Source organism: Saccostrea cucullata, unplaced genomic scaffold (assembly GCF_032062105.1).
Source record: "Saccostrea cucullata isolate Sc308-1 unplaced genomic scaffold, CSIRO_AGI_Scuc_v1 ctg3625, whole genome shotgun sequence".
NCBI classification, from domain to species: domain Eukaryota; kingdom Metazoa; phylum Mollusca; class Bivalvia; order Ostreida; family Ostreidae; genus Saccostrea; species Saccostrea cuccullata.
In genome coordinates, this window is record NW_026934359.1 from 1 (window position 1) to 59599 (window position 59599).

The 59599-nt window shown below is 34.3% G+C and overlaps 2 protein-coding genes and 1 pseudogene across 2 annotated transcripts; 1 reads left to right on the forward strand and 2 right to left on the reverse strand.

Annotated features, from left to right (window-relative positions):
* Positions 1 to 2187: 2187 nt before the first annotated feature.
* LOC134240576 (signal recognition particle receptor subunit beta-like) lies at positions 2188 to 13263 on the reverse strand. The gene is made up of 7 exons (XM_062722662.1): positions 13108 to 13263; positions 11285 to 11376; positions 10990 to 11070; positions 9171 to 9253; positions 4772 to 4831; positions 3014 to 3145; positions 2188 to 2682 (listed from the first exon to the last, which is right to left on the reverse strand). Exons 1-7 carry the CDS (start codon positions 13211 to 13213, stop codon positions 2466 to 2468), a joined length of 771 nt encoding a protein of 256 aa, XP_062578646.1. The 5' UTR covers positions 13214 to 13263; the 3' UTR covers positions 2188 to 2465.
* Positions 13264 to 26461: 13198 nt separating this feature from the next.
* On the reverse strand, positions 26462 to 29990 carry LOC134240574 (uncharacterized; annotated as a pseudogene).
* Positions 29991 to 48118: 18128 nt separating this feature from the next.
* On the forward strand, positions 48119 to 50253 carry LOC134240575 (U1 small nuclear ribonucleoprotein 70 kDa-like). The gene is made up of 5 exons (XM_062722661.1): positions 48119 to 48129; positions 48215 to 48306; positions 48552 to 48731; positions 48824 to 49195; positions 50078 to 50253. The coding sequence occupies exons 1-5, from the start codon at positions 48119 to 48121 to the stop codon at positions 50251 to 50253; spliced, it is 831 nt and encodes a 276-aa protein (XP_062578645.1).
* Positions 50254 to 59599: the final 9346 nt, after the last annotated feature.

Genomic DNA, 59599 nt, shown 5'->3' on the forward strand with positions numbered 1-59599 from the left:
TTATAACTCCCTTGTTTTTCTACCAAACAGGATGGGATTTAGAACATCGATAAATAAAAGGGACTCCTACAAGAAGATGTAGTCATTATGTACGTGCTTGCACGTTAAATGAGTAAAATTAAAAATACACTCGAATGAGTGAATTTTTTAATACTTTTGGATTAAATGCTTTGATATTAAGTATATCAAAATTTGAGATAGTGTAGACAAGATAATATGGTTGTTATGCACATGAACACGCGTGCAATGCCTATTTTTAAATATATTTTGTATTTTTCTGGGAAGACCTTGATTAAGTCTAACTTCCATAAAGTATTTCTTATCTAATAGAGATTACAGGGAATATGGCACCAAAAGGGAGTTGGGGAGCGTTTGGGGAACATCTGTAACGGTCCCCGTTACAATTAGCACTAGTTAATCTTTAAATGGATGCTTGTCTACTCATTGCTACCAAGAGATGAATGGGTCTGCACTATCTACCATAATTTTTTTTTTAAACATATAAAATATTCAAAGATTTTTTTGAGTTGAGATTTAATGTCCGACAGGTTTTAATATTTAATTCATATGGACATGCTGATTCCACCCCACCCTATATTTAAAAATTAGTTTTTAAATTAATAATATTATATAATATCAGACAAGTCTATTATGCAATATCAAATTAGTTTTAATTACTTTTCATCAAATTCATTTTAAAACTTAGGCTAGCCAACGAGAGCTATTTTTAATCCAACAGGCTTACCCATCTGCCCAATACCCAAGGGATATAGATAACACCAATGCTCTATCAGTTAGATCCTCACACTCAAAACTCATTAATTTCCCTCTAATTTGACATGCAAATTTCTTTTATCAAAATTCTTCTTGGCCAGTGCTTGATAATTACACTCAAGGGAGAGGTAGGATTTCTCTAACATACATTATATTTGTTATAGATTGCTGTCAAGTATATGCTTAAAAAAGTAAGTATTTTCTTGATTTAACACTTTTTTAATAAGGACAGTGCAATACTCTTACATTATTTGGGATGCTTAAATGAATAGTAAAAAGACACATTTTTTTTTTAAATTTCACTTAAATTAAAGGTCACAGTGACCTTGAAATAGGTCGCGACACACCTTCTACCTAAGATGCATAAACTGGCCAAGTTTGATGATTGTAAGTCTTATAGTTTTCTAGTTATGGGCCGGAAAGGATTTTTCCATATTTGGCTATAACTTTTTAATAAAAGGTCAGAGCGACCTACTTTTTGTGCGCGACACACCTTCTACCCAAGATGCATCAGATGACAAAGTTTGATAATCCTAGTCCTAATAGTGTTAAAGTTATGAGCCGGAAACGAAAAAGCTAACAGACAGATGGACAGACGGATGGACACAAAGCCTATAACATAATACGTCCCGTCTTAAGACGGGCGTATAAAAATCAAGATGAGTTTGTGAAACACTGCCTTTGTTAAAAGCTTATGGAAAATATTGAAGTTTCTCAAATGCAAGTCGAACTCCAAGGTCAAGGCCAGAAAGCCTAGCGCAATGTCTATTCACAAGGAATACAACTGTTAAATATGAAAACCCTAGTACTAACTGTTCAAGGTATTGCCAAGGTTAAAGTTTGTTATAAAGTGGATCAAATTCAAAGGTAAAAAATATTTGTACCAATTGAAAGGTCTTGTCATAATGAATATACATGAAGGATGAGAGCCACAGAACCAACTGTTCAAAAGTTATGGCTAAGATTAAAGTTTGGTATTTTTTGTAAAAGTGGGTCAAACTCCAAAGTCAAGAAATCAAATCTGGCAGTACCCCAAAAAGGTCTTGTTATGAGGAATACACCTGTGAAATACAAAAGCCATAGACCAACCCACTCAATAGTTACGGGCAAGGTTTAAGTTTTTGCAGACAAACAAATACTCAGTAGACAGATGGACAGGTGGGGGAAAACCATATACCCCTGAATCTTCAATTACAGGGGCATAAAAGATTAGGGGACATTAAATCTCATAGTATACTTCATATGCATTTTCCTTTCATAACCTTTTTTCTTCCTATAGTATTCAAAGACTCATTCTATTGGCTCTTTATATACACAATACATGTACAAATGAATTACTTTTAGTTGACATCTCTATCTCTAGGTGTGGTTTTTAATAAATATAACAAATAGTATTAACTAAAAAAACAAGCAGAACATTCATCCATATTTATTTAAAATCTTACAAAATAATGGCAGGATAAGAAAATGAAATTGAAAATATCCCCCACCTCCCCACAAAAATGATGATACTGGTGATGAACTTGATAAATGAAGACTGTCTGTCACCTTTGTAGTCAACTGTTCTTACTCAAAAACATCAAAAAACATTTATACAAAGTACATCCAATCAATTTTCCTTACACAATCTACAAGTCTGTTATATCTTGATGCAACCCATAATATCAAATCAACTTTTTCTGACTCCAGACTTATACTAATGCTGAGAGCCATTTCTCCACTTCCATGAGCCCAGATTGGTCCTTATCAGAAGTGTCTACTGCACTACATTCTACAAACTGAACTTTCATTGGTTTCAGATCTGAGAATTCAAAGTCCTTGTTGCGCCTGCCGAGGTAAGTATTGTTGTTTCCTGTGGTGCCCTCTAGTTGCTGGAGAGCAGCTGAGCGTGTCACTCTCAGAGTGTTCCTGCAATACAGTAAAACTTATCTAAGCTAGATGTTGTGTATTCTGAAATTCTCTTTATTAAGCTGTGAACTTAAAGTCTTTTTCAGTAATTTCAATTGTTTAAAATGTTAAATATTGCAGAATGTTGTCTAGTCCAGCCAATTTCTTTGGAACCAGTCAACCATTGGAGTTAATTATACTGAAATTCACATTTCAACCCCCCTTTCCTGTTTGGAAGGAGTAGGGAGTAATAATGATGATTAATGATTATAATAAAAGCAAATAATACATTAAGTCACAAACTTAAAGCAAACAATAATGATTCTGACAATGTGTTAAATGAAGGGCTTACATTTCTTTTTGCAGCTGTTTCTCTATAAAGCCAGCTCCTTTGACTAGATGTTGATCCTGCTTGTTACACGCAATCAGAACGGGAGGGGCATGATCCAGAATCACAGGGTCACTCAGCACTGTGTACAGGAATCTGCAACAAGAACTTATGCTCAGTAATTTGAATATAAAATAATATCTTCTTGTGCAGTATGCACTTGTAATTAGTAATTTTTTTTCACAAAACATGAAATACATGTATAAATGTACATGATGCAGAAGAATACATGTAATATTGTGTAAGTTGAATTTTCAGCAAGTCACAAATTTAGCAATTTGTCCTTAAAAAATAGTACATAATTTTAGGTGGCAGTAATTTTAGTGATATTGTAATACATGTACCAAACTTAGAAATCTAATGCTTATCTACAGTAATAATGGAGGGAACAAGAGGCCCAGGGGCCACATCACTCACTTGAATACTGTTGCCAGGAAAAAAGCAAAAACCAGTTTAGTATTCAAAAGCTTCAATTCATAAGTGGTCCTAATCTACCCCTAAAAGGCAGATGGGGTAAGGGAGAGAGGATAAGATTAAAACAAACTTGAATCTACACTATCTGAGGATGCTTCCATATAAATATGACAAAACATGGCTTTCTTGTTCTTGAGAAAAAGATTTTTAAAGATTTTACCTATATTTTCCTATGATAAACTTTGATCATCCATTGTGGTCCCATCCTACCCCTGGGGGTCATGATTTGAACAAATTTGAATCTACACCTACTGAGGACATGACCAATCATGGCTTTGCTGTTCTTGAGAAGATTTTTAAAGATTTTTCCTATATATTTTTATGTAAACATTTGATAGTCCATTTCGGCCCCACCCTAACCCCAGGGTTCATGATTTGAACAAACTTGAATCTACAGTACCTGAGGATGATTCCACATGAGTTTCATCTTTCCTGGCTAATGGTTCTTGAGAAAGAAGATTTTGAAAAGATGCCATGAATTTTTCATTTATTCATAATTATCTCCCCTTGGAAGAGGGTGTGGCCCTTCATTTGAACAAACTTGAATCCCCTTTACCCAAGGATACTTTGTGGCAAGTTTGGTTGATATTAGCCTAGTGGTTCTTGAGGAGAAGATGAAAATGTGAAAAAACACCAACAACAATGACAGACAATGGACAAATTTCGATCAAAAAGCTCACTTGAGCCTTTTGCTCAGGTGAGCTTATAATTAGCAATATTCGTTTTTAACAATGCTAAAATATTGCTAAAACTTCAACTTATACAGTATAATCCAAAATTCATTTCCATCTATGGCAAGAAATCCATGTACTGTACATATTCCTATAAGATATTCATCAATGGGACATTTACCTTATATTAAAATGAATAATTTTGTAAATGTTATCAAGTCAAGATTACATTGTTCTTAAGGCCAGAAAAGATTACTTGAGCTAATTTGATCTTTCAGTTCAAGTGAACTAGGAAAAGAATTTTAAAATGAAAATAAATTCACACAATTTTTACTTATGTATGTATTTATTTTTTGCTTCAGGAAAATTAATGATGAAAAACATTAATTCTAACACTCTGTCAAATGTAAAGTCTTTAAGTTCAGTCACTGTGGTACAAAATTTATCAGGAAGGTGGAGATTTTTGACATAGGCACAGATTGATTAGATGATTGGATGGGATAAAAATAATATGCCCCCCCAACAATCTTTCATCTTGAAATTCATGAAAAAAAAGAGTGCTTGTACATGTACTTACTCTGCCACTTCTTTGATATCTTTCTGTAGAGAAGTACTGTCAATCACATACACAATACCCCTGAAAAAAAAGTCAAAAGTTTGAAAGTGCCTTCTGTAGAAAATATTTATAAAGTGTTAATATCCCTTTAGATATACCGGTAAGATATTCCACAAACATATTGTTCACATATAGCATAGACAAGTGGGCAGAAAAGACTTCTACACTTACATTTTTATCATATGCGAAAAGTGCATGAAATATGTAAACGTGGACTTGTAGAGAAAAACATTTTTTGTGTAAAATATACATGTAGTCATGTACATGTAAGTCATCGAGCATACGTATACATTATGTATATTCATGTCTTCCAAAAGTCCAAATTTCTGAAAGGACTTTCGAGCATGAAAAAAATCACATCCATATTCAAAGTCAATTTACACACACATAATCAATATAAGGAAATACATGAAACTATATTTTTAATTTCCAAGGTTTCAGGGCAATTAAGGCTCTAAAATTTGCAACATGATGGAGAGATCTCATCACTGACAAAGAAAAGGCCTCAAGGAATTTTAAATAAACATGCTGTTTCTCAATTCTCTTGTTTCTCAAGTTGCACAAACTTTTGTCGTGGGCAAACAAATTTGCATGACTGTAACGATGCCTTGCTAGATGTGTAAAGATTTTTCAAAAAATTAAAATTTAGATACAACTGTATTTGATAAATCTCTTTCAAAACTACTTATAAAGTATTTACAGCAAAGTGAAACAACCAAACGTGTAAAATTTTTCAGCCCACAAAATGAATTTTTAAAGATAAATAGTTTCTCGGGTCATTTTTTCCGGGGTTAACAACTTTAATTCGCAGTCAGCCCTCCATGTCTAGCTTACTTTACGGTGAGTTTCAAACACATAAAGCTGAATAATGGCTGGGAGATTTTGAAACATAAATATGTTAAGGCTAAGGCACACTCTGGGATGTTGACAAAATGTCAATAACCACAAAAGTTAGGATCATTATAAAGAAACCAGAAGTCTCTGTCGAGACTGAAGCTCTACTGGTTTGTACTTATAGCAAAGGAAAAGAAAGGTTCTTAAGCAGTTGGGAACTGAAACTTTACCACAGCAATAAAAAGAATAATGATCCTTGATTAAGTCTCTTTATGTTCTTAGTGTAGTCTACTTGCATGCCACATTATATTATAATCAGATTTAAACTGTATTTCGAGTAGCATTTTGAGAGTTTTTAACAGAAATTTCTATTTTTAGCAACAATGGCAACACCGTTCATCGAAATCAAAAACCGATAAATAGAATTATGTATCTTAGTGTAGTGTACTTGTGTGCCAAGTTATATTGAAATCAGACCAAAACTGTAAGCGGAGTAGCATTTTGAAAGAATTTCACAAATTTCTATTTTTAGTAACAACAGCAACACTGTTCATTGAAATCAAAAACAAATATACAGAATTATGTATCTTAGTGTAGTCTACTTGTGTGCCAAGTTATATTGAAATCAGACCAAAACTGTAGGAGGAGTAGCATTTTGAAAGAATTTCACAGAAATTTCTATTTTTAGTAACAACGGCAACACCGTTCATCGAAATCAAAAACAGATACACAGAAATATGTATCTTAGTGTAGTGTACTTGTGTACCAAGTTATATTGAAATCAGACCAAAACTGTAGGAGGAGTAGCATTTTGAAAGAATTTCACAGAAATTTCTATTTTTAGTAACAACGGCAACACCGTTCATCGAAATCAAAAACAGATACACAGAAATATGTATCTTAGTGTAGTGTACTTGTGTACCAAGTTATATTGAAATCAGACCAAAACTGTAGGAGGAGTAGCATTTTGAAAGAATTTCACAGAAATTTCTATTTTTAGTAACAACGGCAACACCGTTCATCGAAATCAAAAACCGATACACAGAAATATGTACCTTAGTGTAGTCTACTTGTGTGCCAAGTTATATTGAAATCAGACCAAAACTGTAAGAGAAGTAGCATTTTGAAAGAATTTCACAGAATTTTCTATTTTTAGTTACAACGGCAACACCGTTCATCGAAATCAAAAACCGATACAACGAATTATGTATCTTAGTGTAGTCTACATGTGTGCCAAGTTATATTGAAATCAGACTTAAACTGTAGGAGGAGTAGCATTTTGAAAGAATTTCACAGAAATTTCTATTTTTAGTAACAACGGCAACACCGTTCATCGAAATCAAAAACAGATATACAGAAATATGTATCTTAGTGTAGTGTACTTGTGTACCAAGTTATATTGAAATCAGACCAAAACTGTAGGAGGAGTAGCATTTTGAAAGAATTTCACAGAAATTTCTATTTTTAGTAACAACGGCAACACCGTTCATCAAAATCAAAAACCGATACACAGAAATATGTATCTTAGTGTAGTCTACTTGTGTGCCAAGTTATATTGAAATCAGACCAAAACTGTAGGAGGAGTAGCATTTTGAAAAATTGTTTACAGACAGACAGACAGACAGACGGACGGACGACGGACGCATTACTATCGCATAAGCTCTTCTGGTCTCTGACCAGTAGAGCTAAAAATGTGGATAATTATTTAAAACAAGAGGCCCATGGGCCACATTGCTTACCTGAGCACTGTGGCTGGGGAAAAAATAGAAATTGGTTTATTATTGAATAGTTTATAACCAAAAGTAGTCTAATGACCAATCATGGCTTTGCTATTCTTGATAAGATGATTTTTAAAGAATTTTCTTATATATGTCTACGTAAAACTTTGATTGGCCATTGTGGCCCTGCCCTACCCCCTGGGGTCATGATTTGAACAAACATGAATCTACACTGCCTGAGGATGCTTCCATTTAAGTATGATCAATTATTTCTTTGTTATTCTTGAGAAGAAGATTTTTAAAGAATTTTCTAATATATTTCTATGTAAAAATTTGGACGGCCATTGTGGCCCCGCCCTAACCCCGGGGGTCATGATTTGAACAAACTTGAATCTACACTACCTGAGGATGCTTCCACTTAAGTATGATCAATTATTTCTTTGTTATTCTTGAAAAGAAGATTTTTAAAGAATTTTCCTATATATTTCTATGTAAAACTTTGGTCGGTCATTGTGGCCCCGCCCTACCCCTGGGGGGTCATGATTTGAACAAACATGAATCTACACTACCTGAGCATGCTTCCATATAAATATGATGAATTATGGCTTTGTCATTCTTGAGAAAAAGATTTTTAAAGAATTTTCCTATACATTTCTATGTAAAACTTTGGTCGGCCATTGTGGCCCCGCCCTACCCCCGGGGGTCATGATTTGAACAAACATGAATCTACACTACCTGAGGATGCTTCCATATAAATATGATCAATTATGGCTTTGTTATTCTTGAAAAGAAGATTTTTAAAGAATTTTCCTATATATTTCTATGTAAAACTTTGGTTGGCCATTTTGGCCCCGCCCTACCCCTGGGGGTCATGATCTGAACAAACTTGAATCTTCTCTACCTGAGAATGTTTCCCCATAAGTTCGATCTTTCCTGGCAGAGGGGTTCTTGAGAATAAGATTTTTAAAAGATACCACCAAATTTTCATTAATTCCCAATTATCTCCCCTTGAATGAGGGCGTGACCCTTCATTTGAACAAACTTGAATCCCCTTCACCCAAGGATGCTTTGTGGCAAGTTTGGTTGAAATTGGCCCAGCGGTTCTTGAGAAGAAGTCGAAAATGTGAAAAGTTTACAACGACGACAATGACGACAACAACGACGACGACAGACAAATTGTGATCAGAAAAGCTCACTTGAGCCTTTGGCTCAGGTGAGCTAAAAAACAGTATCAATATATAAAAACATATTATAAAATCTAATCATTCAGTCTGCTGAATTTGGTAGGGACAGAAACTTCTCTAATCATAAAAATTCTTTCTGTTTTCCTAAATGGCTACTGTAGATGTACTTTTTTCCATGGGTTCATAATTCCGCAGATTCTCAATTTTTTTTAATCCGCAGGTAGAAAATTACGCGGATTCTTTAGATTGTCACTATATGCCTTACATTTATATTATATACGCTTGGACAAATTTCCGCGGAAAATTTGTAACCGCGAACATAGCGTAAATTAATACCACACGGAAAAATGTACTTCTACAGTATATGTTCCATAGAAAAGGAAAAGCTGGGTTCAAACATGTATGTATATATAACCTGGATCAATATTCGAGTATTTCATAAGCATTTTGTCTCAATAGATTCCCTACAGAAAAAAAAAACAAATCAAAGCTAATCATTTAGCAAATTCATCTCCTGAGCCCATAATTGACAGCTTTAACTCTTAGACGCATCACAACATGTACATTATTGTACCTGCCAATTAATGGCAAATAAAATCCCCCTCATTAACTGAGATCTCTTACCTGGCCAGTCCTTTGAACTGATCCAACACCTGAAGTCTCAGTCTCTCATGGCCTGGCAGATCATAGATCTTAAGAGACTTGTTCTGTAAAGAAAGGAATCAATGTTAAAAAATATGTATATAGTATACGGTTTATCTAGGTTTAACCATTTTCCAGCACTGCAGTGTTATCATTTTTTTTGTTCAGCACCAAGTTTAAATGAAATTAGGTAATTAAAGAAGCCTGGGAAAAATACATTAGTTTACAATTATTATGATTGCAGAGTTCTAGAAAAAAAAATGCTCAATATATAAAATCTTCTTCTTCGATTTTTCTTCGTACATAAAGGTTTTACTTTGAAAATGTCAGGCATAAAGAGACAGGTCAAACACTCAATCGCATCATCTTGGGTCTTTCTGTCCGAGGTCGGAAAAACAACCTCGAATGTATCAAAATCACTGGATGTTAAAAATTTATACATCTTCCTGTTTATATAATTTTAGGATAGAAGGATTTTAGTTATTTCTGTGGTGTATAATAGGTAATATCTTTACATCAAATAAAGTTAAACCCCCATACTCCACAGATTAGATCTTGATGTTTTCTAACATTTATTTCAAAGTTTGTGAAAAGAGGGGTTGTCATGGCGTTCTACGTAACACATTCAAGATTGTTTTTCTGCTAGTCAGAAAGGCCCAAGAAGTTGTGATTAGTCAAACATTGTTTCGTCGATCAATTTTATTGACATATTGAAAAGGGAAATAACTCATTTATCTTTTAATATATTCTGTACAATATATGAAAGTTGATACATGCCCCATTTGCTATAGATGCTTCAGTTGTAGATTTTATCATAGGAAGTACGGTATCCCTCCCCCATTCTTTAACTTTATTATTTTTATACATTTCCATTTTGTTTTGTTTCCTCTGTGGTAATCTTTCAAAGTTTGTTATGTTGATTTTTTTATCATGTAAATGTGAAAATGTAAATGTAATGTGAATGTAAATTTCTGCAACAAAAAGGTCAGGGGCTTAGGAGGTCTATTATGCATGTCAATCTTTTGCATCTGTCTCTGATGCTAAGGAGGCCTAACATGCATGAAAATCTCCTGTTATTGTCCTTGTGTTTTTGTGAGTGGGCAGGGACTAATGAAATTGACATGGAAGGCCTCATATAATTTAAATCTATAAGTCTCGATCTTAAAAATCTAAATTTACAATTTTATTTCACAATGAAATGGAAATATAAGGAATCAGTGTCCAGTTTAGTAGAGTATGCCAGGGACATCAACGAAACATGGGTTTCGAAGCCCATTCTGCATAAATTATCCCATGTTTCCAACTATCGTTGATGACATACTCTACTATGTTGATAGTGATTCCTTAAATAAATGAATTCCATTTCCTAACATATACCATTTTAGCAAGGGGTAGGGTTATCTACAGGAGTATTTTTAAGGGGGTTCTAAGATCATCTTTATCTTATTTACCTGGATACTCTTTGAAAAAATCTAAAATCCAGGAAATATTATCAATATATCTTTGTGGGGTAGTAAAACTTTAAAATTCTGGGGCAGTTGGGGACTATGGTTTAACCATGATCTTTGCAATCATCAGCAAACATAAATTTGACAGTAACAAAATTTGATGATTCTGTCAAACAGTATGACACATTTACTTTTTTCTTTAAAAAAATTTCCAAGACATTTCATATGATATCTGTAAATATTCCATGTGATAATTGATAATTGATCAAACACATAATGATATAGTTCAAGTTGTACATGTAATATAAATTGTACTTGAACATTAATTAATGAATTCAATAAAGCAGAGTTACCTTTCCTGGCACAGAATAATCTCCACTGTTGGGGGATATTGATGTTACAGTATGTATTGGTTTTTCACTTCTGTGAACGAGCTACAAAAGAAAATAATTACCGGTATATACTAAATAATAATCAAGAATTTACGAAAGGAATTCAATTTTCACTATTCACAATTTACGATGTGATTGATCACAGTTAATTAAAATTGGAAAAAGGATTGATAGTAGAACTGTATTCTTTTAATAGCCTAGGTAAAAAAATTATTTCAACTCTATTCTGCACTAATACATTCCCAAAATCTATTACCCTATGAAATATGAGGGTTTTTCCTGTGTCACACATTCCCAGTAGTAGTACACCCTGGCGTTTGTTGCTTTTGCCACCCAGAAGAAATATCACTGAAAGTATGCAAAATAAGTTCAATCTAGATAAAAACACAAGTATGTACAGTAAAACATTCATATAGTGATTAGTGAACAAGCTTATAATGAATTACGTTTGTAACAAAGTCACTTAGTGACTTTCATTCCCTGTGACTTTAAAATATATTGTAAACTTAACTGATACATAACAAATTTCACTTATAACAAAGCCCATCCCTGGACTTCTTTATAAGTGTAATTACTAATACAGTAAATCTATAATAATTTTATCTAAAACTATAAATTTGAACACTTGTTGAAAAATTATCATAAAATGATAAACAGATATATTAGATCATTGGTAGCAGTATTTAACATTATATGAAACTTTTAAATTATTACATACTGTACTCCGTTATTACTGATTAATTTGTGGAGTGTCCAGTAAAACGCTGGTTTCCAAATAATTTTTATGCTTAGGTGATTTTTCAAACGTGTATTTATAGTCAAACCCGTACATGATGACTCCAATTTGGATAATTCACCTTTCACAGATTTCAACTAAGTTCTTTAAAAATACCTCCAAGTGTCACATGTCTGTGGCGGCATCTCATAGAAATCATTAAAAAGAGGTCATTATAACTCAGTTTTTCAAACTGTATACCCCCCCCCCCCAGCAACCATTTCTTTGATTTGTGTTACCCAAATTATATAAACAATGAAAACTAATAAAAAAAAATTCAATCCTATTTTGTGAAGAACTACTAACAAGATCGAGTCTAACGGTACATAAAAATTAAGGAAATTTGTTAGTCTATACATTTCTAAACAGTATAACATTAATATTTAACGTATTTATTACGTAAAATATGGTTTATCCTAGGGGTGGGACGATATACCGATACGTACCGATATTTTCCTCTAAGATACGGTTTACGATACAAGCATCCAAATATCGGTACGAAATGATACACGAACGACCTATCCAAAAATTGAAAATGAAAGTACTGTCCTTGGAAAATGGCGGCTTGTACGAAGCGAGAAGATGTTGATATTTAAAACACACTGTAGAACTAATAAGTCGTTGATTAGGGGTAAAACGTTTTTACTTTTAAGCAGCCTTGGATGTAAAGCGCGCTAAACGCAGAAAGAATCGTTTCCAGAGTATTTGATGCAATTAAATATCAAGATACGTATCGTATCGTGCTAATATATCGAGATACGTATCGTATCGCAAGATCTGTGTATCGTCCCACCCCTCGTTTATCCGAGTATCAGCATAGCTGTGTTTTACTATCTAATACATGCACTTGCATTCTTTGATGGTTAACTTGGTACTCTTATACAACACTACAATATTGCAATATTATTTAATAAAAATAATTAATCTAATTATATCGGATTATCCTCCTCTCCTTCGGAGCGAGTGTACTTAAGTGTACTCTGTTTATTAGATCGCTAATTTTCCTGAATTCAAATTAAAATGAAATAAATTTGTAAGGTTGAGTAGATCAGAGACGATTTTTCAACAGCTGAGGTCAGATGTGCACATGTAGTCTTTCCTATATTGTAAATATATTCTGGTTTCTTTATCAGGCTAGCCAATTTCCAAGAACTTTGGATAAAAGATGTTTTAAATGGTAAGGTAAAGAAATACTTCCTTGACCAAACATTTTAATTTCATCTGTCCATATGTTCATTGTGGATCTCCGTCTAGTAGATATATAGTGAAAAAACAAGAAGAACTGTTATTTACAATAGACTTACGTATAGTTAAGACTACTACAGATACAGCAACTAAGATTCCCATCGCTGAAGGATCCCCATTTTTTATTCCTTCAACGGTATTGCTGAAAATACTTGACAGGTCCATCGTGTGAAGACAACGTGCGTTGCGTCAGAGTGGATCGTCGACAACATTGAGACTTCCGGTTTCTATTAAAAGGATTCCTAGCCCGATATTTTTCAGAACGGAAGGATCAAGTTCTCTTTAATATTTGTAATTTATAAATCAGGGTCAACATTTCGTGTTTTGTGTCTGGTTTTGAGTGAAACTACGTAAAATAATTATTTTAATATGAAATTTATTTGTAACCTAAACGCATTCATCGTAATCATAGTAAATTAAATGTTTTGAAGGAAAAAAAAATAAGATACATGTATATCGTTTTAAAAAATGTTTTCCTTACATAAAAGAAAAAATCACGGGTAAAAACTACAAATCAATAATAATATTTATCTTAAGTTTTTTAATCTTCAATCAAAGAAATCACTTGATTAAAAAAGTCTAAATATTGAAATAAAAAAAATTATTAATCCACCTTTCCGTCGTGCATGTATCAAAGTTTACATGGGTTATCAAATCCAATAATTCTGTTCATTTTAAAACATGCTTTTCTAGCCTTTTCAATAAGCACAGCTGTTGCTAAATTAAACTTCCTATTACATTTCATCATAATACTTAAATAACAGTACATGTATCTTGGTACAATTTGAATTGCATTATATGGAATGCCATATACGACAGCCAACTGCTTACTGCCAACTGTCAGCAGCTTACTGCTAACTGCAACACATATTTGAATAATTTTTATTTTTATATTGATATTTATGTAAATTTAAAAAAAAAAAGGCGTTATGGAATGCCATATACGACAGCCAACTGCTGACTGCTTACTGCCAACTGTCAGCTGCTTACTGCCAACTGCCACACATATTTGAATAAATTTTATTTTCATATTGATATTTATGTAAATTTAAAAAAAAAAAGGCGCGGATCTATAGGACATTTTTTCCAAGGGGGTTATAAAAAAAAAAAAAATCCAACCCAAAATTTTCTTGACAAGAAAAAAATACGTAAATACCTTTCCTAAATGTGAAAATTTATTTCGGCCGGGGAGAGGGGGTTCTTATGCGTCATACCTTCATGGGTATGACATTTTTCATACCAACTTAACACGAATCCACATTTTCGGTTGGGGAGGGGGGGGGGGTCTAAGGTCCCTTTTAGTTGATTTATTTTATACTAGGGATGTCAAAATATTAATTTTCCTTAGTCGAACATTCGATTGCATTATTCGAACGATAGTCGACTATTCGGAGCATTGATTTTTTGTTAGAGCACAGTGTTTTTGAAAGCTTATTTACTGAAATAAATTGAAAATCGGGAATTGTAAACACACACTATCCACATCTCCGATGAAAATGTTAAATACTGTTTGTTTAATTAATGATTGCCCAAGCTATATATCAAAATGTTTTTCAGGTAAGGTTATTGTTTTAATAATTATCGGACTTTATAACTTCACGGCTATGCAAATATTTGTGTGTTCCTAAGCATTTGTTATTGCTAGAGTTTATAAATATAATTCGTACATATCAATTAAATAATTTTCATAGTCAAGTATAGCGTTGCATAATTTACTACGTACACTAACTAAAAAAGTCACTGATTGAGAAATAATTATTGCGGTATGTAATTACTGTATTTTCGACATGTACTATGTAGAAAATTATTTATATACTATGAATGTGTTTGAGCACTTAATTATGTGTTTATTCATGTTCCCATTTCGCCTTAATTTACCTGAGAGCTTACTAAAGCGAAATGGGAATGCTAAATTTTACAGTTAAGGCGAAATGGGAACAAATATCTGAGAACGAACAATATACAGATGTATAGTTTGAGGATGGACCCTTTTAAGTTTTTCAATTTTGAGATGAAAATTTCATTATCCCCCCCCTTTTCTTGCATTTATTTAATATTCGAATGTTGTTTCATTATTCGATCGTCGGTCCGTTGACTGACAGTCGAATAGTCGACTATTCGTTGACATCCCTATTTTATACATTAAATAACTTTTAGTTGGTTTAGTTTGTGCATTAAATAACTTTACAAATTTCAGAGGGGTGTTCCGGACCCCTCTCTCTAGATCTATGCATGTAAATCATATTTTATTTGTACAAACAAAGAGATATAATTGTTTGATCGGCGTTTTCTACGTGGAGGGTCCAAGGTCAGTTATACCGATAGTTCGTTTAGTTTATTTAACGAATTACTGAACAATTTTTAAATGCCCCCCCCCCCGATCTATGCATGTGAAACATTACAGGGACGTAGCAACAAGGGGGGGGGGGGGGGCTTCTTACCATAGTATAATGATATGAATGATATGTAGTATTGTGTGGAAAAAAATGTAAGTGAAAGGTAGTTGGACTTAAAATAAAGTTAGCCACCTACACCCCCCCCCCCCCCCCCGAAGAAATAGGATTTTCGAGTTTGGGTTATTTCCTTTTCTTTTTTTTTTTTTGCTTGTCAACTTTTTCAGGTAAGTAAAAAGAGTTTTCCCTGGTTGCCCCCCCCCCACTTTCAATAACGATGCTACGTGCCTGCATTATAACACACAGAGATATACATCTTTAATTTGAGGAAATTTTTAACTATAGAATATAATGGAAAACGGAAATTTATTTTCAAAACATCTTTCTCTGCGAAACGACAAATCTTTTTTATTATTATTCTCTCTTCAACGGTTTTGTTGTCTCCGGGGGAAGGGGGGGGCTTCTTTAAAGATTAAAAGCAGAAAATAGTCATTTTTATTACCTATTTCAAATGGGAAAACAAATAAAAAAAAAATTAACAATGTACTTTATCAACCGCATATTTTGAATATACATGTACATAAGATAAAACATATTGGTCATTTCATTCAATTCAATTTTACCAGGGTGACCCCCTTGGAAAAAATGTCCCGGACCCGTGCCCTTTTTTCCCCTTTTTGTGAAAATTCATGTAAATATCAATACAAATATAAAATTTATTCAAATATGTGTGGCAGTTGGCAGTAAGCAGCTGACAGTTGGCAGTAAGCAGTCAGCAGTTGGCAGTAAGCAGTTGGCTGTCGTATATGGCATTCCATAAGGCGCGGGTCCAGGACATTTTTTCCAAGAGGGTCATCCTGGTAAAATTAAATTGATTAAATGACCAATATGTTATTCTATTTAATATTTATTCAATATATGCGATTGATAAAGTACATTTTTTATTTGTTTTCTTATTTGAAATAGGTAATAAAATGACTATTTTCTGCTTTTAATCTTTAAAGAAGTACACCCTCCCCCAACCCCCGGAGACAACAAAACCTTTGAAGAGGGAAAAATGAAAAAAAAAAATGTTGCTTTGCAGGGAAAGATGTTTTAAAAATAAGTTTACATTTTCCATTATATTCTACAGCTAAAACTTTCCTCAAATTAAAGATGCATATCTCTGTGTGTTACAATGTTTCACATGCACATATCTTGGGGGTGGGGTGGGAGGGGGGGGCATTTAAAATTTGTACAGTCATGGGTTAATGTATAAACTAAACGAACTAAAACTAAAGAACCTCCACGTAGAAAAATCAAACATTTATATCTCTTTGTTTTTACAAATAAGATATGTTTTCCATGCATAAAGAGAGAACCACCCCTCTGAAATTTGTAAAGTTATTTAATGCACAAACTAAACCAACTAAGAGTTGTTCAATGTATAAAATAAATCAACTTAAAGGGACCTTAGAACTTCCCCCCTCCCTCCCTCCCCCCGAAAACGCGGTTTCGTGTTAAGTTGGTATAAAAATGTCATAGACATGAAGGTATGACGCATGAGAACCCCCTCTCCCCGGCCGAAATAAATTTTCAAATTAAGGAAAGGACTTAAGTTTACGTTTTTTTTTCTTGTCAAGAAATATCTGAAGTTGGATATTTTTTTAACATCAGTGACCCTCTTGGAAAAAATTTTCTAGATCCGCGCCTGTTTTTTTTTTTCTTTCTTTTTTTTTTTTGAAAATTCACATAAATATCAATATAAAAATAAAATTTATTCAAATATGTGTGGCAGTTAGCAGTAAGCTGCTGACAGTTGGCAGTAAGCAGTCAGCAGTTGGCATTAAGCAGTTGGCTGTCGTATATGGCATTCCATAACATTACCATTAAAACTAAATTCATTTCCTTGAGGCTTGCCAATTGAGTTAAATATCATAACTTTAGTTGAATTAAATATACTAAAGTACACTGATCGAAGTTAATAGAAGAAACTAAAAGTACCTTGTACATGTTTTATATATAAGAAGTGTGTATTTTTTTTCAAAAAGCCTGGGTACCAAATGATTCTAATGTCTAAATTAATATGTCTGTTTATTAAATGTATATTGTATGTGTTTTTATTTGCATTTCCTGACAAAAACAGATTTACTACTTTCCCAATACAATTTGATTAACTTAAAATTAATTTTGAAGAATAATCGTGGATAAAAACACATGATTGAGAATTCGGAGAGATTATTGAGAGCATTTTCAATTAGTAAATGTACGATTTTCTGAACTTGAGTACCTTAAATCATTATTTATTTTATTTCATTATTTATTTATTTATTACTTTTTTTTTTTTTTTTTTTACAAAATCCAGACGTAAAAAATGCATACACACCATCAACTGCAAAAAAAATATTTCAATTCAAAATTAAGTGCGTAAAGCAAAGTCCCATTTTACACTGATAATCTAGTATGTACATGTATATCCCAAGACGCAACACTAAGCAATTATGATAGTCTATTCACTCATCAAGAAAAAAAATCAAGTGGTATGCATCCCGAGAAGTAGTACCCATGCCGCAAATTTGGTCAACATACGGCAAATATTTACCTTTGAATGAACCTACTCCAGAAAATATTTAACTTGGTCCCTCATTCAGAAATAAAGGTGAGATCCAGCATCCAAAGCAAGTCAGGTAATCATTGTGCATCCTTAGATCGATGTATCATCCATGCAAGTTTGGTCATCAAAGGGCTTATTGTTACTTTAGAATGAACTTGCTCTAAAACCAAATCTGGTCTCTCATCCGGAAAATATAAGTCAGGTCCAGCAACCGAAACAAGTCAGGTGAAGTATCATCTAATACAGATTTGATCAACATAGGGTTTTTAGGTACTTGGAAATAGGACCTGCTCAAAAACCTTAACCTGCTCTAACCCGGTCATTCCTTAATTGACTGAAATTGAAGCAACTGAAACTTTGTTGATAAAATAAATTATGTCAGAAAGGACAATAAGCTCCCGCCAACTTCGTCGAAATTATCAAATGTTAGTTATTTCTGTCTTTCTACAATATATCTACCAGAAATTACCGTACAAGTATTTGCTATATAACTGTAAGCTGAATATGCATGAAACCCTTTACATTTAAGAAGCTTCTTCTTTTTCAGGATTCTGATACATTAAAAATGCGAACATTTCAAGTGAAATGTATATCAATGAAATTTTCAAGTGCGCCGATTCCTGCCGAATGGCATGCAATCAAAATAAAAATTTCAAGTGACAAGTCAATGAAATTTTCAAGTGCGCCAATTCCTGCCGAATGACAATCAAAATCAAAATTTCAAGTGACATGTCAATGAAATTTTCAAGTGCGCCGATTCCTGCCGAATGGCAATCAAAAGCGCCCTCGTTCTTTTTAAGAATGTTTTGTGATACACTTAAATAAAGGAATTCTTTTGATCATCATTTTTCGTACTATTTTGAAATTTTAAAAAGAAAAAAAAAATACAACAGGAAATTAAATATTCATTCAACAAAAAATATATTGGTATTTGTTTAGTATACAAAGATTATACAAGGAAATGTTGAAAAGTTACTAACTTCACGTATACTCTGGTAAAGTTTGTGCTTCACTGAACCACAAATGAAGATGTGATCGGAATGTTTTGACCAACTGGTCGTAGTATTGTAAAGTAATGGGTATATAGACTTGATTCAAACTTTTCTTAAGGACATTTGTTATCTGTTAAACAGTGGCGCTCATCAGTAAACAATGTGTTCCAATTCGTTTAATCTTTCAAGATATTTGATATTTGTTAAATATAAAATTTTATAATTTCAAGAGAGAACTTCAATTCAATTCATTTGCAAGGGTAAGTATAAGTACATTAATAGTAATTTTTCTTTTACCAGCTGCAGTTATTCTACATGTGATATAGGTACATGTACTAATCAAAGAAAGTAAATTGCCATTGAAGTACAAATGATAACGAAATTTCAACGTTTTCATAATAAATCAAAGTACTAAAAGTACTGGAAAGCGCTAAGCATATTGATTTGAAATTCATCAGAATTATTTTGAATTTGAATTTCCTTTGTATTGAATTTTAAGCAATATGTTGACAGTGCGACAGCGCTAGGGCGAGCACAGTTGTTTGGTACATAATCAAATATGTGAGTCCTGAAAACTTCCCGTTTGATTATGAAATTCAACATTGTCTAATGCCTTTTTATTTTAAGCATTTTACTTTTTTGTCCCCCGCTTTCGCAAAAGCGAGGGGACATTAAATCTCATTCGTCTGTCCGTCTGTCCGTCTGTCCGTCAGTCTGTCAGTCTGTCCGTCTGTCAGTCTGTCAGTCTGTCCGTCATAAAAACTTTAACCTTGCCCATAACTTTTGATTTAGTTGAGCTATGACTTTCATATTTCACACGTGTATTCCTTGTGACAAGACCTTTCTTTGGGTACCACCAAATTTGACCTTTTGACCTTGACCTTGGAGTTTGACCCACTTATACACAGAAATTTCAAAATTTTACTTTGGCCATAACTTTTGAATGGAAGGTACTAGGACTTTCATATTTCATAAATATATTGTTTGTGGCAGGATCTTTCACTGGATACCAACAACCTTGACCTTTTGACCTTGACCTTGGAGATTTACTTACTTATGAAAAAACGTTAACCTTGACCATCAGTTTTGAACGGTGAGGACTAAGGCTTTCGTACTTCACATATGTAATCCTTGTGAGAAGACCTTTTATTGGATACCAAGAACTTATACCCTTTGACCTTGACCTTGGAGTTTTAACTACTTTTTAAAAACTTTAACCTTGGTCACAACTTTTAAACAGTAGATACTAGGACTTTCATATTTCACATATGTATTCCTTGTTGCAAGACATTTCATTGGATACCAACAACCTTGACCTTTTGACCTTGACCTTGGAGATTTACATACTTATGAAAAAACTTTAACCTTGACCATAACTTTTGAACGGTGAGGGCTAGGGCTTTCGTACTCCACATATGTAATCTTTTTGAGAAGACCTTTCATTTGATACCAACAACTTTTACCCTTTGACCTTGACATTGGAGTTTTAACTACTTTTAAAAAAAACTTATACTTTGGTCACAACATTTGAACGGTAGACACTAGGACTTTTATATTTCACATATGTATTCTTTGTGGCAAGACCTTTCATTGGATACCAACAACCTTGACCTTTTGACCTTGACCTTGGAGATTTACGTACTTATAAAAAAAAAGTTAACATTGACAATAAGTTTTGAACGGTGAGGACTAAGGCTTTCGTACTTCATATATGTAATTCTTGTAAGAAGACCTTTTATTGGATACCAAGAACTTATACCCTTTGACCTTGACCTTGGAGTTTTAACTACTTTTTAAAAACTTTAACCTTGGTCACAACTTTTAAACAGTAGATACTAGGACTTTCATATTTCACATATGTATTCCTTGTTGCAAGACATTTCATTGGATACCAACAACCTTGACCTTTTGACCTTGACCTTGGAGATTTACATACTTATGAAAAAACTTTAACCTTGACCATAACTTTTGAACGGTGAGGGCTAGGGCTTTCGTACTTCACATATGTAATCTTTTTGAGAAGACCTTTCATTGGATACCAACAACTTTTACCCTTTGACCATGACCTTGGAGTTTTAACTACTTTTAAAAAAAACTTATACTTTGGTCACAACATTTGAACGGTAGACACTAGGACTTTTATATTTCACATATGTATTCTTTGTGGCAAGTCCTTTCATTGGATATCAACAACTTTGACCTTTTGACCTTGACCTTAAAGGTTTACGTACTTATGTAAAAACTTTAACCTTGACCACAACTTTTGAACAGTAAGGGCTAGGGCTTTCATACTTCACATATGTACTCTTGTAAGAAAACCTTTCATCAACAACTTTGACCCTTTGATCTTGACCTTGGAGTTGACCTACTTTTAAAAAACGTTAACTTTGGCCATATCTTTTTAACGGTCAGGATAAGGGTTTTCATCATTCAAAAAAATCAACTTCAATGATAATTTCTATGAAATGACATATGATAGGATGTTCATATTAGACACAATATGTCATAAAAAATAACATCTCACCAACAAAGACACCGAAAGCGGGGGACCACAATTCTTTGAATTTGCTCGTTCTTCTTCTGTCAAAATATCAATCAATATCACATACATGAAATTGCAGGAAAATATTTCGTGTAAAAATATTTTCTTTCCCCATCGCCTTGTAGGAATCTATTAGAGGTAATATTTGCCTATAAATTTCTATTTATTGGAAGGGAGATGGTAATTGAGTTTTCAGATGAAACTTAGAGTTTAAATGTAGCGGTACAATTGCTGGAAAATGTATATTTCGAGATAAGTTTGAACACTTGAAAATGTCGCTAAAATTCCTTTCATTTGTGTGCAACACTTAAAGCTAAAATCTTTTAATGATCATTTTTAATAAAAATTCATCCCTCGTTTACGAGTGTTTCAAATTGACGATTGGCATCATGTTTGTTACATTGTCATGTGACAAAACTCTATATAGATGAAATGAACTTCCGTAGAATTAACACCCTTCTTGTCAGATACATTTAATAGGTAAATAAACATTTGAGTATAAAAATATTATATTTATCTTTCGATGCTATCCTTTAATCTCTGATTTTCAAAAACACGATTTATGGCATATTTGCAGTAACATTTATGTTGATATCACAATATGTTTTACTCATTTGTAAATACTACTTTTTTTACAATGAAGTTTTTTTTTTTTACACTTTTCTTCTTTGGAATAAAAAAAAATCATTAAACCCCCAAAAGCATTTTTTGACTATTGTTAAAATAATTTAAAATGCTTCAATATTTTTTACGGACGCTTGATGTTACTGGGTATACCATTCTTTACTTGTGTATGTATGATCTTCACTACCATGTTAGCAAAACATGCTGAGAGGAAAACATCTCTACGGCATTGTTGTGCTAGTAGAAAAGGAATGCTGAAAATGATTGCTCATAATTTTTCTGTTATTTCATTGATAACTAATTCAAGAGACCAAGAAAGAAAATATATGCAAGTATTAATCTCAAGTATTAAAAAATCTTCATGAAGATATACAACATTATTTTATTCTGTTTTTATGTAGTCTTCATTAAGAATCGACAACACAGCTGAGGCACATTTTTACATAAACTATTTCTTCCTTTTAGTTTCCTACTTCATGTATTAAACTGTTTGCTTAACATTACACTAGCCCTATTCCTGTCCATTGCTAAGAACGTAAATTAAGGTTTTAGCATTTTTTGCCATAGCCTGCACATACAATTTTAAAGCACAATATTCTGAAAAATAAGTTTTACCATTTGAATGGATTCGTTGAAAACACAACCACCACATGCCATACATGTCTCTACAGCCACAGAAACTGCCTTTCCTTTCGAATTATTTACATAATGTTTTACCCATATGATACAATTATAGAGTACAAGACAAGTAAAGACATTAAAAAGACAGTCCATTAATGCATTGCAGTCCGTTACTAATTGATACTTAGATGCGAAAATCAACTTCACTGATGGCTCTCAGCATGGTGTAAGGTGTTAAAAGGAAGGCTTGTTTTAGTTACATTGCCTGAAGTAAGGGTGTAGAAGAAAAAAATAATAGTTAATATTGATATAAGTTATAAAGAACACACCATAATATGTAAATAGTACATTGTTAATCAATTTTATTATTTTTATACTGAATACTAGTAACTCATTTCCGGTTTGAGATTTATAAAACTTAATTATTAAAATCTCATCTGATTTTTAAATTATGAACTTATTCAACATGTTCAATCACTATATCACATGTACATGGTAATTAATATACTGCTTTTAATTAAGTATTTGCGCAATAAATGCAGCAATTATTAGCTACATGATACAAAAGTAATGTGTGCCGACATGATTTAAATGAACTACAATGTATACAGAAGAGCATGATAAGAAATGCTTTTATCTACTAACTGTGGAATATTTCTTTACCTCACTAATTGCTTCCTATAATTAGAAATGCACGTAACGCAGCAGTACACTAAAATAACAGGAAGAGAGTCAGGGATTTCCAGTTGCATATTTTTAGAATAACAAGAGGAGTTATCGAACTTGCTTACAGTGGCGCTGGATCGCGAACGGAAGTAGATTTACGCTGACAGAAAGCGCTTTGCGCTGCGCTTAGCGCTTAAAAAAGGGAAAAAACATATTAATAAATGTATTTACAATATTTGTTCAAATTGTATTCTGTAGATGTTTCATGCAAAGGAATACATAATTAATACTTTTTTCCGCTTTAGATTGCAGGTAGACATTTGGAAAAAGAATACATCCACACAAACCAAATTTTCTGGGTGTTTTGGACAACAGAGAGCCATGAAGTCTAATTTAACTGAAAATATAACGGGTTTAGTGACAGAGGCACGCAAATCCTCGTTAAGAAGACCCATAAGACTCGCAGACCACGGAGCTTATGAAATAGAGAGGATATTTCGTGGCTACATCAGCGTTATTATCACGGCTATAACCGTTCCTGTAAATATTCTACTGATCTTCCTTATCGTGAGAGGTAAATTTCACTCTACAGCACACAAAATATTGGTGGCAATGGCTGTACTACAATGCCTGGGAGCCATGAGCAGGTTTGTGCCATCCATCTACTTTTACACCTTAGGGCAAGCGGAGGAATACATACCATACGACTGGTGCGTCCCTTATACTACCTTTGCACTACAGATCCCAGGGTTGTTTTCTGCATGGTATATGTATTTACTTGCTCTTCTGGGAATTCAAAGATGTATCATTGTGTCACTTCCATACCGAGCAAGCAGGATTTTTACCACGAAGAAGACTCTTACTGCTATTTTCACTCTTGGTGCTATATCAGTCTCCATATTCGTACCTAATTTCTTTAATACAAGATATAAGAAAGTTGTTGTAGATTCCTACATTAAGTCCAATGCAACCGTTCTTAGTTGCAGCCCTCAAAAACCAGTCGTTGGCATCAAAATTGTCAGCATGCTCATAACAGTGTTTGCAAAGCTTGTACCGTTTGTCATTTTAGTGATAGTTAACTCCTGTTTGGTTTATAAGTTGAGAAAAATCAGCCATTGGAGGAAAAAGCATGGCGGTGGAAGAAAGGAACAAGTTAAGAAGACAAACGCATCAACCGACAAGATGTCTTTGATTACGTCATGCATTATATTTGTGGCAATTATAGCTGATCTTCCAGCGATGACGGCCCATTTATACTTCTCATATGCAGAAAATCTGTCTTGTAGGAGATGTTCTCTGAATACGTTGTTGGCGATCATTTCTTCAGTCGATACAATTGTATATTTCTCCAGTCTAATGATTTACTGTTGCATGAGTAAAAAATTTCGACGATATTTGCTCTCTGTGTTTCATTTGAAAAAGAAAAATTGTGCAAAGGACGGGAAATACTTAGACAGTACGAAAATGACACCAAGAAGTACCACTGCGACTGATGTCAAGGAATAATTTTCAGAAAAAAGATATTTCAGCTTATTACATCTACATATATTATATATTTACATGTACAATTATAGTACCATATTGCATGAAAATTGCAATTATACGAGCATATATATATATATATATATACTCGTATATATCGTAGCATTCATTCCCAATCCCTATTGCACGATGTTCTATATGTTTAAAAGTAAAAAGAAATGATTTTTAAAATACTTTAATTTATTAACTTTTACATACTAGCTATTTTTAGTAGCAAATTGAATGTTAATAACTTCTTGTTTATATATACATGTACATAATTGTGTAATTTTTTAAAATATTTATCATTTATGGAATCGTTAGTCTATAGAATTTATTTCTTCGGGATGCTTTTAAATAATATGTTATTCCTTTTGGTAAATGGCGAATCAAACAAATAAACTGATATTAAGAGCGGGTTTTGGTATATTATATTACACGAAGGTATTCAATAATGCCGAGGGACACTAGCTTTTGAGACGGGGTCTAATAGTTTTGTCACATTTCTATTGGTATTCACTCCATTACTTTTATACAAACATAAAACAACAACATTCTATGCATGACAGCCAGCCGTGCGTGCGCTGGACGCCGTATTTTATTGACAGTATCCACTAAACAGTACATCAATATACATATATATATAACACAGAACATTGTGTATGAGAAATAAAAACATCAAAATTCCCCAAAACTGCTGCATCTATTATGATATTCTATACTATATTTTTGTGAAAAACATGAAAAAGCATCAGGGCCGGCCAGGAAAAACTACGTAGAGATAAAAATAATTTTTAAAAAACTCTAGAAACCTGTGTCCGTTGCCAAGTGCCGCTGGATGCAAAAAATTGTTGCGACGGACCTCACAACCTACCTATCAACCCTAAGAAAAAAATTAAAAAATATATTCATTTATTCCCTTATCTATAAAATAAGAAAATTAAGCTGTTGCACGCTTAAGTCGGCGGCTAGAAGTGACCAACCTTTAAAAACCAGTTCTCTACTACACCTCAAAATCAATTTCTATTGGTCACTCTCTGACCAATCCACAAAACATGCGTATAAACATCTTGTCATTAATACAACATTTTCCCGCTATACTAGCGAAACGCGGGAAAATATCAGTATTCACTCCATTACTTTTATACAAACATAAAACAACAACATTCTATGCATGACAGCCAGCCGTGCGTGCGCTAGAAATCACAAAGTATGGGCAAAAAGAGAAACGACTGTGATTACAAACCCAGAGATTTTGAAACTATCAAACGCTTCTCAACTGAGTCAACAATATATCTGTCTGTTGAACTATCTGTTTTCCATCTACCATGTCTTTTAAGACATCTATCATCAACATCAGAATTTGCAGCCACAGTCGCTCCCCCCGACCTTAAAGAATGAAGCTCTATATCTACTTCCCCAACAACAGACTTAATAAGTGGTATTACTGAGTATGTTATTTCTTGCAGCAGAATAACTTATCTTTTTATTTTTATAAATCAGTTTACAATTGTCTTTCGACCTAAAAATAGGTCTGAATACAAAAAATTGTTTATCACCCACATCTCCAACAAGTTCCAAATAGCGCTGGTACATGCTCACCGGACAGGCAGGCGTATCCCCTTTGGAAATAAGTACTTCGTTCCCTTGCCGATATTGATCCGTCTTGCTTTTTCTGATGCATATCACTAAATAATCATCATGAATCAGTACATCGTTGAAACAGAGAGAGCTTAACTCATTAAATCGCAAAAAACCAGCAAAACTAAACAAAATCATTGTGAGGTTTCTAACAATTAACAAATCAGTTGAATCCTGGAACTTAACACACAACTCTATTAAAACTTCTTTGGTAATCGGGTCCTTTTTGTTTTCAGATTTAGACACTTTTCTCCTCGCTGCTTCCTGTATTGATAGAACAAATGAATTTTTTGTAGGATCTGTAAATCCAAAACAGTCATGCGCCCACTTGATCCCGTACACAGCCGAATTAATTGGATGTTGCGTTGCGCCATTATCTAAAAGGTGTGTCAAATACAATGCCACGTGAATGGGGTTTGCCGGAAGTGCACTATGTCCATGTGATTTGATGAAGGTCTCCCATCTTTTGAAAGCGTTGAAATAGTTTTTGTCCGTGTTGTCACTTTTACTTGATAATATCAAAACACTCATGTGGGGACAAAGATCGTCCAAATAACTGCCAGGTTTCATTCCACTGTCCAGCGCTACCTTCCGAACTCTATCCTGCAAACCTATTCCTGAAAAATCAAAATTCAGTTCTTAAGAACATCATATTAAACACTAGTCCTTCTTTACCAAATATACCATTCTTTCCCCTACCTCTACACACAACATCAACATTTTTAAGTTTGGCTATATTTCTTACATACCAAATGAAATTGCCATCCTTACAGACCAACATTGGCCAGAAGGGTGCAGATTTCCACTCTGGTATCACCAGAGTACACTTACACTTCTCAAACTCAATTTTTCTTACACATCTTTGTATCAAACAAGGTGGTGGTACAACCCAGTTAACACAATCTGACCATACCTGTTCAAAAGCATCGACTCCGCTTGATTCAGCGCGCCGATATTTGGAATTGAATACTTCACACTTACTGTTATATTTAGAAGCAAATCTGTCACATGTATGCTTACCCCATGCTTCATCAAAATATTCAAACACTCCCTGTTTAATTGCCCAATCATCACAATCATTCATTCTGCTTAATGTGTCTGCTCTCTTATTAGCAGTTCTAGGCAACCATTTGCAATTCAACTGAATATTCTCCTTCTTACACAGCCCATGCACAGACATAGCAATGTCCTGTAAACCCTTATTTCTACTTCCTACCTTAAGTATGTGTGGCACATTCTTGTTATCTGAATTTACTTCAACTAAATTGCTCTTGACCAAATCCACAGAATTATCTAAAATTCTCTTCACAGTTTCAAGTTCCCTCCAAGTGGAACTCTGTCTACTTTCACACTCATTCCAAATACCATACCATTCGTATTCCTTCTGTTCATCCTTTGAACTTAGAGTCAAATGACCTCCATATCCAGAATCTGAAGCATCACAAAATACTTCAATTTGTCAGACATCTTTGTCCCTTACCTTACTCAACGGAGCACCCTTTTCATTCATGCTTTCCAAATTTTTAAGCCAAAACTGAAATTCCTCTACAGCTTCCTTACTCAACATAATATAAGAATTCCAACTGGATCTTATTAAAATGCAATAATACATATACCTGGTTCTTAGCCTAACTGCATTCCCAAACACAGTTTGTGTTGAAATGATCTGACCAACTACTGATGCAATGAATCTCACTTCAAACCATTCGTATCCGGCTTTGACGCCTTCCAAAATATTTTGAACATTTCCTTTAAGTTTGTTTATCCTAGAATTTGATGCTGATATTCTATCTCGTTTTGTGTCCCAAACAAAACCTAGCCAAATTATTTCTTGAACTGGTTCCCACTGACACTTCTCATCAGCCACTAAAAAACCTAATGCATTTAAATCAGCTTGAATTTTTTCACTAATAATTCTAGCGTGATCTAAAGTTTTAGCGCCACCTATGCCGTCATCTAAATACATAACGATTTTATAACCCTTCGATCTCCAAAATTTAACTACTTCTCGCAAAACCTTTGTGAAAATATATCCAGCAGTGCTAATGCCAAATGGCAGAACGTTAAACACATAGAATTTGTTTTCCCATTTAAAACCCAAATACTCTCTGTCTAACTCATTTATCATAATATGATGATAAGCGCTTTTCAAATAAAATGAAAAAATGTAATCACCCTCTTGAAAAAGTTCACGTGATGTACTTGCGTCTTCATACTTGTGTTTATATTTGAATAAATGTGGATTGACATGCCTAGCATCTAAAACCAACCTTTGTTTTTGTTTATTACCTGCTACAGTCAATGGATTCACTACTTTAGGTTTGTCCATAACCTGTCGAACACAGCCCTTTTTTACCAACTTTTCTATTTCATTTGATACAAAATTGGCATTCTCCAATGCAGATTTGTTATTCTTAAGTTCTATAGGACTCGGAATTGTAAATAAAGGCAGTTTGTAACCAAATTCAATTACACTTAAGACATACCTGCTCGCTCCAATCGAACGCCATTGACCTACATTTTCTCTCAGTCTACCTACCGGTGAATTACCTGTGTTCGTCTCGCATGACTGCTTTGTGTCAAAACATTCAAATACAAAAATACTTATTTTTTCATCTATTTTTTCTGAACAATCCTTTCTCCTGTGTCCCTATTTATGACACCTGTAGCACTGGCCCGATCTCCATACATCTGGCGTAGGAGAGGTTGAAGTGCTGCCTCCTGTAGCGTTGATAGAAGGGTAGGGCCTCCACTTCTCTCGCATATCCCTTCAACGTTTGATACGTTCGTCCTTGACTTTTCTCTCTGCCCTCGTTTGCGCCTTGGCAATTCTTTCTTCATCATCTGAGTCCGAAGCTATTGGGTTCTTTACATATTCATCTACAGCTCTCCACCCGGCCGATGACGAATCTGCTAACTTAACTAGTTTTTGTCTCTGTTTAATCAAGTCAATACCTTCTGTTATCTTTTGTCTCACTCCTTGAATGCGGTTCTCTTCCAGTTCTTCGTTCGCCTCCTTCAGCTTTGCCATTACTTTAACATTGTGCTTATGCTGTTCTTCATTACCGCGCTTTTTGAATTTATAATTATCTGTGAACACTTGCTCAAACTTCGCTTCTTGCCGCTCGGCGATTATTTTTTGATTTTCATTAAAACTTCTCTGCACTGTCGAAAGTCTACTGTCCAAAATACTGGAAAACTGACACAAAATCTCATTGTTGGCCTGCTGAATTGACCGATTTATTTGCTGTTGAACGTCCCCGGCGTCCATAATTAAGCTGTTGCACGCTTAAGTCGGCGGCTAGAAGTGACCAACCTTTAAAAACCAGTTCTCTACTACACCTCAAAATCAATTTCTATTCAATATCTCTGACCAATCCACACAACATGCGTATAAACATCTTGTCATTAATACAACATTTTCCCGCTATACTAGCGAAACGCGGGAAAATATCTTTATTCATATGCATACCAATTTTCAACGACATTGTTTACATCGAGCCGCAACTTGGCCATTGGTCTCATTTGCACAGAATGTGTATTTTAATTTAAACTTATACATATCCAAAGGACAATGTTGGCCAAGTTGCGGCTCATGTGTAATTGTTTGAAAAAGTCTCCAAAATACGGTCGAGTTATCCACTAAATTAATAGGTCTCCGAGTGTCAACGATTGATATTATAATCACTTTACTCACGTGACATTCCGACATTCCACTGTTCGATACGCTATACATGTATATAAATGTTCATTGAACATTTCATTGTGTTTGTCATTGGAAGTTTCTATTGTGCAGTGTCTATTGTACTTCCAACTTCAAAGTATGGAAGATTTTTGCGAAAATTTTAATAGGGTATGAGGATTATATGTATATGGCTATTATTTTACTTTGTATTTTTCGTTTGGGGTGTTTTGAAAGAATTCTGGTATTGTTAGTGTGATTAGTAAGTATAGGCTAATGTCGCCTCAATGTTAGGGTCTACACCATGCATCCCTAAAACTAGAATTATTCATTATTTGTGCACCATGAAATTACACCATCTCTCTCTTGAGCTTCATTTAAATTCATATGTAGAATCTGATTGCGAAAAAATCATACATGTATGTGCTAATGTTTACATTCCACATTCATGCGATTTAAATGTTTCAGCCTATTTTCGGATACCTTAAATTCGGAATTTAAGGCTTATACATGTTCTTTTCAATGACATTGTCTGTAATTATAGAAATATTTATGACAAAAACTTCAAAGCATAAATATCAAAAGCATATGCTTGCATAATAATCATAGAGTAATTTAGCGATATATTGTAATGTAAAGCTTAAAGTGGATAACCAAAAAGGTTCCAAATGACGTACTAAAGTGCACTCATTCTTTGTCAAGAAAATTTCAATAAGACAACGCACTGTTGTAATCTGTCACACCACTACTTATCATCATATGTATGTTTTAATTAGCCCAAAGTACAAAAGTTAATCAAAGTAATCAGAAGTACAGAGAGCCGGGCTCATTTACAGAGTTGAATGAATTTCTTACATGAATCACGTTTAAATTCTGATGAAAAAATTATTTTAAAACTATCAATATAAATGATAAGACACTGACAGTGAGTTTTTCAAACCTAATACCACGATCCGATTTTGTCAGAATCAGAATTAATCTGGTACCGCAGCTGAATGTTAACAAACAGGCCAGTCTGGTTCCCTCTCCTGCTTTTCCTCGTATGTGTAGAAAACTACGATAACACTGATTATCAAAATCCTTACGCTAATGAATATCATGTTCTTTGACTTAGGACTGAAGTTTTCAAAGTCATTACTACTAATGTTTATTTATATAGGTAAAACTTCGTTTTATTAGCTCTACTGGTCAGAGACCAGAAGAGCTTATGCGATAGTAATGCGTCCGGCGTCCGTCCGTCTGTCTGTCCGTCTGTCTGTAAACAATTTTTCAAAATGCTACTCCTCCTACAGTTTTGGTCTAATTTCAAGTAGACTACACTAAGATACATAATTCTGGGTATCGGTTTTTGATTTCGTTGAACGGCGTTGCCGTGGTTACTAAAAATAGAAATTTCTGTGAAATTCTTTCAAAATGCTACTCCTCCTACAGTTTTGATCTGATTTCAGTATATCTTGGCACACAAGTAGAATACACTAAGATACATAATTCTGTGTATCGGTTTTTGATTTCGATGAACGGTGTTGCCGTGGTTACTAAAAATAGAAATTTCTGTGAAATTCTTTCAAAATGCTACTCCTCCTACAGTTTTGATCTGATTTCAGTATATCTTGGCACACAAGTAGAATACACTAAGATACATAATTCTGTGTATCAGTTTTTGATTTCGATGAACGGTGTTGCCTTGGTTACTAAAAATAGAAATTTCTGTGAAATTCTTTCAAAATGCTACTCCTCCTACAGTTTTGGTCTGATTTCAGTATAACTTGGCACACAAGTAGAATACACTAAGAACATAAAGAGACTTTATCAACGATCATTATTCTATTTATTGCTGTTGTAAAGTTTCAAATCCCAGCTGCTTAAGTACTTTTCTCTTCCTTTGCTATAAGTTCAAACCAGTAGAGCTTCAGTCTCGACAGAGACTTCTGGTTTTTGTTGCTTTATTTAGCGTTTGTATTATCTCAAAAGCGGTTGAGAGTAAGAACTATATTTTTGCACGTAACTTTCAAATGGCGACTATGGGGTTGACTTCCTGTCTTGAACAGGATGACATAAGCCGGCAATTGCTCTTTGAGCAATAAGCCCGGCTAAAAACAAATATCAAAACTGAAAATACAGACCAAGGAGGTCACCTGTACGAAATCGTTGGAAGGGTTTGTATGTAAAGAACATGTATGAACCATATATGATAAAGCTCTTCTAACCATGCATAAAAATATATGCAGGGTGGCAATGGGTTAACCACTTAAATGAAATCGAACTTTAGAAACATAGCATGGCTACAAGTACATGTTTTTGCTTTTTGGGGGATCGCTCTTGCATCACACAAGTTAGGATGAACCATCTTTTTTTTTATTTTAAAACCTTTTTTTAAAAAGGAACATCAAGTCATGCTATTTTTTAAACATGACAAGTTGAAACTACTAAAATTATGACCTTTTTTTCATGTTGAAATGACACTGCTTTGTTGATGAACTTATTAACTTAGTTGTAACTTTTTTGGTTATTAATAAAACTAAGCTACCTAAGCAAGGTAGGAAAGCTACTGCTAACGTGTTCAGTTTACTCAAGAAAATGAGATGTTTAGATTTACCTTTAGACCTTCAGCTGAAAATATTTGACAGTATCATTACATCCATTACTTTATACAATGTAGGTGTGAAATAATGTCATAGAAATGTCATAGAAAGCTTACATTTTTAGAAAATAATTTCAAATTTGAAAAAATACCCATTTAATCATATTTTATGTAATGCATGTGATGGCAAACTGGGTAGTTACACAGTAGAAATATTTATTAAGTCTAGAGTTCCTGTTCTGTTTGTGGTGAACAAGACAGGATGTGTATCATTACCTCAACATTTTCAAAATGTCCATTACCGCTACATAGTCATTAACGCTACAAAAAAATGTTACAGTACCACTCCATTTAAGAGTATTCAATACCGCTACATTGCCTCTTTCGTTAGCCAGCCGCTTTGCATGTACAGCTATGTTAATTCAAAGTACAATATACACATGCATAATACCTGTTTCCCATCTGTTCAATTATCCGATCTACCCCACACTTTTGAATGTTTGAAAGTTTTATTTATACGAAGTGTATGTCCATCGATAACTTATCTCGATTGCAGCAATTTGTCACGAACTTCTCAATAGTATCATGGTGTTCAAGTGATGCTAATAATTACATTTCGACTACAGATTTACATGTATACGAGGGGTTATCAAAAAGTTCGTGGACTGAGGCTATAAAATTAGTACTGTAATGTTTTTTGTGGGTTCGACCACGGATGAAGTTTTGATAAAGAATTTTCCTAACGTTATACGTATTTAGCTGATTGCATTAAATATAAGAACAAACAAAACACAATCAATAATAATCAACAACACAATTATTTAAACTTATCGTCTATTTATAATTTTCCTTAGTTTGTTATCTCCTAGTCCAACGACTAAGCCCCTGGTCTGACACTCTGTTTGAGCACTATAGCTCCCAGACCTGTAGTGAACACTGGGTTTTAAACGTACACCCGTCTATATAATAGACATTTACTCTTGAATTAACCCGTAAGGATCTATGTTACTCAAATGGTCCGTCTGCAGAAGTTTGAGACACCGCAAATGAGAAAACACAAATACCTTACTAATGAGACGTCCTCTTCTTGTGACGGCTTCTCCACAACTGAACACCGGGACTTGAATGAGCCCGCTTATATACTTTCCTAAGATCTGCTGAGTCAGATCTTGATCTTCTCAATGTTTGAAACATTGACTGGACATAGGGGATAACTTTTGATTGCTAAGACTATTTTTAACCCTGATTATATAAATATTAACTTGATCAAAGGAATTTCACTACAGTACTATGTTGTCCGAGCTTACAAAATTTATAAGGAACATAAAAGAACAAAAAATAAAGAAATGTTGAAAATATTAGCTTGATACGTTCATTATTTCCCAAATTATTATAAAATAAAAACGACATTATATGATCACCAGGTGCCGTCGCCGCTTAGTTTCATGACTTCGGACAACTTTATTTTTCAATGTCCGCTTCTTCTACCTCGTACACTTATTTTGATGAGATTCCCTAGAGCTGAGTAAGGACTTCAACCCATCTTGTTTTTATGACTTTACAATATCATGAACAGCAGCTTTCAATGCATATATTATTACAAATGGATTTATCCACTGGGAGAGATCCTTGCTTGATTGTTTGTTTTTTGGAGTTCAATAAATCTAAAACACATGATCAATGTCATTATTTGACGTGATAGATTTTTCAAACCTTGACTACGAATCGACATTAACTTTAAATCTCTTTTCTCTCTGAATCTATTTTGACATTAAAAAAACAAATTATCTTGATGCAAATTATTTCTCCGTAGCGAGTTTAAACATTTCCTAGGTGTATACCAAAGGGACAGCAAAATAAAAAGGTACTGTGTTTCACCGTACCTTTTCCGGGTTTCAATTCAGAGTTTAATTTGATTCATAACAGCCTCTGTTATAAGAATAAGAAGAAACAAATCAACAATATCTTCTTCAAAAATTTATTAACACTTAGAAAAGTATATCAACAAAAAAAAATGAACAATGGAGTAACATTCCGCTATAGATATACATACATGTACATTTGAGTGTGACAAAAACTTGACCCCTTACCTCCAGAGTAATATTCCCCCAGAAGACCAATACAAAGCTTCTGGAGTCTGAAAATTCTCTACAGAGTAATATTCCTCAAAGCTTATTTAATATTCCTCAAAGCTTATTTACAACTCTAAACTTAAACAAGAATTTTATGTACAGTTCAAGTAAGACAAAATCTCATCAACAGGGTAATATTCCTCTAGAAGATTTTGTACGATGATTATGAGAGAAAATCTGAACTATGTAGTAATAGTCCTCTGTGAGCAGCTCTACGACGAAACTTATCTGCATAGTAATATTCCTCCAGAACGCTAAGTATGCAAAGTTTTATTGAAGCAATATCTGTATTACGGAGTAATATTCCTATTGACGTCTGCTAACATCTACGGAGTAATATTCCTCTGGACGTCTGCTAATATCTACGGAGTAATATTCCTCTGGACGTCTGCAAACACATCTACGGAGTAATATTCCCTTGGACAGCTTTACTCCGCAATAACAAATCAAATTCTGTCTACGGAGTAATATCCCTCTGGAAAGGTATGCGACGATCTAAAACGGTAAAAATATTATCTAAGAAATAATTTCACCTTATGCTATATACAGCTCTGAAAAAGCAAAAACTTATCTAAAGAGTTCCCCCAGCCGGCTGTGTTCAAATTTATAAGGCGAAAACTTTTTAACGGAGTAACATTCCCCGAAACGCCAATGTACATATCTAAAATGCAAAACTAAAAGACGGAGTAATATTCCCCCGGACGGCCATGTTCATAACTTAACGACCGAGTAATATTCCCCTGGACGGCTACATGCGGATCTAAAAGACAGAATAATATTTCTCTGGACGGCTATGTATACAGATATAAATAGAATGCAACAACTTAAAGACAGAGTAATATTCCCCCGGACGGCTATGTACAGATCTTATATGCAAAAACTAAAGAAGGAGTAATATTCCTCCGAACTGCCATGTAGATATTAAATGCAAACCTTAAAGACAGAGTAATATTCCCCCGGACGGCCATGTACAGATCTAAATAAAATGCAAAAACTTAAAGACGGAGTAATATTCCACCGGTCGGCTATGTGCAGATCTTAAAGGCAAAAACCTAAAGACGCAGCAAGACGAAGAAATATTCCCCCGGACGGTTATATACAGATCTAAAAGACGGAGTTATATTCCCCGGACGGCTATGTACAGATCTAAAATGCAAAAACGTAAAGAGTTAGACTGGGTAATATTTATTTCCAGGGGCAAAACTTTATAGAATGTTGGAAAAAGAAACTCCCCCCCCCCCTTTTTTTTGACGTCATTTTCAAGGCAATATTTGTTTCGATACTCCATGTAAAATTTACAATAAAATTTCATAGAACTCGTAATTATACATGTATACACATTTTTATTAGAATGTACTTCACTACAAGTAAGTGAATTATATTGACTGGAACTTGTACATTCCTTACCATCGCTGGCTGACTCAATATTTCTAGCGGCAATGGGTTGTTTTCGGTAATGGTGCTATTGATAAAATGTAGCGGTAATGACTGACCTGTTATGAGTTGAAATTTTTTGCAATTATGTAGCGGTAATGTTGACCTCCCACAAGATAAACTTGTTTTTCTAGCTGTTATATAAATTATTATTAAAACTTAAGTGAATTAACTATGTTGGAAAATACTTTAGAACATTGTATTGAAAGATATTTTAAATTATCTTCCAAAGACAATTGAATGCCAGTATTTCTTCTATGCCAAAAACTTTTGACTATACATGTAGGTCATATACGTAAATTAGAACATTGCATTGAAATATTTTAATTTATCTTCTACAGGATTTGAGAAAAGCTAAAAGTCGGCAGAAATTATCAAATCAGTGACTCGTATATGATGTGTTTTAAAAAGTGACCACTTGTCTTAACCCCCCACCCCCACCCCTGGAGCCTATAGCTACACCGTAAACCTAGATACCATGTAAAGGCAACCAACCTGCTAGATGGTCGGATTAACTAAGTTTCAAAATTGAATGTATTTTTGAATGATGTCAACAGGTCAAAGGAGCATAAACCCAGAACCCAGAGACTATGCATTGCACAATTCTCGTAACTTTGATGTAGGATTCATGGCTTATTGAATCATACGTACAGTTTGCTCGCTAGATGTCATATTTATTAGGGCCCCGCTTGGCGGTGATTAGTCTGTCCGTCCGTCCGTCCGAAATCTCTTGTCCGGAGCATGTCTTCTCTCTCGTTGGCCCAATCTGGCTCATACTTCACCCACAGAGTGCCTTTGGGTAACCGGTGTGCAGTGATCTTGAACCATGTTTCTAGGACAATCGTCAAGGTCATATCAGAATTATATGAAAAATCCTTGTTCGGAGCATATCTTCTCTCTCCTTGGCCCAGTCTGGCTCATACTTCACTCACAGAGTGCCACTGGTCAATGGATATGCAGCGACCTTGGTGGAAGTTTCTAGGTCATGGTCAGAATTAGCCTCCTGTTTAAAATCTTTGTTTGGTGCATAAATTTCTCCCCTTAATTCCAGTCAGCCTCAAACTTTACCAACTGACTTAAGTTACAGAACATTTCTCAGCTATGTTAAGGAAGGTCAGAGTTCACATTCCTTGTACATCGTATTAGAAGTTTAATTGTGACGTCATTAAAATTTAACAAGCCAGAAAAATTAATTAACGACATGATCATGCGTAAATAACAACTTAAATTTATTTATTTTATTGATTATTGATAAAATCTTTTAAAATTGCAATACTTGATAGCAATACAGTCGAGAAATAGAAGAAAGTCTTTCGTCAAATATGACGTCATCAGCCTTGACATGACGCAGCACAGGTGATGCAGAGGACTAGATTCACTGGTTTAATAATTACAAGAATGCTTAAATACATGTAAATATGAAAGCATTGCTAATTTTTAGACTAATCATTAAAACTAAAAGAAAATAATTTATTAAATACAATGTGTATAGAATATGAATTTATTTAGTAGCATTGAAGCTGCACATGGCTGGGTAATTCTTCAACTAGAAGGGATTTTGGGATATCGATTTTCAGAAATTCCATATTCAAATTTTGTCAATGTTTTTTAGCAAATACGTTATGATAACTATTAAAAAACAACATCTTGCATGTGGCATCGTAAACGCTTCCTTCATTTTTCCATACGAGTGGCATTTTGCCAGTAAGAGCAAAACAAGATGTCATTACCGCAACAAACTTCATACTTCAATAAAATTTTCATTTAAAATATTATGCTTCTAAATTTTAGTTAAATAAGAAAAAAGATTAAAGTTTATTTGTTCTGATTTCTTTCAAAAGGTGAAATCCAAATATTTAAAAGAATAAGGACTGTAAATGATAAGTTACTTTCTAATATTCAGTTTTCAGTGATAATTTTTTCTTATTAAAATGAATCAGCCCACGACTATCTCAAATCATCTTGGTGACGATGATTTTGACTTGTTCCATTAACCTTTGGTAAACTTAAAGACTGAAAAAGAATATCAACTATAATGTTTTTCTTTAATTTTGACATCGTTGTGGTAGTGACAATGTGTTACGGTAATGACACACAGTTGCGGTAATGACATTGGTGATGCTTGCAAAAATCAAAACATTAAATTCAATGAATATTTATTAAACTCTGATCAAAATTATTAAAGAAAACTGTATATCTAAAAAGATAATTCAAGAATAAAATATAAATCTGTGACTTGGTCAAGAAATGTGACATTTGAAATGTCAACTGTTTTGAAGCTATGGATTCATTATAATTTCTTGACCAAGTCACAGATTTAAACTTCTTGCAACAAATTCCCACTCGGCTTTTGACAATTGGAAATGCTGACTCCCAACAGCACCTGGTTGTCCAATATAAGCAACAATGTCATCATGAGAATACCATAGGACATCCTCTAACAGGGGCCAAAAAAATCGGTTTGTTCCTATTCTGTGCATGACCTTCACTTCGAATTCATTAACATCCACATTTTGTATGATGCCCGGGTACGGAAGCCCATCGTACTTTACTACGCACCACTGACCAACTTTAGATTCATCGGCCACGTTGGGTTCAAGACAAGCTTCTTGTATTTTATCACCATCAGCATTTGACTGTTCAAACTCCATTGTGGTCAGATTAAAGCAAGAACAGGGTCCAGCGGAACAAAAACAGCTGAGGATTCTTGCTTGTATTGATCTAGGTTTACTTGTCAGAACCTATAAACAAAAACAAAACCTTTCTTGATTGATTACATTTACATGAAATATAAAAAAAAGTTCATTTACCCATGTCAATTTATCTAAAGCATAATATTTTAAATGTTCTGATTGACATACCTGATGGAGTTTCATTGTCCCTGGTACTGTGGATAGATTACTTGGGATGACTTTCTCAATAATGGTTATGTCTGATTCATGAATTTCGAACATTTCTACTTTGGTTTTCTCAGAAATGGCAGACATGAGAGATTTTGCATTGGTTATGCTCCCTCCATTAGCTACAAATGCGTCCGCAGCTCGTTTGATAGCTCCACCAATGCCATCTGCCGGGCCCTTGCCATGACCTGCCTCTAGAAAATTCCATGATCCAGACTTGAAATGAAAATTTTCAAATAACTGCGTTGAAAATAAGTAAAAATTTTGTTTGCAACGATATTGAGTGGTTGGGCCGTCGCTTACAAAATGGACTGTTTCAATGCTTGGATTTTTTTGTTGCACTCGTTCCAAAATGGGTTTTAAGTGAGCCCAAATAGATGGAGGGCCGTGCTTGTTAAAATCTGAAACTGTGCAAAACGAGAACAACACATCGTTGGCATGGTAGACTACGCCAGTGTGGAGGGTAACCTGAATTTGGCTAGCACCGAAATGAACACTTTGTATTTCTTTGTCGTATTTGCAGTTATAGTTTTCAGAAAAGTCAATATGGATTACAATTTCAGAATCCTTCAAATTTTCCCTAAGCGTGCGTAGTGCCTTGTATTGGTGTTTGATATTATATAAATGTCTGGCAATTTTTGTCATCTGTTCTTGAAAGTCATCAATAAGTGCTGATAATGAACACTGTTGTTCCTCTCTTAGGGTCACCGATACTGTGGTAGTTTTGTCTTCAGAACTTTCTTTTTTATTGGAACGCTCTATCCGTCGTGTAATCCATTTTTTCCACTTCACCTGCTGTCCAGGATCGTGATTCTGCAGAGGCACCTTCTTCTGACTACACAGCTCGCAATCTCTATAAGCACAACTCTGATTGTCGTTGCAGCAAATAGTTGCAACAAGTTGGTTTACATCTTGTGTTGATAAAACTTTCAGTTCTTTAAGTTTGTCTATTTGGTATTGAATATTTTCGCATTTTACACATAGACAAGTATCCCGAGATTTTTCTGTCGGTTTTAGGATCCAAAATGGCTTGAGCTTGCAAAAGAATGAATAGGAGATACAACTGGTGGGGTTTTCAGCAATGAATTTACTGTGTAGGTTAACCATACTGTCTCCAAGGTACCTTTTTTGTTTTTTAATTTTGTTTCGCGTGACTGTTTCTTTTTTCCCTGCTGTACCTCGACTGTTATCGTCACGTTCGAGAAACACTCTCACCCTCTCTTGTAATCTTTCAACGCAACGATTTCGTTGTACCTTCCTTCTGAAATCCAGACCAGTGTCTAAATTTGAATTTGTTCTATTTTTATCAAAGGGCAGTTGTCTGAAGGCAAATTTTTTCAAGCGGTATTTTTTTAGGAGTTTGGAAGAAACTACCTTTGAAATGAACTGGCGATGCCTCTGGCTTTTAGTGTTCTTATATTTTTCTGTTATACTCTTAATCATAGTGTGGTGGAAAACAAGTGTCTTCCTGACGTCTTCATTTACTTTTTGATTCTTCAAAAGCCTTTCAGTTTTGGAACGTGGAGAATCAGTGGTTTTAGAATCTGCCTTTTTATTTATTCTTTGCAGTCGTTTCTTGTATTTCTCGGCTCTTTTCTCTATAGAATTCAATTTTACTTTCATTTTCTCTATCTCCCTGTAAGCTATAGCCCTATCTCTGCGTACCTTTTTCCTACCCACGTTGTTTCGTCTTAATGCATGATCATTTCCATTATTTTCATTTGGTGAATTAGGCGGTGTAATTACTTTTTGGACATCGCTTAGTAAGATTTTATTTTTTTCTCTCTTATTTCTCTGATTTACTCGCCATGATTTTCGTTGTTTTCTTTGCTCTCGTGCAGAAAGCTCCTGTATACTTTTGATTTCACCTTTTTCCTTTCTCTTGTTATATCGCTCTCGTTCTTTTTGCAGATACACCCTGTATTCATCAGGATTATTTTTCTTCCGCTCTCTCCAGAGTTTAGAGCGCTCTGCAGATGAAAGTGGCATTATTTTTGCATACTATGAATTTTTGCCAATTTATTTATTAATCGAGCGTGTTCTTTGGCTGCTTCGTGATAGTCTCTAGCGTCGCAAACAGTTCTGCACCACTTTTGAAAGGTGTTGTCTGTATACGGTATTTTGATTACATTTAAGAGTTCTTTTTCAGTGGCCACAAGCAAATCATCCGCCTTTTCAAGTTTTTCTTTTAAATCTCTATCTGTGTTATTCATGGCTACAATTAAAATTAATCTATTGACTACTGTAGACTTCATTTGTTCCAATTTTAAATATAATCGTAATTTTTTATATTCAACTTAATGAATAAATTTAATTCTAATTTTAAAAAATTAGAAAAATTTTATTTTAAGGAGATTAAAGGCTTTTATTTTAAAAAAAATGATGTTATGTTTGCTCCAAATGTCATTACCGAACAATATTGTCATTACCGAAACACAAATATGCGTTTCGGGAATGACCGTTGCGGTAATGACAAAAATACGTTTTTTCATTGATATAAGGGGCAAATAAATTACGTAATGGCGGACATCATGGTTTGAAGTTACCGGTTATGCACAAGATTGAATTAATGGTTGTTGAAAATAAATAAACGTTCAACAGAATGTTTCATTCATCATTCGGTAATGACGTGGAATTTATGTACGGTCAATATTTACCAACATTCATCAAAGATATTTTAAAGATACTTACCTCAGCAGCACCAGCATCTTCATCACTTGCTTCTAGATTCAAGTTTATGACGTCATACGAATTGATCTCTACGTCATAATGAAGATAACACCAATGCACCGATTTTATTCATTGTGTGTCGGTAATGGCAACAAAATTCTGGGACAGTTTATTTCTTAAATTTTCAAGACAATCGTTTTAAATAAATTTATTTTATGAATCTTAAATAATTGTTACACATACCATCAAAATATTCGTACAAGAAATTTGGGAATATTTATAAGAGCACTGAAATTTCATGTATTCAAAAGAGTGTCTTGTAGAAGAGGGACAGGCAAAAAATATCGAATTTGGATACATACCGGTCCAAAAATAAATAACAAATACTTCTTTTGTTTCATTTAATTCTTACATATAACAGAAAAATACAAATCGATATCAACAGGTTAAATTTTATCTCTGATAAAAGTGTTCTGGTGATTTTTTGGGCTTTATTTAGGATAGGGACGGCACTTGTCGGTCAAGTTGAAGAATCACCCGGCTAAGGAATGTAGAGAATATCGCTAAAACGATGAGTGTATTCGTGATTTACATCAAAAGTGCAAGGGCATAGACTATTTTGTTTGAGCTGAAATTTGGAATATTTATTGCTTATATAGTGTATATTTTGAAAAGTGCTGGGAGCTGATCCTGGTCTGCATCACATTAATTTTATTTATAACAGAATTTAAGAGAAGTGGAAATTTTTAGCTATTATAAGCATTTTCGGTAACATTTTAAGTACTTTGCAAACAGCACTGACTAGCTCCCAGCACTTTTTGGGTAGAAGAAATAAACCTCTTTTAATGTGTAGCAATTTTTTTCTTGAAAAACAAGCGTATGCCCTTGCACTATCCCCATTTCCTACATTCAGCTTAACAATTCTATTTTTATACAAGTCACGTGACAAACAGCTGATACGTGCGATATAACTTGTAATAACTACGGTCCAGTCCTACCCATTATTAATAGCAATAATACATTTTCTACAAAGAATTCAGTTGCTTTGGTACAATTTTTTAAAAGAAGTAATACATATTAAACCGGTGCAAAGGTCACATTTTCCATATCGGTCCTTAACATAGCTGAGTTGTGATTTTCCTTCCATATTTTGATAGAGGATATGCAACATTCGTGATTTTGAGCGGATAAGGAGTACTCGTGACTTTCGTGCCATTTTTGTATTATAACAAAGATGACATAGAAGAAGTCTCAACAGATTTTATTTTAGAAGGTAATCTATTAATCTTTTACTTGTATATTTTAGTGTGCCTTTTATATGTTTTAATTATGCTAGTGCTAAGTAGATGGGAAAGCATGTGTATATTAATCTCTTTATTTAAATATGCACGAATTCCACACCTGTCTACTTTACAGGATTTTACATCTTACACTAATTAAAACAAATCCTTTTCAAGATCTTTTAAATTTGATGATAATTTTTATGCAAAAAGCATTTTTTCCTATCAAATTTTATCACAAAATTTACTTATTTGAATATCAGTGATTTCAACTCCCTGCTGTAAGATGTGAATCTGCATGACCTGTCTGCATTGTACAATAGATGGGCTAGTTGTAGAATGTAGATCCTCCTCGTGGTAGCACTGGTAACGGCCATTGATTGTGTAGCCCAAATCTTGCTTGTAGAAAACATAATGCTTAATCCTCACTGCTTCAAAGACTGCACTACATATCAGAGAGTGTCTGCATTTTCATTCATATATCACTCATAATTCACTCATTAATCATTATTACCATTTGATCACTCATTTATAAACACATGTATTTACAACAATGGGTCTGGCTGAAAGGTCATGATTTTTATTAATATCATGCTTTATTTCCAGTCCTCTTACATGTACCAAAATAAGAAGCTGCTTTATTATTGTGCATGTATTTTTATTTCTTTTTTTTTTTATCGTTTAATATAAAATGGCTATTATAGTCATATTCTTTTAACACTGTGTGATAAAATTGCATCAACACATGTACACCTTCAAAATTGTTCTAAACCTATTAATATACTGTAGAAGTACTTTTTTCCGCGTGGTATTAATTTACGCTATGCATGTGGACACAAATAATCCGCGGAAATTTGTTGAAGGGTACTTAATAAAAATGTAAGGTATATAGTGACAGTCTAGAAAATGCGTGTATTTTCTACCCGCAGATTAAACGGAGATTGAGGTTCCGCGGAATTATGACCCCGTGGAAAAAAGTACGTCTACAATAAATTAACTCAGTTTGAATTCTAATCTCTATTGAATACAAAGTATTTAGAACTTTAAACATGTGCACTAATAATACATTTAATATTTCAGGAATGTAACTGGCCTTGTACAACTGTCTATACCATATTTTTTTTAATTTCAGAAATTGTTTTCAACTGACAATTGTCACCATCATTATCATGTAGATGCCAGTTGTGTACTAGTATTTTTTTTATTAGATGTATAAGTTTTTCTTTTCTATTACAGCTTCAATCCTTTCGTATAAGACCACACCAATTTGTAATAAAGTTCGTCAATACATTACTGTTTCTAACAAATTAATATTTAATATCATCGAACAGATATTTCCGCCAGCATGTCCAATGGTACAATAGAAAGTGAAGGTTTCAGATAATGCAATTTCAGCTGCAATATATGACTCTGTTTATGTTTTTAGAATAGGTTAAAATTTTTCGTGCAGATTAAAGTTTTTGTTGCAGGTCTCATTTCCAAGTAACTAGCCCTATGCTAACCAAACTTGCATGGATGATACATCTAAGGATGAATACTACCAGGTTTGCTTTAGGTGCAGATTAAATTTTTGTTGTACTGAAGCTGTAGGTCTCATTCTAAAATAACTGTAAGTCCTATGTTGACCAAACTTGCATGGATGATACATATTATGATGCACAATACTGGACTTGCTTCGGATGCTGGATCTGACCTACATTTTCAGAACTAGAGTATTAATTTAGTGTGGATCTTTGTCTCAGTTAAAGACACCATTTCGCTGAGATGAGCTACATAATACATGTATTTCATTACCTATGTTTTCCTTTATTTTGAAAGAAATCATGGCATCTCTAGGAAAGAAAATGAAAACTGACTGTCGAATCTTGATTACTGAAACAATCACAGAAATTGAAACAGAAATCAAAGCTGCCGTGTATGACATCACTAAAGGTGCTAAAGATCAGGCTATTACAACACTAGAACGAGTTCGGCGTAAACTGAAAGTTCTTGAAGAGAAGACAAAATTAAACTTGAAATCATTGGATTTGGAAACAGCCAAAACAAAAGACCAAATGCATTCCTTGTCTTTAAAAGAGAAAAATTTATTAAAGGAAAATTTAGAGCTCAAAAAGAAAGTCAAAGATTTAGACATGTTAGAGGAGAAGATAAAAGCTGATGAATTTGATTCCTTTTTACTAAGTCAAAAGGAAAACCTCGAATTTAATAGCCAAGGAGACCACGATGTTGGAAGCCAGAATCAAGACACTGAACTACCAGGATGCAGTAGCCAACATTAAACATTAACAGCACACTTTGGCACGAGAACTCATTTAATTAATTATTGTCAGAGACATATTTCTTTCATTTCTTTAATTTTCATATACAGTAGTACTGTTACACATGATTTTTTCAATACATGTATATGTTAAAGATATGTATGCCGTGTTAAACAGTATTTTTGCACAGCTGAAACCGAACAAAAATTTGTGGAGTATGATAAGCTACCAAAAATGAAGCATTCTTGCAAATTCGACGAAATTTTATTCGGTATTAACAAAGTACTAGTCAGGAAAAGAACACGATATTCTCATGCATATTTATAAAGGACTGACGTTAATCCTGGATCTGCGCATGTGCGCGGGAAAAGCATCGCGAGAATCATCAGGTCGAGGAAAATGATTTTTGTGACGTCTGCTCAGTGATGGACACAAATAGACCAATCAGCTCAATGAGTTGCATTTAATGCATTTATGGGTTACTACATAAAATACTACATGTGTTTTTCAAAAAGGCTAGTTTTTTAAATCGCTCTCAGAAAGACTTGATGCATTATGTACATTATTATCTACTAATTTCATGCTCATATTTGCATACAAATGATTAACAATGATGAAAATTAAAGTTTTCCCCACTCCATTGTACAGGTCCGTTTGTTTAGAGTTTCCCCGTGCTGTACTGCTAGTGGACATTTTCGGTTGGGTGAACATTTACGGATCTTCAGTATGGAGCGCATTGTGCGCAAAAGATATTTTATGTCAAATACAATGTATGGAAAGTAATTTAAACTGCTATGTTTACACCCTGAATGCAATATCGTCAATTATCCCTTTTGTTTTTTAGTATGAACTACATAACATATGTAGATGAAACTTACATACCATACATCTTGCCTTCCTAGAAATATAGTTGGGCTAATAAAATAAAATTGGTCAAAGAATTCCAGGCCTCTAAAAACTATTCCATTTTGAGGGCACAACCAAGCATTTCGATGAACACCATTAAGAAAAATTAATTTAGGTAGGTAGCATCGCTTTTTTTTTTAAAGTGGGTGGGGGGATAGAACAGTCAGAATAAAAATCAACTAGTTCGAAGAAATCTGACAAGTAAAATAGGTTCCAATATCTTTCACAACTAAATTTTATTCATTCACTACAATTTACTGCCAAACTCCAAATTTCACTTTCGAATTAGCCCAAGCCAATGCTGATAACCTACTTGCAAGATTTTTTATATTATTTTCAAGGGGTCAGAAATACTGTGGTTCATATGTAAAGAATATAATTATACTATTTAGTAGTATTCTGGTCTTGGCATTCGGTATATTGTGCAGATTTATACATGATATTCTGTGGAATACTTTTTGTTGTTTTGAACCATTAAGAAATGCAGAATCGAATGTATCTAATAACCATTTTGATTGATCAAATTATATCACTTGTTTGTATTGGTTATTTCATTTTGGCACAACATGGTTTCCACACTTCTTTATCCATAGTCGCTGACAGCTGTAGAAGTTCACCCAACCGAAAATGTCCATTGAAAAGACAATTGCACGTGATTATTCCTTGGTACAAAAAGCAACCAACTCTGAGGTGCTCTCAATATTGACAATCCCTAACTCACGTGTTTGTAGTAAAAACGTAGTAGACCATCATCCTTTTCGGTTCATTCACGAGATTGGACCATTGTTTGCTGTAAACATGCGAGACAACGTGATCATGAATATTTCAATAAGAGGCGGTTTTTTATCCGACACGGAGAGAAAATAAATTTTACCAAATAATATTTCATAACTTTTAAAAGTGATGGAGTGGAATTGTCTTATTTGCAGAAAGTATATAACTTATATAACTTGATGAGACACCACATATATTTACTACTTTTAAAATAAAACACTAATACGGCATATATAGCTTTAAGCAAGAGGAAATAAGAAACTTTGTTTTTCAGAAGCTAATTATATACATTTTTTTATGACTTGTAGAGGAGTTCTCTTCTTTTTCATTTTTTGAACACATTTCATTGTGAATTACCATTTATTGCCTATAGCTTTACTTTTCTGTTACAGGATTTTGTCTTGATAGACTTTGGCATACTACTTTATTACCCGCTGGATGTACTTTGATATTTTAAATATGTGAAAATTTTAGTAACACATATGTAGATGTAAATTTTCTAAAGAGAAAGTGAATTCAGCAGATTTTTAATATTGTAATAAAGTGAAGTTTTACATTTTAAATAAAAAATTCAGATTCTAATTGATCAACTGAAAGTTGGATAGGAAAAGAAGAAACACAGAGAGGGAAAGAAAAAAATTGGAAAGGAAAAGAAAACAACATGTAAGAAGCATTAAATTAGAATTGAAGTGAAATGTAAGACACTTTTTATCTCAAGTTTCAAGACATCTTGAATTTAAACATTTTTAGGGGGAAGAATCAAAAATCCCGACACAATTGCAATACAATGATGATGAAGATACAACAGTCCAGACAGAAAATCCAGGAAACCAAAATGTTGAACTACAACCAACAACACAATGGAAAAACAGTAAATATGTTCTTAATTGTCATTTATCTCACTTTTATGAATTTGTTTTTATTTCTCCTTTTCATCTTCATTCTTCCTTTAACAGAATTCAGCCCTACCATCCAATAATAATAAAGACACAACATCACAGTCAAATCCAGAAAACCAAAGACTTGAACTGCAATCGACACTACAAGAGTATGATGAAAAAACAATAAATATGTTTTCGATTGTGAAGTTTCCTCACTTTATAAATTTGTTTCTTTCTTTTTACTACCTAGATTTTCCCTTACAGAATGCATCTCATCCTTCCTGGATAAGAAATTACCTTCAATTCTAAGCTCAGCAGCAAAAAAATTAACAACAAAATAAAAGTCCTGCCGAAGTCATAAAGAAAAGAAAAACTCACAATTCAGATGCTACCATTTTAAAAATAAAAACAGATAAGGAAAGAAAGAGACGATCAAGAAGAATAAGAAGTCAAGGAGTCATTGAGTTCGAAAGGGCAAAGGATAGAGAAAGAAAAGGAGAATCAAGGAAAAGAAGAAGTGAAACCATTACACAAGATAGAGAACAAAATAAACAGCTAAAAAAGAGACGCAGAGATGCAAGACACATTGAAAGTGTGGAAAACGAGAAAATAAAAGACAAAGAAAGAAAGAAAACTGCAAGAGCTAGACATGGTGAAGAATCCATTATATCTAATCAACAAAAGATAGGAAAAGAAAGAAGATTGCAATAGCAGGAAGAGATAAAGAATCCATTATATCAAATAAGGAAAGAAAGAAAACTGCAAAAGCAAGAAGAGATAGGGAAACGTTTTCATCTGACCAGAAAAAAGATAAAGAAAGAAAGGAAATTGCAAGAACTGGAAGAGATGAAGAATCCATTATACCTGATCAAAAAAAAAAAGATAAAGAAAGAAAGAAAACTGCAAGAGCAGGAAGAGATGAAGAATCCATTATACCTGATCAAAAAAGAGATAAAGAAAGAAAGAAAACCATAAGAGCAGGAAGAGATGAAGAATCCATTATATCTGACCAAATAAAAGATAAAGAAAGAAAGAAAACTGCAAGAGAAACAAGAGGTGTGAAAACAGTTTCAACTGATAAAAGGCAAGATAAGGAAAGAAAAAGACTTTGCAGAAAGCAGAGAAAACCTGAGGACATTATACAAAATAGAGCTGCAGAAACAATCAGAAGACAACCAAAAAAAAAAAAAAAGAAATATTCTGAAATGGATGCATTTCTCTAATCAAAAAAGGAATTTCCAGCATATATTTGTACATGCTGCAACCGCACTTGGTTTAAAAGCACTGTTATTCAAGCTAAACAAAAAAATTTCAAGAACACAAATTCTGAAATCATAGCACAAGCATTCACTGGATGTAAATCATTTGATGGTGAAGAATACATCTGTAAATCATGCAGCTCTGTTTTAAAATCAAACAAACTTCCACCACTTGCAATTGCACATGGCTTCCAATTAGATGTCATACCAGAAGAACTAACAAATCTTTGTGAATTGGAGAGTATACTTATCTCGCAACGCATTCTCTTCTACAAATTACTTAACCTACCGCGTGGAGGCCAAAAAGGATTCAAATGAAATTTAGTGAATGTACCAATCAATTTAAAGAAAGTAACATCTGTTTTGCCAAGGACACCCTCACAAGGGGGAATAATTCCTCTTGAACTAAAAAGAAGAATTAATTACAAGGGACATCACATTCACAAGAATATACGTCCATACTCTGTATACCAGGGTCTATCATGGCTAAGAAGAAATAACGCTCTATACAAAAATGTTCAAATAAATGAAAACTTGGAAACAAACTGTCAAGAGGAAGATGAAGATTTATGGCATAGCTTACAAATCGAAGAGAATGTTGAGGAAAACAAGACAATAGATTTAGACAATATTGATATCACTGAAGAAGAAAGTAATAACTAAAATGATGATTCTGTAGAAACTCAAGTCCAGGGGCTTCAGTTTGATATGTGTCTACATCCATCCAATATTGTTCATACTGGTGTGGAGTCTTACAGTATGGCCCCTGGAGAAGGAGAAATTCCCGGCAATGTTTTTGCGGATGAAATTTGTGAAGTACTAGCTTTTTCTGTTTGTTTTCCACATGGAAAATGAACATTTTCAGACATAAAAGAATTATCCAAGAAATCAAACTGTAAAATATCAATAAAGAAATATTTTACTCAAAGGCTTACCAATGTTGACACAAGATTTGCAACAAACATGTCTTACTTATTCTATGCCTTGTATGCCACTGAGAAAAAGCAAGTAGATGATGCTATTTCAATTGCTATGAGAAAGGCACGCAGACAGGACATACATGTAACAGCTGGTCAATTAAAAGATCCCAACAATGTTAGAGACATTTTAGTTAAATATCAGGCTTTTCAATTTTTACAACAGATTCGAGGTTCTCAATCCTATTGGCAACGTGCGCACAATTTGAACTTTTGGCATTGGTTAGAGCCAAAGGACCTTTGACATGGTTTCTTACTCTGACACAAGATGGCCTGAGACAGTTCAAGCTATTGCAGCTCAAAGAGGAAGAGTTTTGTTTGATAATGAGGTTAAAGCCATGTCATCTGATGAAGTTCATACCTGGTTACGTGAAAATCCCATCACAGCTGCCAGACAATTTGATCACAGACTTCAGGCATTATTTCAGCATGTGATCTTAAGCAAAAGTTCTCCTTTAGGAAAGGTTACTTGCTATTTTCAACGTACAGAATTTCAATTGAGAGGATCACCACATGCTCATATTGCATTATGGGTAGAAAATGCACCACAATTAGACACAGCTACAGAAGATGAAATTACATCATTTATAGACAAGTATGTTACTTGTGCTTTACCTCCCGAAGATCATCCATTGTACGAACATGTCAATGAAAAACAGAGACACAGTCATTCTGTTGCCTGTAAGAAACACAGTAAACTGTAACAACTGCAGATTCCAATATCCTAAGCCGCCTAGTGAAAAAAAACAATATTAAGTTCACCAACTGCTGCAACAGACGTAACACAGAACTGAAGCAAAATAATTTTGTCAACAGTTCTAAATTATTTAACAACTGCTGATGATCTTGACAATCTCAGTGTCAAAGACCTACTTCAGAAGTGTAGGTTGCCATCAGACATATACCACAAAGCCTTGGCTGTATCCAAATCCAGAACTGTTGTTTTGAAAAGAACACCAGCAGAAAGGAATATCAACAACTACAATCCAGATATATTAAAATACTGGGAAGCCAATAAGGATCTCCAGTATGTATGTGATCATACTCCTGTGTTGCCTACATTGTGGCATACGTCACAAAAGATGAGAAAGAGATGTCACAAATGCTCAAAAATGCAGCCTCTGAGAAGTTCCGACGTTAAATCATGGCTAAAACATATAGGACATTTTTCTTGACAAATAGAGAAATAAGTGTGTAATATCAAAATTATCTGGATACCAACTGACTTCAAAGAAAACAGAATAAGTATTCTCAAGTCAAAAAATATATTAGAAACCCTGGAGGATGAATCCACAGACATATATTGCAGAAGCATTGTTGATAATTATGCAATAAGGCCATACACCACTCACTTTACCAACGTGTGTCTATCAAAGTTTGCATCCCTGTATGAACAAAGTTCCTCTTCATCTAAATCAGATCATGAAAACGATGTTTTAGATGAACCACCAATTCAAAACCAAAGTTATCATGATCATCTTCCTAAAACCATTGTACTACATGACACAGATATTGTAATGAAGAAAAGAAACACACCAGCTGTTCAAAGATATCATGTGGTATCTGAAAACAAAGATTTCGAAAAATTTTATTATCAGCAGCTCTTGCTTTTCATTCCATGGAGAAAAGAAGAAGATCTACTTCAAGGTCACGCATTGTATGAGGAATCTTACCAAGACATGAAACCATTATTCTGCAAAACAAAAGTATAATAGAAAAGCATTCAGACATTGTAACTCGTTCAATGGAACAGTATAGAGAAGGTGGAATGCCTCAAAATGCATGGGACCTTCTTAATCCTGAGGGATCCTGTGTCAAGCAGAGGATGCAAGAAACCGTGATTTAAATGAAAATGAAGATACTGAAGATCACCACAGAGTTCAAGTACACTCAAGTACCTCAATTTTACCACAATCAGACCTCAGGAATAATCAGATGACCAAATTCAAGAAATTGTGTGTAGTCTTAACAGTGAACAAAAGGGAATCTTTATTCATATCACTGATTGGTGCACTCGTTTGAGAATGGGAATGTCCCCTGACCCTTTCTATATTTTCCTGTCTGGAGGTGCTGGTACTGGGAAAAGCAGACTTATAAAAGCTTTGTACCATCAAACTTTTCGTATCCTGCTGACACCAGGACAAGACCCAGAACATCCTTCTATTCAACTCACACCTCCGACAGGATGTGCAGCTTTCAACATTGGAGGTGCAACATTGCATTCAGCATTAAAACTTCCACTCAAAGGCTTTTATAGATTAAGAGGAAATCCTTCATTACTTACAACATACCAATGCAAATATGAAAATTCTCATAATTGATGAGGTCTCATTGCTACGAAGAAAGACTTTTGCATATCTGCACAAGCGCCTACAAGAAATAAAAAAATGTTGACAATACTGATAGTACGAGGGTTGATCCATAAGTAATAAGTAATGTCACTGTGTCCATGTCTTTGGTTTTTGGTGGTTTTTGGTGTCAAAGTTTCGCTTATCGCTCTTATCGTCACAGGCCTGTCTTCTTTCACAACGTCAGAAACAAGTTGAACATTTCCATCCGATCGTCCACCCTTCGGTCTTCCTGTCCTCTGTTGATCATTTAATGATCCATCTCCCTCCCGAAAACGTTGGAACCACCGATAAACAAGTCTCCTATTGACCTTCTATTCACTATAAGTCTCATTCATCAAAGAAACGGTCTCTAATGGCGAATTCCCCGTTTTGTAACAAAAATGCATAACAGCTTGTTGCGGCGTTTTTTCCATTTCTGGTATTTCTTTCGTTCAAATCATCGGAATGAAACACAGTGTTTATCATCGAAAATGGCAATGACGTCATTTAATTTCTAACTGAAGACTGGAAAATGACGTAAATTTTTACTATCGAAAAAACGGGCAATTTGACGCGTTTTTAAAATTTTTTATAATGTGTTTATCTTTTTATTCCTAAGAAAATAAAGTTCAAAATTAGACGTAACGTTATGACGCGGCGACACCCCCTATGTCTCACGTTTTAAACATCTATAAAAATAGTTTTATTTAGCATTATTATACCCCCCGCAAACGAAGTTTGGGGGGGTATATAAGGAATGACCTTGTCCGTCTGTCTGTCTGTCCAATATTTTTAAAAGTCTGTCTAGCTGTCCGTCTGTCTGTGCAAACGTGTCTGGTCCATATCTTTCTTACGGAGGGACATTAGAATCTACTACTCCACACAAAGATTGCCCATGACCTAAGGGTGTGTCATGACCTTGACCCAAGGTCATTTGAGGAAGTTCAAGGTCACTGGAAGAAAAAGTTCATAATTTGTGTCTGGTCCACATCTTTCTAATGGATAAACTTGGTAGGTTCTCATTTCACACAAAGATTGCCCATGACCCAAGGGTGTGTTATGACCTTGACCCAAGGTCATTTGGAGAAGTTCAAGGTCACTGGTAGAAAAATTTCATAATTTGTGTCTGGTCCACATCTTTTTTATGGATAAACTTGGTAGGTTCACATTTCACTCAAAGATTGCCCATGTCCCTAGGGTGTGTCATGACCTTGATCCAAGGTAATTTGGGGAAGTTCAAGGTCACTGGAAGTAAAATTTCATAATTCGTGTTTGATACATATCTTTATTATGGAAAAACTTACTTCTTAAAAACCCAGCGGGGGTATTTTGTCCCGTTTGGACAGTTCTAGTGTTGCTTTACGCTGATTATTTTTAATTTTATCGCAGTTGTGACATGACTTTTGGATCAACCCTCGTATATTTGGAGGAGTTAGTATATTGGCAGTAGGAGATATGTTCCAGTTTCCACCAGTGAAAGAATATAAGCTCTTTGACGAAGTTCCTAGTGCAGATCCTGAGGAAATGAGCATTGTTTTATCGGGATTGTGGACAGACAATTTCAAACTTCATGAGCTACACACAATTATGCGACAAAGAGATGATATCCCACTTGCCACAATGCTAAACAATATAAGGACAGGAGAACATTCTAAAACAGAAACTGAAACTCTCAAATCCAGAATCAATCATGGAGAAAATTAACCAGAGCACGTGTTCAAAATCACAACGAAATGATGTTAAACTCCTTAGACCCGAGTACTCATAAAGTTATTCAAGCTATAACAAAGATCCCATCAACAGTAACATCATTTGATGTTGATTCATCAGTCAGTGATATCCCAAATATACTAAGGATCGCGCCACAAGCAAGAGTTATGCTTGTGAGGAATATTGATGTTGCAGATGGACTCGTCAATGGGTCTACAGGAATAGTTCTTGACATAATTTATGAGAAAAATGTCTTCCCTCCTCTTCCAAAATACATTGTTGTCAAATTTGATGATTCTTTCTGTGGAGCTATGACACGTCAAGCTTCAAACATACCACTTTCAAAATATCCAAATGGAAGTCCTATCTTGCCAATAGAAGTAAAACAGCATGTGGGCAGAAAAGAATCATCACCAGAAATAACCAGAATTCAAATTCCCCTGGTTTTGTGCTTTGCTTGTACCATACATAAAGTTCAGGGGAGTACACTGCAAAATGTTGTTTTATCTACAGACAATATACGAACACCAGGAATGATTTATGTAGCCCTCTGCAGAGTTACTAATTTAGAGGGCCTATATTTATTGGATTTTTATGAAAACTCCATAAAGGTTTCCCAGGCAACAAAAGATGAGATGAATCGTCTTCAAACAGATATGAAATTAGAAACTGTAAAGAATTTGTTACAAGAACAAAATCCAAACCATTTGCGTATCTTGTGGCTCAACACTCGATCACTACAGCATAAGGATACCTATCTAAACAATGATCCATATATTAGACTAGCAAATATTTTAGCCTTCACTGAAACATGGAAAAAAAAAACACAAGACAGATTAATCTTCAAGATTTTCCTCAGCAATTGCACAAAATTCGTACAACAGGTGTAGGTGGCGGCATTTCCATCCTAACGAAAGATCACATTCATCTTTCTCCACTTACAACAACATAACCCAGTCAAGTATGTGAAATGTGTGCCATAAAGTGTACTGTTCAAGAATCTAAGGCATTGCAGATAATTGCTGTATACATACCTCCATCGTCTTTAATCCCAGACTTTATACATTGGCTTCAGAATTTGCTTTCCAACATTGACCTATCTCTACCCACGGTGATTGGAGGAGACTTCAACATGAATTTCCTTGATCTTTCATCAAGTATGGTGAAACTTATAAACATTATGAAGCAACATTCCTTTACTCAGTTTGTAAAACAACCTACTCATTTACAAGGTGCTCTCTTGGACCATGTCTGGGGTAACGAGCTTATTACATATGTGAATCTTGCATGCATAGCAACTCCATACAGTCATTACTCATGTACATTTCAAGTTTTCTTCGATTTTCACCATTCAATATCAAATTTCATCATGAAAGTGCATATTTTCATATACATGTATATTTATATTTCATTTCATCACACAAATACAATTTAATTCATTATTTTTTCAGAGAGTAGTTTCGTTTTATCCCCTTTAGACCCAAACAACACATTCCTTAATAGAGTAAAACTCAGTTATAAAGAAGTCACTTAGACCTATGAAATAACTTCGCTATATCCGTAATTCGTCATATCTGTTTAACGAATTCGTTAAATTTATATAGCTGGGGAAACAAGATAACTCCAATATATATCTGTAAATTTGCAATATCCGTGAAGTCATACGAAACGACTTTTACTGTAGTACACAAATGTTCCTCTTCAAAATAAACCCTTTTAAACTACCTTATATTTTCATGTTCATTGTTGAAAGCGGGGCCCTTTGAGATGGCCACCATCTCAATTATATCTAGTGTTTCAATTAATTTCAAACATAGCCCTACCCTGGGGCCTCAACAATACGCCGGTTCAGCCACACAGCCATAAATTTCACATTTTTAGAATTGGACTAAGTGTTTTAGTAGTGTATAATCATTAAAACAGTTCGACTTCTCAATGCCCTTGAGAGATAAAGACCACCTTAAAGTTGAACAATGGACACATATACGGACCATAAATTTCACTGTCAACCGGTTTCAAAACATCAGATATTACGTACTGTAGTCTACTGTGTTTAATGAAAGAAAAGTGAGCAATCATGGAATCAACATTTCTTTGAAATACTAGTATACCATTTTAAACATTATGTCTAAAACTTATTTTGGTATTTCTATTCAAAGCTCACCTGCATGGTGCAATGGTAAGGGCGCCTGTTTTAAAGTCGCGGAGTAATTAAGGAGTTGATCCCTATACGTCGTGGGTTCGATTCCACTGTGGGACTTGGAGACCGGTCTTTCGAATGAGACCGTATAAACCCAAGTCCCGTGTCGCAGTAGATGCTGGCACAAAAAATATCCCTCACTGCTCAATGGTCCTGACTGTCGAATAAAGGAAAAAATTTGCAGCCCTCCACCGGCAAGTGGTGGCGTCTCCATCTGAGTGAAAAATTATCTAGAGGGTCGTTAAACGACACAAACATCTTTCCCAGATAACTTTTGTGTGACCGTTCATGGTAGTTCAGTCGGTAGAGCTCTCGCTTCGACATCGGAATCGTGAGTTTGAATCTCGACCGCAAATGACCTAAGTCGATAAAAAAGAAATTGATAGCAACGGTTCGCTCGCCATTAACTCGGTACTTTGACGTGAAGTTGCGGGTCCTACGGATGAGACATCAAAAAACCGAGGTCCCATGTCAGGGTAGGCGTTGGCACGATACAAATCCCTCACTGCTCAATGGCCCTGCTTGCCGAGTAAAGCTCAAAATTCGAAGCCCTTTACCGATACATGATGACGTTTCTAAATCAGTAAAAATTCTCGAATTGGACGTAAAACAACATACAATTAATCAATCATTAATATTTTGATCTCAAAATCCTTACAATTTCCATACAATATTTCACTTAAGATATCATTACAGAAGCTGATTTCAGTGGATTACTAAGTCTCATTATACCTAGTTGGAAGGTTTCTTTAATAAACAAAACGCTATGGGCAAAAATAATCGGAATTTGCTTGCAATATGCACATCTAGTGATCTACACATCTGCAAAGTGTGATGAAATTCTGTGCAGAGGTTGAAAAGGAGTTGTGCTGACAAACAGTTCAAACAAGTTGAAAAGTGCCGAAATATCCAAACAACTTGTGGCATGGGGAGTAATAATCATTTCAAAATACGACGTATTTAGTTCCATCCTAGTGCACGTAATCTAAACAAGGGAACAAATTCATAATTTAGGGACGTGGCTGAGAACGTGCACAGAATTTCGTCAAACTTTGCAGGTATTTAGGACACAATGTGTAGACATGCATATTACCAGGAAATTCCGATTCCATTATTTTTCCCTGGAATTTCCGCACTTTTTAACTGAGGCATTTGGCCATACCTTGAATATAGAGATGAATAGTTTGTCAGCGCAACTCTTCATAAACCGCTGCACAGAATTTCGTCAAACTTTGCAGGTATTTAGGACACAATGTGTAGATGTGCATATTACCAGGAAATTCCGATTCCATTATTTTTTCCTGGAATTTCCGCACTTTTTAACTTAGGCATTTGGCCATACCTTGAATATAGAGATTTGGCCATACCTTGATTCTCAGCGCAACTCCTTATAAACCGCTGCACAGAATTTCGTCAAACTTTGCAGGTATATAGGACACAATGTGTAGACGTGCATATTACCAGGAAATTCTGATTCCTTAATTTTTCTGGGAATTTCGGCACTTTACAAATTAGATTTTTTGGGATATCTTGAATATAGTGGTGAACAGTTTGTCAGCGCAACTCCTCATAAACAGCTGCACAGAATTTTATCAAACTTTGCAGATATTTAGGACACAATTTGTAGATGTGCATATTACCGGGAAATTCCGATTCTTTCATTTTTTCCGGCATTTTCAGCACTTTGAGTTTTGGGGGAGCGTGGGGTATGTGAGCTTGCTCACGTTTTCTTTCATTTGACAAGGTGATAGATGTGATTTCTGCGTTAGGAAAGGGGCTTTTTTAGCAGAAGTTGACATTAAGAGTGCTTTTAGATCAATATCAATATATCCAGGCGATTTTGATTTGTTAGGGTTCTCGGAAGATGGGCTATGTTATACAGACAAAATGTTTAAGGGCTGTGATATAAGTTGTATTAATTTTATCAAAAATTGTGCAAGTTGTCCCCACAGTATGCTATAATACTTCTGAATCAAATCTTTTTAATGCTGCATTTACACTAGCCTTTTTGGGGTTTCTGCGGGTGGGAGAATTAGCTCTATCAACAGGAAATGATGTACATGGCATTGTTCAGGTTTCTGATATTAAAATTGAACCTGATCAGAGAACATTACTCTTGAATATTCATCGATCAAAGTCTGACCAACATGGAAAAGGTGTGATGTGACATTAAGGATGCGAAGGGTGGACAGTAATATATGTTCTGTGAGATGCATGACTAAATATTTGACTGTTAGACCCAAAATCAAGGAGCCATTGTTTTGTCGTTTTGGGGGGAGGACTATCAAAAATTATCAGTTTACTGTAATTCTGCGAAAAGCCTTGAAAGTTATAGGAGTTGGAGGGAAATTTAAAGCTCATTCCTTTAGAATAGGGGTAGTCACTGCTGCTAATGATCTGAGTTGTTCTTCTGAGATAATAAGGGAGGCAGGTAGATGGAAATTGCAGGGTTACAAGTCGTACATTCGTTGCCCACTCGTTTAACTCTTCTAAAGCACTCTATTTGAGTGCAAACCATGAAATACATTAACTTTAGGTATTCATGTTGTATATTTTGATTTGCAAAAAGATGCAATGTTTGTTTGTTATTGCCATATTGAGATAGTAAATACAAGGGAGTAATTCCTTTTATAATTTGAATCGACATTATTTTAATCCTACTAAGTATTACAGAAAGATATCACGTTTGGTGTGTAGGCTCTTCAATAATACGGAGAGCATTGTGGCAGCACGTAATCGACCAGGAGGTTTCAATCTACGGCTAGAGAGAATTGGACAGAGAATATGGTGGCAAGGATACTCTGGATTAAAGATTTCTGACTAAAAAATGAAATTGTTTTGTCTGTAGCGATTAGAAATGCCACCATAGTTTATTTTGATTCATTGTGGAGGAAATGATTAAGGTAGGAAAGATAAAAATCTGTCTAAACTAATACATGTATATGAAACAAAAAATGACTTAAAAGAATTAGTACATCACTTCC

Coding starts and splice junctions, on each gene's coding strand:
- LOC134240576 (XM_062722662.1), bottom strand. CDS start 13,213: ATGGACCTGTCAAGTATTTTCAGCAATACCGTTGAAGGAATAAAAAAT. Junction 11,377..13,107: donor TGTAGTAGTCTTAACTATAC/GTAAGTCTATTG, acceptor GCATACTTTCAG/TGATATTTCTTCTGGGTGGC. Junction 2,683..3,013: donor AAACAGCTGCAAAAAGAAAT/GTAAGCCCTTCA, acceptor ACTGTATTGCAG/GAACACTCTGAGAGTGACAC.
- LOC134240575 (XM_062722661.1), top strand. Junction 48,732..48,823: donor AGATGCAAGACACATTGAAA/GTGTGGAAAACG, acceptor AATCAACAAAAG/ATAGGAAAAGAAAGAAGATT. Junction 49,196..50,077: donor AACTGCAAGAGAAACAAGAG/GTGTGAAAACAG, acceptor ATGATTCTGTAG/AAACTCAAGTCCAGGGGCTT.